At 44.1% G+C, this 63,556-nt stretch overlaps 2 non-coding genes across 2 annotated transcripts; one reads left to right on the top strand and one right to left on the bottom strand.

Moving 5' to 3' along the window:
- Positions 1–25,358: 25,358 nt before the first annotated feature.
- Positions 25,359–25,443, bottom strand: trnas-acu (transfer RNA serine (anticodon ACU)). The gene has a single exon. It is a non-coding gene; the product is annotated as a tRNA-Ser (tRNA).
- Positions 25,444–44,784: 19,341 nt separating this feature from the next.
- trnas-gcu (transfer RNA serine (anticodon GCU)) lies at positions 44,785–44,866 on the top strand. Its single transcript has one exon. It is a non-coding gene; the product is annotated as a tRNA-Ser (tRNA).
- The last annotated feature ends 18,690 nt before the right edge of the window (positions 44,867–63,556 follow it).

Genomic DNA, 63,556 nt, shown 5'->3' with positions numbered 1-63,556 from the left:
CACATTTTATAAACGGATCATCCCGGATGACTGAAGAGAAAAGACTTAATGGGTATGCAATCGCCGATGGGACCGAATGTAGTGTGGTAGAGGCAGGAAGGTTGTCAATTGGGTGGTCAGCACAGACCTGCGAACTCTATGCATTGGAAAGAGCCTTAGGGCGTTAGAAAATAAAGAGAGAACAGTATACACTGACTCTAAATATGCATTTGGTGTTGGCACGTTCGGAAAGATATGGCAGGAATGAGGACTGATCAATAGCCGGGGGAAGGAATTGGCATATGAGGAGTTGATTAAACGGGTCTTGGAGTCCCTATTACTCCCCCGAGAAATAACGGGAGTGCATGTAAATGGTCATCAGAAAGGAAATGAACCAGAAGTTAGGGGGAATAGGTTAGCTAATGAAGTGGCTAAGGAAGCAGCCCTGAGCCCATAAGCAGTGGTGATCCATTCCCTAATACCTCCTGTCCCAGGTCCTCGGGAAGCTCCTACATTTACTGAAAGAGAGGAAAAAGAATTGCAAGATTTAGGGGCTGTAAAAACAGCAGACGGCCATTGGAGGTTACCTGATGAAAAATAAACGTTCAACAAAATGATGATGCGAGAAATTATGGCTGTCCCACATCATGGCAGCCATTGGGGAGTACAAGCAATGTGTGATTTAGTTCTTAGAGAATATGGATGAAATGGAATATATATGATAGCTAAACATATATGTGAGGGATGTATAATATGCAGAAAGGTAAATAAGAAAGTCCTGAGAAAACAGACCCCAGGAGGAAGAGACCCAGACTGAGACCCTTCCAGAGTATACAAGTAGATTATACTAAACGACTCAGAGTAGGAAGACTAATATATATGCTGGTCGGAGTAGATCATCTATCTGGTTGGGTTGAGGTATACCCCGAGCTACTGCCACTGCGAGTGGGGTGTCTAAAACAATATTGGAGCACATAATTCCCCGATATGGGCTAGGGAATAATATAGATTCCGACCAAGGAACTCATTTTACCTCTAAAGTGTTACAGGGGGTAACGAAAGGGTTGGGAATTTCCTGGGAGTTCCATACTCCATGGCACCCGCCATCATCAGGAAAGGTTGAGAGAATGAACCAAACACTCAAATGACAGCTCTCTAAATTGATAATAGAAACCACACTCCCTTGGACCAAATGTTTACCTCTCGCTCTCTTGCGAGTACAAACAGCCCCAAGGAAAGATTTGAGACTATCGCCCTATGAAATCTTATTTGGATTACCTTATCTTCGAAGGAATGGAGAATAGCCAATTCCCAAAACTAAAGATTTTTTCTTAAAGAACTATATACTCGGCTTGTCCTCCTCTTTGTCTTTCCTCAGGGAACAGGGTTTATTGGCACAGACTCCATCCCTTGAATTCACCGTTCATCCCATCCGGCCGGGAGATTTAGTCTTAGTAAAATCATGGACGAGACTAAATCGCAGACAGACTGCGAAGGGCCGTATCAGGCTCTTTTGACTACCGAAACGGCAATAAGGACGGTGGGGAAAAGCTGGACTCACTACACTCGGATCAAAGGGCCAGCAGACCCTCCAGTTGAGGAAGAAATCTGGACAGCCGAATCAACGCAAGATCCGCTGAAACTCAGACTAAAGCGAATTTGAGTAACTGATTATACAGTGGTGACGCGAGCGCGGGATTATTTCTGTAAGATTGTATATTAAGTCTTTTGGTGCTTCAGCACTTTCTTTAGACTGCTTGGGATATGTAGAGTTATCAGAGACAGTGCAGCTCAGAGATACATCTTAAATCATATGGGGATGGCCTTGGGGATGGCACTTGATATAATGGTCTCATCACAGTACACCGGGCCCCCTTCCGACCAGCTCTCGATTGTCCCGATATAGAGTGTAACCCAATATACTTAACGATCAAGAAAACCACATGACACGAAGCAATTCTTGGGTGGGGGGGGGGGGGGTGTGCAAGGTACAATTAAATGAAACATTTGGGATAGAAATGAAAACAATCTGGAATGATTTCTCAGGCTGTTGTTTCTGAAGAGCGTAGAGCAGGGAAAATGGGCAGAACTACTGGATAATAAGATACAACCTTTCACCCCTCCTGATGACCTTAAAGTAGTAAAAATTACAGAGGTAAAGGACTTGAAACAGACTATCGAAATAGAAACTGTGTTCACGGATGCAAATGCCTGGGTTAAATGGGTAAAGTATACTGTAAAAAGTCTGAACAAGAGCATCTCTTATGATACTTTACTTATTACGTGTGTTTAGCGTGTTCGTGTGTGGTTTGCCGTGATCGTATAGTGGTTAGTACTCTGCGTTGTGGCTGCACCAATCTCGGTTCGAATCTGAGTCACGGCAGTAATTGTTCTACGTGTCCCAGACTTTTGTGAAACACAAAGGAATCAATTGTTTTCAAGTTTTGATTTTCTCCAAGGTGATTTTTTTTCCCTTCAAGCTCTGCTCGCTCACATCTCTGTGTTTCATATGTCAGAATTCAAATCCACCCGTTCTCAGAGATTTCTTCCCTCTGACGATCACTAACCGAACTTTCCATCCCATACCCCCCTTTCATTAATTTGGAGATGCCGGTGTTGGACTATGGAGTACAAAGTTAAAAATGACACAACACCAGGTTATGGTCTTACAGCTTTTATTGAAGCACTAGCTTTCTGAGCGCTGCTCTTTCCTCATGTGTTTGCGGAGTCATTTCCTATTTCACGAAGGTATTGCAGAATCTAATACAGACTCTCACATTGATACCGATTAGTCTGTGTGGCTGTGGTGGTCACTGTTGCTGTCAGCGACGCCCTCATACTGTAACAGAATAGAAAAAAAAAATGTTCATTCAGCCCTAGCTAGATTACTGCGTGTAGTTCTGCAATTCAGAGTACTGCATGGATGTGATCGCACTGGGAACGTTGCAGTAGAGATTCACTGGGATATTGTCTGGGCTGAAGAGTTTCAGTTGTGAGGAGAGATGGGACAGACTGGGGTTGTTTGTCGCCGAGCAGAGGAGATTGGAGAAGTGATGACTGAGATGTACAAAATATTGAGGGATATGGATAGGATAGACTGAAAGAAGCGTTTCTTATTGATGGAGAGATCGAACACTGGGGCCAAGAGATTTCGGGAAAAGGCAGAAAAGTTTGAGTAGATTTGCAGAAAGGATCAGAGAGGTGGAAATCATTCGAACCTTAAAAAAAATTGAGATGTTAAATTGTGATGCCAAAACATGTAAGATTATGACCTAAACGATGGAATACGTGATTCAGGTCGTTAAGCAGTTGTGTTTGACAAGTGCGGCCACAACAGGCTGAAGGGCCTCCTTCGATGTTGTCTTCCTCCACAGTATCGTGGATAGTGTCCCCGCCTGTCACAGGGCTCAATTCTCCGCTGGGAGCATCGTAAATGTTTTAAACCTGTCGGTCTGTTCCCCGGTGAAGGTTATTAATGCCTGGCCTCCCATTCTCGATGGGACATGTCACAGGAAGGACAGTGCTGTCTGAATCAGCTGGGGAAGGTCTGCAGCTCCTGGGGAGAGAGAGTGTCAGTGAAAGTGCAAACACGTAACTTCAGCCAACTGCACATTGTGTTTGTGTTGCAATGAAAATCATTATATAGAGTTGTTCTTGACTGATATGTTTATTTAAAGCAGGAATCTGAGGAAGAAAAGATCAAACCCATTCAGACCTGAGTGCAGAAACATTTCTAGCAGAGCTACTGAGGTTGTACAGCGCAGAACCGCGTTTGTATGCATTGAATTCAGGTTGCTGGGCGCAGCTTGCTTTCACTCGGCTGAGTTACCATTGTGTAAATGATGTAGATAGTGTTCAATGTGATGGTACATTTATTCAGTAGTTCGAACTCCTGTTAAGTCTGTAGGTTAGGTGGGTTGGCCTGTTAAGTTGCGCTGATGTGTCCAGGGAGTGAATTCAGTAAGTTAAGTGAATTCGCCATGGGGAACGCAGTGATAAGGTCAGCAGTCACACGATGCCAGGTTTTATTCCAGCAAGTTTATTTGAAATCACAAGCCAGAGGCCTGGAGGGATTGAGAAGGGAGCTAGGTCTGGTTGAGATGCTCCCTACAGACCTGATTATCTGAACTGCACTTTCTGCAATGTAGGAAATCTGTGATTCGATCAGAGAGGACACTGCCAGCGTTTACTGGATCGTTAAGATATTAGAGACGATGCTGACGGCGTTTATTGGGGATGGAGTTTTATTTATTTGTGTTTTGGAAAAATTGACACTGAATCAAGGAAAACCGAATGGTAGATTTCCAGAATATTTGAGGTTTGGCGAGATTAAAATGTGGTAAATTCACTCTTTCAAGTTCATACATTTCTGAACGTCAGGCTTTCAAAACCATGGGTGTAGGACAAATAAATGATGGGAGAATAATTTCTGTCACTCAGTAAATCCGTTTCCAAAATATTTGCAAAGGTACTTTTAGAGACCCACAAGCAGTGAGTTTCACCAGGAGACAGACAGCCTGTGGCCAGGTAAAAGTGTAAAAGTGGGGTGTGGGGTGGGGGGGGGGGGGTCGAAGGTGCGAGGAAACAATATCTAATTTGGACGACTTCAGATGCAAAGAAATATCGGAAACGTCTGCAGCTGAGTAAGATTCAGCAAAAAAAACCTCAGAGTTTTGAAAGATTTCTATTAATTTTCCACATGAAGCATTATAAATGGAACTGAGCAGATTTGGTATATTGTCAAGGAAAGCTATTCCATAATGAATAGGAAGTGACCCGTCTCTTAGAGATCGATTTCCTGCTTTAATCCCATGCCTTAAAGGTGGGAGGACAATCGCCATGATGTTGGGTTCATTTGACACCCACTGAAATCTGCCAAAGTCACTGAGCATCAAAACTGGCATCTTGTTTTGTAGATTAACCTTCTGTTTTTCTCATCAGTATTTTCTTTAAGCTGAAATAAATTCGGAGCAAAATTGAATGCAACATTTAACGTTCAAATCACATAAATCCAATTCACTTCCGATCATTGGAATGAACAGTGAAGTTGCAGCAAAATTAATAAAAGGAAACGAACAACACAACATTTCCGGGAATTTTACCCACTTCAGGTTCAGCCATATGAGAAAGAACATCGAGTTAAACCATCACTTTCACTTCTCCCTCCATATATACTTCTTCACGTGAGAGAGAAACTGTCTGAAGAAATTATGCGTCAAGACTAAATGTGCGTGTGAATGTGACGGGAATTTCATGTTTTCTGGGTCATTCTGAGACATTTCTGACTCTGAATAGATCAAGGACAAGGTATTCCTTCCAAGGACGAGGTCAATCCCTTGGATTTTGCTGGTATTATTATTCTGCTAAAAGCAGAAACATAATGGTGTGGATTCGATTCCGCTCAGGGAATTTCTTATCCCCTCGGAGCACCATATGCGATCTTGACGGGGTCACATGTGAGCCCCTTTGCAATGGGCTGATGTCTCCCAGGGGTTCAGGCGATGGGTTGCTCTTCCATTGTGCTTGTGTGGATTTGAATCCTTCTCTGGCTGTTACTTCTATGAAACGCAGCTGTGGTTTCCCTTTGTGCCTCACATCTTTAGGATACTTTGGATGGAGAATCTTCCTCTTGCCCTTCATTGCACCGGAGAATTGTGATAAATCGATACCTCATCAATGTCGAAGTAAAGCAATTTGGTTCTGTTGTGAGTTACATTGGTAATGAAAAGGAGGGCAAACGTTTCTATTCTCCTTTCATTCCATCTTGACTTTCTATGAATTTACATCGAATGAAAGAGGAACAAATAAGGAGAGATTGGGTGCAATAGTTTATCCAGTGGGATTGTAAATTTTAATGTAATACTCCACACACATTTCTGATCACTATTTGAAACAGTCAATTGAATTGGGACCGCAGAAAACTTTTCCAATGAAACGAATCATTCATTCTTTCACAACCTTTTGCTGTGTGAATCATACCGCGATCCATCATCCAGCGTGATCACCAAGTTGGCAACAATATTAGATCTACCAATTTTCTTTAGCAATCACAACATCTGCACATACCCATGTGCGGTGTGCCCTGTGCCATTTGTTGTATCCAGGCCACAGAACATTTCTTGTTCATGAACTTATGAGCTTAGTTCCTGATCGGTCTGTTCAGTTTGAGAAACCTTTTCTATCACTTCATCCCATCCCCTCAGAATTCTAAAGTCATCAATAAAATAAGGCTTTAGACCAAATGACGAAGAACTGGAAGTCGGCCATTCAGCCCATTGAGTCTACTCTACCATTCAACGAACTCATGGGTGATCTGATAATCCTCAACTCCATTCTCCAGCATTGCCACTACAAAGCTTCATCATCTTTCTGGTTAAATATCTGTCTGACACAGTTTTAAAATACACAACAACTCAGCCCCAACAACAACTTCGGCAAGGAGTTCCACCGAATCATTGGATCCTGAGCAAAGAAATTACTCCTCATTTCTGAATTAAATAGACAATATCTAATTCTGAGTTCATGTCCTCTGGTGCTCTCCTCATACCAGAGGGTGAATCACCTGCCTGTATCTACCCTGTCAAGATCCCATGAATATTGAAGGTTTATAAATGTTACTATGTGATTATAGAGGTCCCCACCCTCTCCTTTGTTTCAAGGAGAATAATCCCAGCCTAACCAATCATTCCACGAAGCTCCATTTTCTCCAGTGTTGACAACATGTTCATTAATCTCTGCTGTCCCCTGTAGCGTCCTTACATGTTATTAAGGCAGGTGGAGACATTTATGCGAAAAAACGGTTGAAATTTCAAGCACAGACAGCAATTGGATCTTGAAATCAGACAGTGACTGGAATCAGATTGGTCCACACAAGGACGAAATACAGTAATGATCACTCTGACAAATGAAAATTTAATCCTATCTCATTGACATTCAAAAATTTTACTGAAAACAAATTACCCCGTGTAATCGTCCACAGAGCTATTATTTCGGGAAAAAAAGCTTATAGAAACTGGCTACATAAACACTTTGACAACAATAACATGTTCTTGAGAGATTTTTTGATTATAAACTCAACTCATTGTTCTGTGAATCCTACATCGTTTGCAAGGCACAAATGAGACGTGGAATATAACTCTCTCCATTTGCCAAGATGGGTGTAAATTCAATAACACTTAAGGAACTGGACACCGTCCACGACAATGCAGTCACTTGAGTGTACCCACTTCAACACCTGCAATATTCATTCCCTTAACTGCTAAGGCACAATTCCAGCAGAGTTCATCAATTATAAGATGCACCGGAGTAAGTCATTCGTGCATTTTTGACAACCTTCAAAGCTCAACAGCTGTACTGACTATAAGGACAAGTTTGGAAGATGCAATGAAACGCCACCATTCTCAAGTTCCCCTCCAAGGCCCATAGCACCCTGACTTGGAAAGGAATCAGTGAGAAACTCATTGGTGAAACGGTCTTGATGGGCAAAGTTGCATACTTCACCCTTCCATCTTTTATCTTACAATTTTAAGAAAAATGTTGATTTATGCGTGACCAGACTTGTGCTCAGTCCTTTAGCTGTTCCCTTAACTGGTGGTTGCTAAAGTTCTGCTATCATCCACAGCCTGTGGTCAACAATAGAAAATACCTGAAAATCCTCTCAATCAACTGACTCGCCTCAAGATTAGAGTGGTTTTGGAGAAGCACAGCAGGTCCTGCAGCATTTCAGGAGCAGGAAAAATGGACGTTTCAGTAAAAAGCCCTCAATCAGGAATGAGACTGCGATCACATGGGATGGAGAGATAAATGGGAAGGGGGTGGGGTGCACAGGTGGTGCAATCAGGCGGACGGTGTTGAGCTGGAAGGTGGGAACTGGGGTCAGGTCGGGTGAGGGGAAATGAGGCAACGGGTGAAGTCCAAATTGATGCCATGGGGTTGAAGGGTCCCGAGGCAGATGATGAGGCTTTCTTCCTCCAGGCATCGGCTCCTGAGGCAGTGGCGATACAGGAGGCCCAGAACCTTCATGTCCTCGGGAGAGTGGGAGGAGGAGTTGAACTGTTTGGCCATGGGGAACTGGTGTTGATTCTTGCGAGTATCCTGGAGATATTCTCTGAAGTGTTGTGTGAGAACACATCTCCTCTCTCCAACTTAGAGGAGACCGCATCGGGCGGAATGTATACACGAAACGGCATGTGTGAAAGTGCAGGAGAAACTTTGATGGATGTGGAAGCCTCCATTAGAGCCTTGGACAGAGGTGAGGAGGTAGATGTGGGTGCAGGTTTTGCAATTCCTGCAGTGATAGTGAAATTTATATTTCCCTCCCCACCCCTATCCAATTTGACAAAGACGCTTTCCTCCATGACTACCTAGTCAAGTCCAGGCCCTCCAATGACCCACCCTCCCCTCACGGCACGTTCCCCTGCCGCCACAGGAATTGCAAAACCTGCGCCCACATCTTCCCTTTCACATCCTTCCAAGGCTCCAATGAGCCTTCCACATCCATCAAATGTCCGTGTGCACTTCCACACATGTCATTTATTGCATCTGTTGCTCGCGATGCGGTTTCCTCTACATTGGGGCCAACAGACACATTCCCGGAGAGCGTTTCAGAGAACATTTCCAGGGAACCTGCAACATTCAAATCCAACGCCCCAATACCAAAAACATCAATTACCACGTCCCCCGACTCTCCCAAGGACATGCAGTTCCTGGGTCTCCTCCACCGCCATTCCCTCACCACCAGACGCCAGATCTTCCACCTCGAGACCCTCAACCCCAGGGCATCAACGTGGACTTCACCAGTTTCCTTATCTCACCACGGCCATCTTATCTGAGTTCCAAGTTTCTACTGACCTGACCCACTTGTCTATCTTCTTTTCCACCTATCCGCTCCACCCTCTTCTCCGACCTATCACCTTTAACCCCATTTCTATCCACCTCTTGCACTCTCAGCTGATTTCTTCACAGACCCAGCCCTCCCGTTTATCTCATGACCCTCGAGGCTCCCAGCTTTATTCCTGATGAAGGGCGTTTGCCCGAAACGTTATTTTTATTCTGCAAATCGGATGCTGCCTGACCTGCTGTTCTTCTTCAGCACCACTCTAATCTTGATTCTGATTTCAAGCACCTGCAGTACGCACTTCCGTCCATCTGATTCCCCTGTCCATTGATCTTGAATAGGCCGTTGCTAAAGTTTCAGCATCATTTCCCTGCTCTTATATTCCCACCTGCAGTCAAGAACAGAAAGCATCTCCAACCTCTCGAGACCACTTGATCCCTTATCCAATCACTTTCAAACATTCGTGAATGTCTACTCCAATTTCTCTTTTATTACTTTAAACCACTCAGCATTCACACTTTTCTCATTGTTCGTCCTCAAATTCATTATCACCCACTTCACTGGATTGAATTCCTTTCAGCCCATTTTCTTGCCAATTGTTTCCAATCTCCCTGCAGTCTATGCCTTTCTTCCTCATGGTTAACGACATGACTAATTGTTACCTGATTTGCAAACTGCGAAATGATGGCCACAACAAATAATTAAAAATCGTTGACCTATATGAGAGAACAATAGAACTCATAGAAGCCATGGTTCATAAGCTTGCAGAGGACAGCAGAATAGGAGACTGTAAAGAAGGTGATCTAAGATTCCAGAAGGATCTTAATCCATTGCGTTTTTGGGCTGAAAAATGTCACATGAAGTTCAATCTGGATTAATGGAAGGTATTGCATTTTGCGACAACAAATATTAGTAGGACTTATACAATTAATGATCGGGCCTTTCATCGTGTTGTGGAACACGGAAGCCAGGAATGCAAGTACATAATTAATTTTAGTTGACTTCATATTTCGACAGAATGGTTAAAAAAAATGTCATCCTGCCTTCGTTGCTCAGACCTTTGAGCGTAGGAGTTGGTCCGTTATGTTGAAGTTGAATCGGACATTGGGTGATGCGTCTTCGGGAATACTGTGTCCAGTTCCTGCCGCCCAGTAATAGAAAGGAAATTATTCAGCTGGAGTAGGTTTAGAACAGGTATACCAGCGTATGGCTACAGGGGAAGGTTTGTGTTATAACGAAAGGCTCGATAGGCTGACAATATTTTCACTCGAGCACTGGAGTTTGAAAGGCGACCTGAAAGAAATTTATAAATTATTGAGAGTTCGGCTCGAGTTAACTGTAACTGTCTTTTCTCCAAGGAGGGGGGACTTCAAGATGAGAGGGTAAATGTTCAAAGTGAAAAGAGGGATTTAAAATAAGACATGAGAGGCTTTTTTTAACAGAGGATGGTTTATGTGCGCAATGAAATGAAGTGATGAATGAAAGTACATTTACACAATTTACAGGATATTTGGATCGACAAATGAATTGGAAAGTTTCAGTGGGATTAACAAAAGCTATTCACTCCTGCCTAGTACACTATTTATTGCACAGTGGGAAGTTCAGAATCAACCACGATATTATGGATCTGGAGTCACACACCAGCCAGACCAGATAGGTATGGCAGTTTCCTTCCCTATCAGGTATTAGTGAATCAGATCTACTGACACAACATCATCATTAGACTCTAGGTATTTATTTAAATAAAAATTCCAGCATCTGCCATGCCAGGGTTTGAACCCGTGTCCACAGAATTATATCTGGACATTCATATTAACAATGCAGTAATAATATCACAAGGGCATTACTAACCCTCAGCAATGACAGGAGCCGTCAGATGCGACTCGTTTAGTTTGGCATTATGTTCAGTATGAGCTGGTAGGAGTGAAAGGCCTGATTTCATGCTGCGTGAGTCTATGACTTTGACACTATGAAACTGGCAGTTGGTTGGGATTAACAGCAGCGTTGACAGTTTAGTTGATCTCCTTCCGAGATATGTAATCTTGCTGGTTACTCTAGAGGTTCTTCTGCTCATTGAGCCCTTCCCAACAACGGGACTGTTGAACTGTCTGTCCCCAGTTTGACTGAATCGATGAGTTTCCACTTCAGCAGGTAATTGAATCCCGCATTGCGCTGGTTTCTCTGTGATATCGGTGTCCTTGTATCTACCCAGGATGAACGATTGGTTTAAATCATGTCCACGCAGACGTAAGTCCCATTATCCATGTTGTGAATGTGTTTTTATTCTGCTTGATATATCCACAGGGTGGGGATGTCACTGGTCAGGACAGCATTTGTTGTTCATCCTGATTCGCTGCTGCCTCGCTGCTCGAGAGACATGGATTCGATCCCAGTCTCGTGTGACTGTGTGCAGTTTGCACATTCTCTCTTTGCTTGTGTGAGTTTCCTCCCACAGTCTGAAGGTGTGAAGGTTACTGGGGTCAGCCATGGGAAATGAAGGGGAACGGAATAGTTATGGAGTGTGGGTCTGATATGATGTTCTTCAGAGAGATGGTGTCGACTGGAAGGGCCGAATGTCCTGCTTTCCCACACGGTCGTCATTCTCGGATTTAGGGTCAGCTATTTCGTTCAGGTCCTGGAGACACAAGTAGGCAGGATTGGGTAAAGATGGTAGCATCCCCTGGATAAGGGTCATGCATGAATGGGATTGCAGGAAATTAAAGACATGTTCTCTGTTCCTGAGGTCAGGCTTCCATTCCAGGTTTTATTCGTCGAACTTTAACATTACCACTTCCGTGAGTGAGTCCCCAAGGATGACTAATTTATTATATCACCACAACACCACTTTCTCCAGGTTGCAGTATTTATTGGGAACAAGAAGCTGATTCTGAGCTGATGCGAGCAAAAACAGGTGCCAATGTCAAAACCACTGATCCAAACAGGAAAATGAAATTTCGTACCTCGCCACCCCAAAGTTAAAGTCTCCACATGCTTTGGATGGGCCAATCGGCTGTCTCAGCAACATGTACTGTTTATGTCATAATATTATAAATGGGGGCAAGTATTCCCTTCCGCCCCGGTATTGAGCAGGACCAACCGCGGAAATACATGCGCCTCTCTCCTGTCATTCCATCCCAGTTTCCAATTGGATCTTTGTGACTGCTTCACATAGTTTCTCTGATTCCGGATCTGGAACTGGGATTGTATGTGATTGCATGCAGCAGTTGGTCCCGCCTTGTGTGGGCAAAGTGATGAAGTAGCCGATGTTCAAATATAATGCTATTGAAGCATACGTTTCAACAATATTCTGCACTCTCCCAAAAGTTTGGAGAGTTTCATTAATCCCATTCTCCTGTACTCTCATTCATGGAACCTCCACAGTCTCTGGGGATGCGAAAGTTAAAGATTCGGTTCATTTTGCGTTCCTATATGCCTGTCGCTAAGTCCTGATATTGTACATTCTTCCTGATATTTCCTCTGCTACCATACTGGTTGCAATTTGCATGCGTGGTCTGTGGAATGCTGCAACCTTCCACTGCACCATACGTTTAGTAGTTCGCATTCTGCGTTGTGATTGCAGCGACCTCGGCTCTAATACACACCATAGCGGTCAGTTCTCTCAAAGCTTTACTTTTGGTGAAACATGGTCAGAAATTAATCGTATTTTGGAAGATAATATTCTCCGAGGTGATGAGTTCTTTTCCATCGAATTTTGTTGTTCTGCGTTTCAAATACCAGGATTTAAACCCAAAAGTTCTCGAAGATGTCTCTCCCTCGCTCTCTTTTAATTCCCTCATCCCATTTCACTGAGGCATTGCACAATCTAACATACATTTTCACATTGATACCGTCCAGTCTGTGCCTATGCAGTCACTGTTGACCCAATCTCTTCATTTGCACCTTCAAATCATTCGATCCGTTTGGATATCGTGGCTGTGAGATCAATTCTCTTTTAGCAACTTTTACTGACATGGACCAGAGATTATTGGAGCGTCAGGCTGAATAAAAGGGCATAGGGAATAATTGGGGGAAAGAGACTGTATTGGAAAAGATCCCCCAGGGGGGCTTTCTGCGATAGCCTAGTGGTATTATCGCTGGATTGTTAACACAGCAAAGCCAGGTAATGTTCTGTGGGCACGGGTTGGATTCCCACCACACCACGACGATGATAGTATGTGAATGCAATAAATGCCTAGAATTAAGAATACGTTGTCTGAAAAACCCATCTGTTTCACTGACGTCCTTGAGGGAAGAAAACTACTATCCCGATCTGGTCTGGCGTCCACGTGACTCCAAACCGGAAGGCAATAAATGCTGCAGTTCCACCCCCGATGCTGTTACAGAATGGAAATATGTTAATTCGGCTCAGTGCTAGAATTGTCCAGGGATGAGATCGCACTGGGAAAGTTGTAGGAGAGATTCACTCGGATAGTGTCGAGGCTGAAGAGTTTCAGTCATGAAGGGAGACAGGACAAACTGGGGTTGTTTGTCACCGAGCAGAGGGGTTTGTGAGGGGTATAGATAAGGTAGACAGAAAGAAGCGTTTCCCATCGATGGAAAAAACGATCACAGGGGGCCAGAAATTTAATGAGAAAGGCAGAAAGGTTAAAGTAGATGTGGAGAAAAGCGGTTTAGGCGAGCCATTGTTCGAATTTGGAACACACAGTCTGGAAGGGTCAGAGAGGCAGCAACTCTTATAACCTGAAGGAATATGCAGATGAGAATATGTTCTGCCAAGACATCTTCGAGAAGGTAAGGCTATGGGCTAAACCATTCGGGTTGTTAAGCAGTTGCTTTTGACACATGCAACCACAACAGGCTGAAGTGTCTCCTTTGAAACTGTTGCCCTTGCTAGTATAGTAGCTCGTGTCGCCGTATATTATGCGGGAGTTCGGAGCTCAATTCCTGGCTGGGGCACTGTAAATGTTTTAAAACTGTCGGTCGGTTTCCAAGTGCGGGTTATTATTGCCTGCCCTTCCATTCTCCATGGGAAATGTCACAGGAAGGACAGTGCTGTCTGAATCAGTGTGGGGAAAGTCTGCAGCTCCCGGCGAAACAGAGTGTCAATGCAAGTGCAAACACGTGACTTCCGCAACCCGCACCTCGTGTCTGTACTGGAGTCTAAACCATTTAATAGAAAGAAGAAGGAAGCTGAGGAAGAAACAGGGGAAACCAATTCAGATGTGAGCGCAGAAACATTTTCCGCAGCATCATGAGGAATACTGACAAATGGCTCCGAGAAAGAGTTTGTCTTTCAGAACTGTTAGTTCACAGAGAGGTTTCTTGTTCCACTCAAGCCCTTCAGAAATTGAACAACAATTTAACTGAGACTTGAAATGTTAGAACACACCAGGCGATGAGTCACGTGCTGGAAACTGTGTTTAAAAGCCAGATGTTTGATAAGTGATCATGATGCAATAGGCTGAAGGACCATTGGCCATGCTTTTAAAAACTCGATAACTGTCATTTTTCAACTGAACAAAATAGGCAAAAACAAAGTCATCAAGGAAAGTTCCAAGCATTGCATATGTCGTCCTTGGGGCGAACGTGCTGAAATGCAGCTGTCTCACTGCTATTTCCCAATGTGGATTTCCAGTCAAGGAAAAAAAAATGTTGTTCCTTATGGAAATCTTAAATTGAACATGAGTTCCAGACATCACAAAACAGCAAAGGTAGCAGTCCTGTCAGAGTCAGTGAGAATTTCATATCGGAGATGAAATCAAATGGGAAGAAACGCTGAAATCAGTTGGACTGGGGTGTGCAAATTTGAAAATCACACAACACCAGGTTATAGTCCAACAGGTTTAATTGGAAGTACTAGCTTTCAGACCACTGCTCATTCATCAGGTGATTGTGGCGTCCACAGTTGTAAGACACAGAATTTATAGCATATGTTTACATTGTCATGTAACTGAAATCGTACATTGAAAAATACCTTGATTGTTTGCTAAGTCTCCAATCTGTTAGAATGACCATGTTAGCTTCACTTCTTTCATATGAAAAGTGCAAAACCTTTTTATTTTAATGTTTAATTCTCAGGTGAAGTTTAACAACTGATGTCTGCGCCCCACCCCCTGTGCTGCTGTCTGTTCCATAATGTTTAGACTGATTTTAGTTTATAAAAATGAGTTACCAGAGACTTACATGGATTCATGAAGTTTTTGAGCAAATACAATGTAACTCTGCAAGTACAATTTCACCCCACAGACGTATATGTGTGTGTGTGTGTCTGCAGAAGGATCTCTGTTTGTAGCTAGGGCAATTGGATCACCTGTACTGTGACATGAACCCAATGATCATGGGTACAGAATTTAGCTATCAGTCTCTGTGGGGGCACTTTTAGCTGCTGCCTGTTCCGAAGACCTTGGAGGACTGTCACCCGAAGATCCGAGGTCGAATGTCCTGGATCACTGAAGTGCTCTCCAACTGGGAAGGGGCACACCTGTCTGTTGATTAATGCGTAGCGCCCATTCCGTTGTTGTAGCCTCCGTTCAGCTTCACCAATGTACCATGCCTTAAGGCATTCTTGCCTGCAGCGTGTTGTTTTTTTTAGATTAGCGTCAGTCTAAACATTATGGCATGGACGCAGCACACAGGGACTAACACCTTCAACATGTTATCTATGCTGACACTAATTGCTAAAGTCCACCTGAGAATGTAACTGTTAAAAGAAAGTTTTTCGATTTATATAAGAAAGAAATGAACCTAACATAGACATTCTAACATTTGGAAGACTTAACAAGCAATCAAGGTATTTTTCCAATGTATAATTTCAGTGATATTACACTGTAACCTTTCGCTATAAATTCTGTACCTTACCACTGTGTACTCCACAGCCACCTGATGAAGGAGCAGCTCTCCAAACGATATTGCTTCCATTAAACCTGTTGGACTATGACCTGGTGTTCTGCGATTTTTTACTTTGTATTAGAATGCGAATCTCACAATTAATATAGAGGTGAAGAAGCATTTATTCTCTAAGACCGTTCTGCATCAGTGGACTTTCTTTTAGCAGAAAGCTGTTGAGGAAGTGTCAATATGTGTAATGAGGCTGAGATCAGCAGATGTTCAAACAGCAAAGACATCAAGCGTTACGGCGAAAGGCAAGAATGTGCAGTTCAAGGTTATCAGATCAGATATGAAACCATTCAATAGCGGAGTAGACGTGATGGTCTGAATGGTGTCTATCTGTTCCTAAAATTGTTGGCCTTAATATGAAGCTGCAAAACCGACCTGAGTAAAACGTGCCAAATTTTTAAAAAAACATGGGACCCGGAGCACTGAACCGAGGTGAAATGTACAAAGGACCACACACAAAGGGCAGACAATATTGGGTCATTGATCCGTAGTGATCAGTATACGAAGGTAAACAGGAAAACCGATATTCAGTATCTACGTTGAATCTGGCTCCACTGGGCATGTAGTTAACTCTCACAAACCACTATTCCCCTTCCGTTTTCCTGACGCCCCCTCCGTTCTTGTTTTACACTGATTGAACGTCAGGCAATTGCCGATGACATTGCTGATGTGGAACTGTAGCATATAGAACATAGAACATTACAGCGCAGTACAGGCCCTTCGGCCCTCAATGTTGCACCGCCCTGTCATACTAATCTGAAGCTCATCCCATCGCCACTATTCCATGAACGTCCATATGCCTCTCCAATGACGACTTAAATGCACTTAATCTTGGCGAATCTACCACGGTTGCAAGCAAAGCATTCCCTGCCCGAACTACTCTCTGAGTAAAGAAACTACCTCTGACATCTGTCTTATACCTATCTCCCCTCACTCTAAAGTTGTGGTCCTCGTGCTTGCCGTCCCCATACTTGGAAAAAGACTCTCCATGTCCACCCTATCTAAACCTCTGATTATCTTTTATGTCTCCATTAAGTCACCTCTCAGTGTTCTCTCCAACGGGGACAGCCGCAAGGCCCTCAGTCTTTCCTCGTAATGCATTCCTTCCATACCAGGCAACATGCTAGAAAATCCCCTCTGCACCCTTTCCAAAGCGTCAAAATTCTTCTTATGATGCGGTGACCAGAAATGTTCACAATACTTCAAATGTGGCCGTACCAGATCTTTGTACAGCTGCAGTATACCCTTCTGATTCCAGAACTCAATCCCTCTATTAATAAAGGCCAAAACACTGTTTTCCTTCTTAACAACCCTGTCAATCTGGGTGGCAACTTTCAGGGATCTGTGTACATTGACACCGAGATCTCTGCTCATCTGCACTCCCAAGAATCTTATCATTCGCCCAGTATTTTGCATTCCGATTACTCCGTCCAATGTGTATCACCTCGCACTTGTCCACATTAAACTCCATTTGCCACCTCTCAGCCCAGCTCTGCATCCTATCTATGTCTCTTTGCAACCTACTACATCTTTCGTCACTATCCATAACTCCACCGACCATAGTGTCGTCCGCAAATTTACTAACCCACCGTTCTAAGCCCTCATCCAGGTCATATATAAAAATGACGAATAGCAGTGGAACCAACATCGACTTTTGCGGAAAGCCGCTAGTAACTGGACACCAAGATGCACATTGCATCAACTACAACACTCTGTTTTCTTTCAGCGAGCCAATTACTGATCCAACCTGCTGTGTCTCCCACAATCCCATTCCTCCACATTTTGTATAATAGCCTACTGTGGGAACCTTATCGAGCACCTTGCTGAAATCCAGAAACAGCACATCAACCTGTTTACTCTCATCCATCTGTTTGGTCACTTTGTCAAAAAACTCATAAGATTCGTTAGGCACAACCTATCCCTTTACAAAGCCGTGCTGACTGTCCCTGATCAGATTATTATTTTCTAGATGATTATAATCCCTATCTCTTGTAACCTTTCCCAAAGCTTTACCACAACTGAAGTGAGACTTACTGGTCTGTAATTACCAGGGTTGTCTCTACTACCCTTCTTGAACAAGGGAACCATATTTGCAATCATCCAGTACTCAGGCACTATTCCTGTAGACAATGATGATTTCTAGATCAATGGCACAGGCTCGGCAATCCCCTTCCTTGCTTCCCACCGGATAATAGGATAAATCCCATCTGGCCCAGAGGACTTGTCTATTTTCACACTCTGTAGTATTTCTAATTCTTCTTCTTTGTGAACCTCAATCTCTTCGAATCGAGATGCAAGTATCTCTGTATCTTCCATGCCAACATTTTCATTTTATATCGTGAACACTGTCGAAAAATATTTATTTAGTGTTTCCCATGTCTCCTCTGACTCCACACACAACTTCCCACTATTATTCTTGATTGGCCCTAATTTAACTCTCGTCATCCTTTTATTCCTGACATACCTATGTAAAGCCTTAGGGTTAACCCTGATCCTATCCACCAACAACTTCTAATGTCTCCTCCTGGCTCTCATGTCTCCTCCTGGCTCTTCTGAGCTCTCTTATTCGGTCATGCAAGGAAACGATTCTGTCTGCGGCACAACATCATTCTGCTTCGAAATATCCGGCAGTATTACATATTGATTACTGTAAACGTTAACCTTTAACAGGCCATGACAGTGAAATCAGTGAATCCTCATCACAATACTACCAGGGAAGATTTCTGTTAAGATCACCCTGGACATCATGAGATTCGCCATTCTATTCTCCCATCCTACTGTGCGTGATCCCCTCGGCCCTATTCCGGTCTTGTTGGTTGGTTTACAATACTGAGGCTATCCAATCATCTTTGCATTTCAGTTTCTAAATGATGAGACCTTCTCTCTGAGCTGGCACTGTGCTTGCTCAGTGGTGATAACACTGTCCTTGTAAACTAGAAAAGTGCTTGAAGTAGGCCATTCCTGTTTTTCATTCCAAGAACTTGAGGCAAACCGTTCGGCAGGACAGGAAATAGCGGGCGTGAGCAGTGATCAAGTTTGGCAGCAAGAACGAGGTGAGGCAGTATAAACTACAGAGTAATGGGGAAACAATGGGCAAGGAACACTGGGACGGGAGGGGCTAATTACTTCCTTTCTTTGCTGTAACCAGACATTGGTGTTGAACTCTGAAATGGGACAACATCAGAACAGTCGGTGAAATCTTACATTCTGCTTGATTTCTCCCGAGGCCTGTGTCACACTTGGGGAAATGTGTCTGCGTGCTTCGTCTATGGGTAAAAATGGGGTTCAGTTCCCATCTCAAACTTTAATCCCATTTATTGTGTTTTACGAGATTAAAACGTTCCAGAGAAATTAGCATTCAGGTGAAACATCAGAATTCACAGGGTTACAGACCAAGTGCTGGGAAATGAGATGATGGGACCCATTTCTGTGCTGTAAACACTCGATAATTCAATCGTTTTTGAGAGGAAACATATCTGCAGTAATATTATTCCAAAAACTGTGTTATGAAGATATGGTGCAACTGTTTCAAAACTGAGTCTCAGCTATTTCTTTTCTGCCTTTTGATACATTGGAGCTGCAGCGATTGAGTGCGTTGGTTTCTGAAAACGAAACGTACCAATGAGCAATGTATTGAGCTATTCCAGGATTGCCTTCTCTGACAACGGTGGGACATGACTGATGTTGTCTATGATATGGAATACTGGATTAGTGGTGCTGGAAGAGCACAGCAGCTCCGGCAGCATCCAACGAGCAGCGAAATCAACGCTTCGAGGAAAAGCCCTTCATCAGGAATAAAGGCAGTGAGCCTGAAGCATGGAGAGATAAGCTAGAGGAGGGTGGGGTTGGGGAGAGAGTAGCAGAGAGTACAATGGGTGAGTGGGGGAGGGGATGAAGGTGATAGGTCAAGGAGGAGAGGGTGGATTGGATAGGTAGATAAGTAGATAGGCAGGTCGGACAAGTCAAGGAGACAGTAACTGAGCTGGAAGTTTGAAACTAGTATGAGGTGGGGGAAGGGGAAATGAGGAAGCTGTTGAAGTCCACATTGATGCCCTGGGGTTTAAGTGTTCCGAGGCGGAAGATGAGGCGATCTTCCTCCAGGCGTCTGGTGGTGAGGGAGCGGCAGTGATGGAGGCCCATGACCTCCATGTCCTCGGCAGAGTGGGAGGGGGAGTTGAAATGTTGGGCCATGGGGCGGTGTGGTTGATTGGTGCGGGTGTCTCGAAGATGTTCCCTAAAGCGCTCTGCTAGGAGGCGCCCAGTCTCCCCAATGTAGAGGTGACCACATCGGGAGCAACGGATGCAATAAATGATATTGGTGGATGTGCAGGTGAAACTTTGATGGATGTGGAAGGCTCCTTGAGGGCCTTGGATAGAGGTGAGGGAGGAGGTGTGGGCACAGGTTTTACAGTTCCTGCGGTGGCAGGGGAAAATGCCAGAATGGGAGGGTGGGTCGTAGGGGGGTGTGGACCTGACCAGGTAATCACGGAGGGAACGGTCTTTGCGAAAGGCGGAAAGGGGTGGGGAGGGAAATATATCCCTGGTAGTGGGGTCTTTTTGGAGGTGGCGGAAATGTCGGTGGATGATTTGGTTGATGCGAAGGTTTGTAGGGTGGAAGGTGAGCACCAGGGGCGTTCTGTCCTTGTTACGGTTGGAGGGGTGGGGTCTGAGGGCAGAGGTGCGGGATGTGGACGAGATGCGTTGGAGGGCATCTTTAACCACGTGGGAAGGGAAATTGCGGTCTCTAAAGAAGGAGGCCATCTGGTGTGTCCTACGGTGGAACTGGTCCTCCTGGGAGCAGATACGGCGGAGGCGGAGAAATTGGGAATACGGGATGGCATGGCGGAGAAATTGGGAATAGTGCCAGTGTTTGAGTTGAATAGACAAAGTTAAAAATCACACAATATCAGGGCAGAGTCCAGCAGGTTTATTTGGAAGCAGGAGCTATCGGAGAGCCGCTCCTTCATCAAGTGGGTGTTTTTCTGCAGAAAATTGGTGTGTGTGTCAATATGTGCGATCTTTTGGAAGATCATCTGAACTTTAACCGACCGTTCGTGGTGTCGACGGTACCCATGACTTGGAGGCGTTGGTGTGGGACTGGGGTGGATACATTTAATAATCACGCAAAGAAATTTTAGATTCCAACAGTTGACAAACACCTGATGAAGAAACAGTACATGGAAAACTGGTGCTTCCAAATACGTCTATTCAATACCATCTGGTGCTATGTGATTTTTACTCTCATAGCATTTGGTAATGTTTAACTGATCGAAGACAGTGAAAGAATTTTCGCTCGTGAAGATGAAAATTTCCAATATTATCCACCTGAGCATAACAGAAATGATGAAGTTGGATGTGTGATGAATCTCCACAATGCGCTTGCGCAAAGTAAAAGTCGAACCTCAACCGCCTGATCCGTAGCCAGCTATACAAATGGTTGTACCACTGGCCAGATGCACAGCTGAGATTTTACACGCTGCAGGGCTATGGTGTTAACAAGGCCATGAGCAATAAGAGTAACAGTCACAAGGTGAACAAAGAACAAAGATAATCACCATCATTGCTTTACTTCAAATTGTCTTCAAAAAACGACCATTCACAATCTGATCAGCCAATGAATGAGGTCACTGATGATCTTGGAAATTGCAACTGACTTTGCTGCGTTTTCACCATAATTTGAGGTAAACTCCAGCCTAATCATAACATCGCATATTCCCATTAATTTTCAGCTTTAGATTACGTTAATGACCTGTCCGTATTTGCAGGAAATGAGTGAAAATGTCCTTCCGGTAATGTAATCCAGTGCAGAGTCGGCCAGAAAAGAAAAGACGAAGACATGAGACATCACTCCCATTTCTCTCTGTACCAATGTGTTTTCCTGAGTCGAATATTTTCAGGGCTTGTCTTTACTATCTAAAGAATTAATTATTTTCCCGGGAAAGATTCTTCATAAATCAATTAACATCTGAGGTGTTGAATAATTTTTTACTTCAGATTAAAATAGTTGAATATCTTTTCCCCCAGCCTAATGTCCCAATCCTCCCTCCTCTTCCATGTAAATACAAGCTTTGCCAGGTGATGTTGGAGCTCCCAACCTGACACTCCAATACTCCTTGCTGCTCCATGTCAAGAGAAGCAGCTCTACTTGAAGTTGGAGCTCCCACTCTGATGTCCCAATGCTCCCAGTTGTTACATGTCATTAAACGCTGGTCCTTGTGAGGTTGGAGCTCCCAGTCTGATGTCCCAATGTTCCCTCCTCCATGTCAATAGAAGAAGTCCAGTTGAGGTTGGATCTACCACTCTGATGTCCCAATGCTCCCTGCTGCTACATGTCATTAAAAGCTGCTCCAGGTGAGGGTGGAGCTCCCAGATGGATCTCGCAAATCTCCCTGCTCCATGCTAACTGAAGCCGCTCCAAATGAGGATGGATCTTGCATTCGGATGTGCCAATGCTCCCTGCTGCTCCATGTCAACAGAAGCTGCTCCAGGTGTGGTTGGAACTCCCAGACTGATGTCACAATGCTCCCTGATCCACGTCAAAAGACACTGCTCCAGATGAAGTGGGAGCTCCCATCCCGGGCAGCTCACATACTTCGATACCATCATAGAAATACTGCCCACTGAACATTTCCACCACTGGAGCCATTGGTGGAATATCTGCATCATGAGAACCTAATATTATTTTTAGTCAACACCGAATCATTATGTCCAAAAGTCATTCTTTCTTAAACCTTATTTAGCATGTGCATACTGCAGTCAAGCCGAAGTAAGATAGTGGTGCTAATTGATGTAAGCTTAATAAAAATTACATCCTATTTTTCATGTTGCGTAACTGCGACTTGGCAAGGACAATGTTTATATTGAAATCACACTTTTATTCCAGGTGAGAGAATTTGGTTTGAATTATTTAAAATGAACTTGTTCACTGTGTAAAATGATCAAATAGATCTCAATTTCATTTCAAAATTGGATACGTTGTCATCCATCTTGAAATGTGGTGTCTTCTTCTTTCAACCAGACGGGTATTATAACGAAAAGTCTATTAATGATATGCGTATAAAGACACTTTAAATCGCAAGGTTTATGAAGGTTTGTAGCTCAAATTGAGGTTTAGGGTGTAGGTTTGCTTGCTGAGCTGTAGGTTTGATACCCAGACGTTTCATTATCTGGCTCCGTCACATCATCAGTGGCGACCTCCAAGTGAAGCGAAGCTGTTGTCTCTTGCTTTCTATTAATATCTTCCTCCTGGATGGCGTTTCTGGGGTTTGTGGCGATGTCATTTCCTGTTCGTTTTCTGCGGGGTTGATGGCATTTAGATCTATGTGTTTGTTTATGGTGTTGTGGTTGGAGTGCCAGGCCTCTGGGAATTCTCTGGCATGTCTTTGCTGAGACTGTCTCAGGATCAATGCGTTTCCCAAGTCGAAACGGACTACCAAAAATCCATAAACGACGAGCCCCCTTCAGACCCATAGTCTCTTTACCCGGAACACCAACTTACAGACGGGCCAAAGAACTACACGCAAGACTGAAATGCCTCATAGAAGAGTCACAGCACTCCATCCACTCCACCCAGGAATTCCTAAAAATCATCAAAAAAACCAAAATAGAGGAAGAAGAAGCAATGATCTCATTCGACATAACAGCACTGTTCACATTCATCAACATCGACCCGGCAAAGGAAACACTTCCCACACTTTTAGAACAGACCATCACACACACCAACCACCATCAATCACATTACCAACGAAAACATAATGAAGCTAGTGGACCTGCACATCACCACCGAGTTCACTTTCAACAACATTGTCTACAAACAAACCAATGGCACACCCATGGGATCTCCGGTATCAGGATTCATAGCAGAAGCGGTAATGCAAAGACTAGAACAAACAGCCCTACCAACAATCAAACCAAAAATCTGGGTCCGCTACGTAGATGACATCTTTGTCATCACAAAACAAAACAAGATATTAAAGACATTTAACATCATCAACAACACCCTCACAGGCATAAAGTTCACCAAGGAGGAAGAAACCGACAACAAACTCGCATTCTTGGACGTCACAGTAGAAAGAAAGGACAACGGATAACTACAAAACTGCGTATACAGAAAACCGACAAACACTGACCAAATACTTAACTTCACCATCAACCATCACAACACACACAAACAAAGCTGTATGAGAACACTATTCCAACCAGCCACCACACACTGCAGCACAGACGAACTTCGGAAAACAGAGGAGAACCACCCATTCAACGTATTCGAGAAGAATAGACACTCAGAAAATACAGTCCGCAGATTCCTCAAGAACAAACCACGACAAGCAGACCAAACGCAGTCAGAAACCCTAACCACCTTACCATACATCAAAGAAGTTTCAGAAATGACAGCCAGACTACTAAGTCCCCTCGGAATCCTAGTAGTACACAAACCCACCAACACTCTCAAACAAAAACTAACAAACTTAAAAGACACAGATTCAACCCGTGGACAAAACCAACGTCATCCACAAAGTTCCATGCAAGGACTGCCACCAACACTACGGAAGACAAACAGGAAGAAAGTTAGCCACCAGGATACACGAATACCAGCTAGCCACAAAAAGACACGACCTTCTCTCCTTCGTAGTCCTACATACGGATTAAAAATATCACTATTTCGACTGGGACAACACATCTATCCTGGAACAGGCTAAGCAAAGACACGCCAGAGAATTCCTAGAGGCCTGGCACTCCAACCACAATGCCATGAACAAACACTTAGATCGAGATGCCATCTATCAACCCCTCAGAAAACGTACAGGACATGACATCACCACAAACCCCAGGAACCCGTTAGAGGAGAAAGATATGAATAGAAAGCAGGAGACAACAGCTTGGCTTCACTTGGAGGACGCCACTGATGATGATGTTACCTAGCCAAGTAAACAAGCGTCTGGATGTCAAAGCTACAGCTCAGCGAGCAAACCTACACCCTACATTTTAAATCATTTTTCATGTTTATGTTGCATGAATCTGCGGTTATTGATCCACAGTTTAGTTTCACTCCCTATAGGTAACATGCTGATTTCTCCAGTTGTTCATAGTTCAATGTGATGCATCCAGTGTGTGCATAACGAGAGGGAGCTTGCTTCCCACATCTTGTGTTTATCTGTGCCTTATGTCCAGCCTTCATCAATGGCGACAGCAAGGGGCAAGGGCGAGACCAATGTGTAAGTCTCTCCGTGTCCATGCACGGCACCCACAGCGGCAATTCTCCACTGTGCATTTACAGCCAGTTCTCAGTGCCCCTACACCCACGCCCTGCCCCTTTTGAAGTATCTCCATTATTTTTTGTTGTCTCGCTGTGCTCTTCTCACCAGGATGAATAACTTCTACTCAACCTCCTCCAGATTTCATCTGACAAAAGATTCATTAAGAATCCCTTTGCATAAACATGCACTTCGCAGCTCTCGTTATTTGATTTTCCTGGATGTCTTTCAAATGGAAAAACGTTCACAGCAACTTGACATGAAAAATACAATCACGCCCTTTTTCATTATCCCAAGGCAACCGACATTTCAATGCAGTTTCGTCAACAGGGTCAAACCATGCTTTGAGATTGCATAATAGCGTTGATACAGACAAACTGACCATTGGAGTCCCGATTTCAATATAACATCTGTAGCCATTGGAGATCAGTCGATGACAGTGGGATTCGAACCCACGCGTGCAGAGCACAATAGATTAGTACACCATCGCCTTAACCTCTCGGCCATCACGTCACCAATGCGGGGATGAGGATGAGCTTATGAATAATTGAATTGCGTAAATTATGCAGAGCAGCACATATTTCTCCCTGGTGTTGGTGAAATGATAAATAACACAGTACAGTTCCAGGAATATGTTCTGATCTCTGGGTTCTGAGGCAAGTGCACTCCCATTGTCACACTCTGCACACAGTGATCTGAACAAAAATGAGGAAATGAATATGTAACAAGGTCTGTTGAATTCTGTGAAGATTTGAAGTTAACGGAATGAAGAACCCGAGACAGCAGGAGGTTTTCTTTCAATACAGCGTTGTATAGAGCTCTTAAGGATAGTGGAATCATGGGTTATGGGACTAAGGCAGGAACAGGATACAGATTGAGGATGTTCAGCCATGATCATAATGAATGGTGGTGCTGGGTCGAAGGGCAGAATGGCCTACTCCTGCAACTGTGTGTATTGTCTATTAAATTACCTGTGAGGAATTGTTTTCCAGACTGGAGGAGAGTGCATAGTGCTCAATGTCATTATTCGGAACACCTAACTTCTGCTCAGATGTTTTTGACACGCACTTTTGTACAGAACAGACAATTTAAAAATCCAAAATAACGCTAAACTGACAATTGAACTCAACAATGCTAAAACCTTGATCTGTATCATTTTCCTGGGCCGTGCGACACCAAGTCACTGTATGATCACAGCAACACAGGGAACACGTGTCAGAAGGAAAATGAGTGCAGTGTCAGAGCGCATGCTGGGAGCAGCAGGTGACACACACGGAAGTGCATTTAACTCAACAGGAACACTTGCCAAACAGCGGACTGCGGTGGAAGAATTCAGGGGGGGTTTACACTTTGAAATTTAATGCCAGAGACACAATGGAGATCTGCCATTGAGTCTGTTCAAGATGAGGATTTTAAGATTTCTACAGATGCAAAACAAAATAAAAAGCTCATCGTTTATTGAAGGCAAAACATGAAATTGTACATTTCATCAATCTACCCATCTTTACAATGAGTACCTCACCACTTTCCTCCCTCGGGGACAGAACCACTGGTGAAGATGATCATATAATCCACGTTACTAGCCATGGAATCAGAGAAACTCGGTTTCCCAAAGGTTAAAGTAAAACCAGGAATGTAGAGGTAAGCATTAATGTGTTGCTCCTGTGCTGAAGGTGACCAGTGCACGGTATCTCTGTTCCAGTATAGTGGGCTGTGCTGTGCCGAAGTTTTAAGTTTGAGTCTCACATGGAGCAGCTTCAATTTGTCGTCGTGTTGCGGGGTACGGATTGAAGGTGATATTGAGCAAAGCCAAGTTTATGGGAAAATACCCGTGTTTGTGGGTTGAGAAACGACCTTTTCTGGATAATGACTCCTTGATCAACAAACATACTGCAAGTATCTAAAACGTGAAGAGACGTATGTGGAGAAAGAGCCAAGGATGATTTTTCAGCAGATGGATAACGTTTCCCATGTGCACTGCTTTAAATTCCGGGAAAATAGATGTTGAACTGGTTTCATGGACAGAGTTTGTTGCAAACTCACACAGGTTACTGCAATGATTAAAAAAAAGAAATCACGTAGGACCGTTTGAATATTGTATCGAATTGAATTTTGGTCTGAGCATATTTTATCGTAAATGGCGTGCTGCAGAGAAGTACAGGGGGTTAACAACACAAAATGACAGAGTCTTCTTGGTGGATTTCTTGGGTGGAGTTAAGAATGTACGAAATATCCATAACATCATGTGAATGTGGTCAAACCTTTAAAGTAGGTGTTGCCTCTCCAAGCGACGATTCAATTCCTACTCATTAAGATATAACTTCCGTCTGCAGTTATTTTAGGGCATGAGCTCCATTTACAGAGTTTCACCTTGAATAATACGTCACACCTTACCAATCCATGAATTTGTTACACTCAGTCTTATTCAGTTGTACATGTTTATGAAATGTCTTTGTGTCTGAAGTCAACAAATTCGAAATTGTTACGCAACCACACTGACTTTCACTCAATGGTAAATTCTCTCCTTGTACGTTTGTTCGTGTATCTTTTAAAGCACTCTGAAGTCAGCTTCTACGTTTTATTTCTGTAAAGTCGTTCACGATTGAAAAAAACTCTATTGAGTGGAAGAAACTCTCATCCAAACTTTTCTTAATCATTCAGTAATGGTTTTGAAGCTCTAACGAAAGTTCTTGATTCACTCGAAAGAGGGACTTTCCCTGATTTACTCATTCAAACCTTGGGTTATGTGAAAATCTCATTTGTTTAAATCAAATTTGCGTGTTTTTGCTCCGGCATTTCCGAATCTCGTGAATAAACTCCTTTATTCTTTCAATCATCACGATGAAACCGGTTGTATCTTTTCTGATAATTTTATGTCTCAGTAAACAACGTCACTTGGCTTTCTAATATCTTGCTATCCAGGAAACAGCGTCTGTGCCCTTTCTAACTTCTTCACATGTTTTTGGTGGAGAATGAGGACAAGGATTACACACAATGTTCCCACTGAGTGTGACCAAAAGATTTTACAGTTACACTATGAACTCTTTGCTTTTTAAATATGACGTCTCCATTTATAAACTCCAATAAGGTTAATTACTATCTATCCAGTTCATGAACATCGTCTTTGGAGACGAACATTATCGATCACTTCCTTTATTCTTCCACGTGATGTCTGAAAAGTTTGTAAGGCCAACATCTCTATATCCCCGTGTCCTGAGTCAGTCTTAGCTATTTCTAAAGGCGACTGAAGTTCAAATACTTCATCGTGTGTCTCCCGTCATTCCAGTGCAGACTGGTTCTGGACAGCAAATGCCATCACCAAAGACCACCGTGGATCTGAAATCAACAGTTTTCACATAGAAATTCTCGTAGATATTGTGTATCGTATGTCCGTGTACTTGTTCAATTTGTTCATCATTTCATGGGTCCCTGTATTGAATTCGACTGAATGATTAATTTGTGAATGGAGACATTCCCTTCACCACTCGGTCGAAACTCCATGGAACATTGAAAGATTTTACTCATATGCTTCCAGATGACAGTCCTGCCATTACTGAGATGAATCAGTGAACATTCCCCACGTACCCTCGAAGGCAAGGATTTCCTTTTCTAATTTCGGATATCATTACAGCACGAATCCCATGGGTTCGTTAATTAAAACCAAAACAGTTGCAGCAAGACTTTAAAACTAAGATTTTGCAATCTGCTTGCATTGGTTGTCCCAAAAATTACATTCCACATTCTGGTATGTTTGTGGATGAAAGCACTTTCTGAGTCTTGAGCAATTATATTTCAGTTTTGTCAAAACATTATCATTCGCCGTTCTCTCTTTCCCTTTCAGTTTCCCGTTTTATATCCTGTATTTTATCAGTTTATATTAAGTTTTCAATAATTTCAATCAATCTCGCTCCTGATAACCAATCCGAGAGAATGCCACAATTTTGTCAATTTATCTGAGGTGCAGCTTTAGGGCGCGGTGACAAAGTGGAAAGGCATTGGTCACGTGAACCAAGTAGCAGTAGCGAGCTGGTGGAATCTTGCCATTCTATCGTAGTCATATTCAAAACATTTAACATAATCATTAGCCAAATCATATTGGCAGAAACTAAGAATACAAAAACGAAAAAATAGCTGATGTTGAAAATCAAACAAAACAGTCGTTGCTGGAATATTTCAAGACGTCTGGCAGCATCTGTGGAGAGACGGACCCAATGGATGTGAAACGTTAACTGTGATTCATCTGCACAGATGCTGCCAGCACACCTGTGATTTTACAGCAATTTCTGTTTTTGTTTCAGATTGGCAGATTTTGTCGCAGTTCATGAGAACTGTGCTCATTAGAATCAAACAGACAGCATGGATCTGGTAGTGTGAAATGAGACAGTAATAATGAATGAGTGGAGAGTGTTGTACTGGAAAAGTACAGCAGGTCAGGCAACATCCGAGGAGCAGGAGAATGGACGATTTAGGCATAAGCCATTCATCAGGAATTAGGCTTGTGAGTCGGGCAGAGGAACAAAGCTGAAGCCAGGCACAAACTCGCAGGCACCTCCTCCTCCTACAGACCACGGTCACAAACTCTCCTCCCCTCACCAAACTATCATCTCCCAGACCATCCACAATCTCATCACCTCTGGGCATCTCCCATCCACAACCTCAAACCTCATTGTCCGTGAACTGCGCACTCCCCGATTCTACCTCCTTCCTAAGATACAAAAACCTGACTGCCCCAGTCGACCTATTGTCTCATCCTGAGCCTGTCCCATCCGAATATTCTCTTCCTACATGGACACAATCCTATCTCCCCAGTTCAGGAAATGCCCACTTACAGTCGTGACACCCCTATGCACTTCACCTCCTCCAAGAATTTCGTTTCCCTGGCCCTCAACACGCCATATTCACCATGGGCATCCAGTCCCTGTACAAATCCATCTGCAATGACAGAAATCTGCCAGCCTTCCATTTCTTAATCTCACACCATCCCAACCAGTACCCTTCCACCGACATCCTCACCCACCTGACTGAACTGGTCCTCACAATCAACAACTTCTCTTTCCAATTCTCCCACTTCCTCCAACGACGGTGATAGCCATGGGCACCCGCATAGGACCTAGCTATGCCTGCCTGTTTGTCAGATGCGCGGAACTGTCCATCTTTCGCAGTTACACAGGCACCATCCGACACCTGTTCCTCAGCTACATTGATGAATGTATTAGCGCCAGTTGGTGCTCCAACGAAGAGGTTCAATAGCTCAGCAACTTTACGAAAACCTTCCACACGGACTTCAAATTTATCCGGATCATCTTGGCAACTTCCTTAGCCTTCCTCGACATCTCCATCACCGTCTCTGGCGACTGACTAATTAAAGACATATACTACAAGCCCACCAACTCCCAAAGGTGTGTAGACTACATCTCCTCCAACCCTATCCCGTGTAAAAACGACATTCCTTATTCCCAATTCCACCGCTTACAACACATCTGATCCCAGGATGACCAATTACACCTCAGAGAGTCCCAGTTGGTCTCCTTCATCCACGGTCACAAATTGCCTGTCCAGGTTGGTTGACAATGCCCTCCAGTGCATCGCCTGCACTTCACGCACCACCACCCTTGAACCCCACGCCTCTCAACACAACAAGAACAGAGCTTCCTGGTGCTCACCTCCCACCCCACCAACCTCCGCATAAAACGCATCATATTCTGCCACTGGGTGCCACCTCCAAACAGACACCACCACCAGAGATATATTTCGCTACCCAGCTCTGCCAGCACTCCAGAAAGAACATTCCCTCCATGTCCCCCTCTTCAGGTCGACACTTCCCCCCACCAGCCCATAACCGTCTCCTGGCACCTTTGACTGCCACCAAATGAAGGGTGAAACTAGCACCTACACAACTCTCCTCATCTACAACCAAGGCCCGAAGGGATCATTCCACATCCGTTGTAAATTCACATGTACAGCTATCAATGTCATCCACTGCATCCGTTGCGCCCAGTGTGGCCTTCTCTACATCAGGGAGACAGGATACCTTCTTGCAGATCATTTCAGAGAATATCTCTGGGACACCCGCACTCAACAACTTCACCGTCCCGTGGCTGAGCACTTCAACTCCCCCTCCTACCCCATCAAAGGCTTGCAGGTACTGGACCTCCTCCACTGATAAACCGTTACCACCCAACGCCTGGAAGAGGAATGCCAAACATTCTGCCTTGGGACCCTTACACCACACGGGATAAATGTGAATTCGAACAGTTTCCTCATTTCCCCCAAGCATAAGCCTTCAGCTCGCCACCGCCCTCTCGACCCATTGCATCACTGCCACTTCTGACCTATTATCTTCTCCCTCCTATTCATCCATCTATTGCTTTCCAGCTCTTTTCCCTCAACCACACACCACTTCCATTTATCTCTCAGCCCTGACTCATAAGCCTTATTCCTGATGAAGGGCTTAAGCCTGAAACCGGAATTATCCGGATCCTCGGATGTTACCTGATCTGCTGTGCTTTTTCAGCATCACACTACCAACTCTGATCTCCAGCATCTGAAGTCCTAACATTATCATTGGAATTATCAATAACCTTGGAATGAAGATATCCCTCGATTGCAGTGATCAAATTGTGACTGAGTTTTCCATTTATTTTGGGTGAGGGCAGGCTGGGTCTGAGATGAGCACTTAACACCTAAACAACTGGAAAGTATCAGATAGCGAAGTTAGGGCGGGCTGAGGTGAAGTGGAATACTGCCAGAAGATGGGTCCGTACAACTGCATCACATCATCCAGATTGTAAAAGACTCGCACAAGTCGAAAATCAACTTCAGTGCAGGCACAATGACAGGTAAAGTGGAAAGGAGACAATAGAACACACTGAGGTGCAGTGGAACAATTTCTGTCAAATGATTCGATATACAAGCTACTTTAAATATGGTCTGCCCTCACATTGGAAAAAGGAATTTCTTGCAGTGTAACGGCGACATTTGCCTGTGACATCACAATGCTGAGAGACACTGACATAGTTTCTTCTGTAGCAGCGTGGCCTAGTGAAAGCATGATTGTCCCATTAACCAGAATTCAATACTTCAAAGCTCTCCTCTGCGCTGTAAAACTTATTTGCTGCCCCTGTAGTTAGATCTCAATCGCTTCACTGTGTATCTTCTTCTGCTAACTGCTTCAAGGAAACACTTGAAACGTGAAAAAATCCACTTTCCACTTTCACCAATCTTTTGCAACTCCCGGGTTGGCACAGGTACGAGTGACCGATTGGCCTTCTCGAGCGCTCTCACTCTGGTATGATTTGAATGATAAAGTGGACTGTGTCTGATCTGCAGAATGTCCCCACCGAGACGGTGCTGTTTATCCCATCCCCGGGGACTGAGCTGTCTCTATTGGCAGAGTATTCAGCCATTTCCCTCCACTTGTAGGCATTATGAGGGGATGTAAGTGCGGATATGCTCTGAAGCTTCCTCTCACGGGCACAGCCAGGTGCAAGAGCGCTGCTGGAACTTAGCAACTTTGATTGCGAACTTCCTCCAAATATCATTTATTTGAGAGAGAGAGAAAGGTGCTAAGCTGGTGGGAAAGAGAGAAATGGGCCGTGGACTCTCTTCCCTCAGTAAATTGCAAATAAGTGCATTTTTGTGCTGCCCATTTGATGTTCAGAATCAATCTTCGCGGAACAATCCTGCTGAAAGGCTTTTGTTTCAGAGGCGTCGTTTTCATTGCTGCAATCAGGCATCAGTTAACATCTGAGTCCCAAGTGTCCCAGATGAAGCGACTCCGAATGAAACCCTCACTCACTGAGAAACATCCCCACAGCCAGGAGCTGCGGGTCTGCAGGCAGTTCAAAGTGGAATGAAGGTTTAAAAACGAGCCATTATTTCTCCCTCAGCCACTCTGTCACAGAGACAAGGAGAGAGACGGCAGAGACGTGTGACGTCATTCACGTGCCGACAGAAGCCGTTCAGCCCATCGAGTCCACGGTAAATCTCTGTCACTTGCTTCTCTCTGAGGGTATTCATCATCAGTGGTGCTTGTTGTAATAATAGGAAACTGTGTCTGTGTTGAAATCCTGTCTCCAAACTACTGATCCACATGTCGTTCATGACTGTTCATTTCACCGGAGGACCCTGCTGTGTGACACAGCGTGGGGAATAACTTCAAGGCGTCAGGGGTATGGCCCACACACCAACTGATTTCTCTCACCTTCGCCAGTGTATTCCCAGCTCAGTCAAGTGACTTTGCGAATCAGTTCATAACAGACCTCCAGAGAACAGCAAAAAAATCTTCCATAACTTCAAACGTGTGTTTTCTCAAATACATAAATGTGGCGGGTGTATCTATTTCAGATACCATTGAGTGACAGGACGCATATGGCTCATCATTATGTAATGTGAAGAACGGAGCACTGTTATAGCGAAACTCTGGCAGTTGCAGTACATACACTGAAAGCTGGAATTGTCATCGAGCAGAGGATGCTTTTCATTCATTAATTTCTGGATTATGCGCCCACCACGATCCCTCTGGGCCGCTCTGTTATCGCTGACCACAGCGGTTTCCCGTTGTCTTCAGGTTTTTGGAGCATGTACCTTCGATGATGACGTTAAAATATCTTCACTGTTATTGTGTGATACACTGTGGCACAGATGTGTCCCGGCTGTGTCAATATAACCACCCTGTAACTTCCCCAATTCTGCTGTTTTATTTGCAATTTCAATCAGAATCACAAAATGTGTCACACTGCAGACTGAGGCCATGCAACCCACCGGCGCTCTGCTGGCTCCACGCAATGAGGAAATGAATGTGTTTTGATTGATTGATTGTCACATGGACCTAAGTACAGTGGAAAGCGTTGTTTGCGATGGTAAAGTCGGATCATAGTCATCAAGGACATGCAGATCACAGCGTGAGGAAAGCAAAATTTGGCCAGACTTAGGAATTCAGGTTACTCCGTATCGGACGTGCGCGCAGCAAAATCCACATTGGCAAGTTCAGCATTATTTCAAGTTATACAATCCATTTCTCAGAGCAGCAATGGCCGAGAAGAAGCGGTTCTTGAACTTGCTTGTGTATATTTTCAAGCTTTGGAATCTTCATCTGAAACCGACCTCATCGAAATCATATCTTCACAGTCAAAAATGAAGTAGTGTGCAAAATTCCAAGGCTCATCCGCAATGTGAACGCGAGAACTCTCGCACATATGTCACCTGTCTGAAGCAATGTCACACCCGAGACAAACGAGCCAGAACGGCGCCAGACGTGGTAACCAGAAATCAGGTGAGTTTTGGGTTAACTAAGGCTATTTCTGCTGTTTCGGAGTGAAAGAAGCACAGAGTTTTAATAACAGTTCCTTTCCATTCTGACTCGCTTCTCCCAGGAGGCTGTGCTAGCTGCTTTCCCGGAACAGGGCAATCTTCATTGAGAACTGGACGAACTCATCCTCCATTGTCACGCAGTATTAGTGTCGAGCAGCCTGAACGCGGTCTTCAGCTCCCTATCAAACACGGGTGTGTGGAGCAGGGTAGGGGGCTGGCGGGAGTGGGAAGTATGGGAATTCTGGAAAGGTGTAGAAAAGGGAGATCGTGCATGCACAAGAAATCATCTTCTTTTTGGAACCATTGTCCAAAGAATGCCACTTCAGAGAGCTAGAAAATGCAGAACTGCGAGGAAAGAGTGAATCTCTCCCCATTATTCGGGAACAGTGTCTGTGCTTCTCGAAGTCACAGGGAGGCTTCTGCTGTCTGAATCAGCATGGGATGTTACTGCAGCGAGTCCCGTCGCTCACGCACCTGCTGTGTATACATTTTTCCACGTTGCCTCCAGTTCACATCAAAGATTTCACAGCTCACATCATCCTAGAGTGACAGGGAAGAGAAGGAAGCGATTCAGACCATTATCTTAACACAACCTGGGGATAACTTGGATGTGGGAGAGCGGACAGTCTCGACTGGTTCTAGCATTTACAATCTTGGTCCGTGTGGTAACAAAAGCAGGAACCAGGAACTGTTTACCTTTCTTCTTAAAACAGGTAATTAAATTTTGAAGAGCATAGATATCTCTTCCTGGTGTTCATGAAATGATCAAAACCAGAATACGGTTCCCTGAGTATGGTCTGACTTCTGGGTTATGGGCCCAGGGCACTCCCACTGTGATAATCTGTTCACAAGATCTGACCACATGGAAAGAAATGACACAGTGACAAGATCTATTGAATCGGATTCTGTGAAAAACAGAAGCCGATGGAATGAACAGCACCATGAGAGCGAGAATATAGCATTATATGTGAGGAAGTTGTTTTCCAGACTCGAGGAGAGTGCACAGTGCTGTTTCCAGAGGTCAATATCTGGATAAGTAGACAGAATTAGCATTGGCTGTTATTGGACTGCATCTTTTGTACAATGTTGCATAAGCACCGGCCTTTTGTATAGAGGGGACAACATCAAAATCCTCAATGATGCAAGACACAGAAATGAGGTGAACAACAAAGCAACCGCAGAAACTCGTGGTACGTCATGGGGTAAACGCCCCGGCTCAACCTTTGCTCAAATTCGCTCTCTGTCAAATTCCTGAGCCTGAGCTTCGAACAGTGAATGGTCTATGTTAATAAACACTGCTCGAATCTCACAACTTCAGTATTTAATACGCCCCCACATGTATGTCTGACAACAGTAATTGATCCCTCACTGTGTTACTTCAGCACACGTAGAGAAGAAATAAACATAAGAACAACAGTCACGAATGTGACGGAGATTTGACCTGATGCACACCTCTTCCCACCCGACCACTTCCACACCTCTTCCCAACCTACCTCTTGCAAAAATGCCATCCCGTATTCCCAATTCCTCCGCCTTCGCTGGATCTACTCCCAGGAGGACCAGTTCCACCACAAAACACAGCAGATGGCCTCTTTCTTTCGAGACGGCAATTTCCCTTCCCACGTGGTTAAAGATGCCATCCAACGCATCTCGTCTACACCTCCACCCTCAGACCACACCCCTCCAACCGTAACAAGGACAGAACGCCCCTGGTACTCACCTTCCACCCTACCAACCTTCTCATAAACCAAATCATCCACCGACATTTCCACCACCTCGAAACAGACCCAATCACCAGGCATATATTTCCCTCCCCAACCCTTTCTGCCTTCCGCAAAGACCGTTCCCTTCGTGACTACCTGGTCAGGTCCACGCCCCCTACAACCCACCCTCCAATCCTGGCACTTTCCCCTGCCACGGCAGGAACTGGAAAACCTGTGCCCACACCTCCTCCCTCAGCTCTATACAATGCCCTAAAGGAGCCTTCCACATCCGTCAAAGTTTTACTTGCACATCTACTAATATCATTTATTGTATCCGTTGCTGTCTCCTCTACATTGGGGAGACTGAGCGCATCCTAGCAGAGCGCTTTCAGGAACATCTCCAGGACAACCACGCCAATCAACCACACCGCCCCGTGGCCCAACATTTCAACTCCCCCTCCCACTCTGCCTAGGACATGGAGGCCCTGGGCCTCCTTCACCGCTGCTCACCACTGGAGGAAGAACGCCTCATCTTCCACCTCAGAAGACTTCAACCCCCGGGCATCAATGTGGACTTCAACAGTTTCCTCATTTCCCCTTCCCCCACGTCACACTAGTCTTTTTTAGATTAGATTACTTACAGTGTGGAAACAGGCCCTTCGGCCCAACAAGTCCACACCGCCTCGCCGAAGCGTAACCCACCCATACCCCTGCATCTATATCTACCCCTTACCTAACACTACGGACAATTTAGCATGGCCAATTCACCTGACCTGCACATCTTTGGAGTGTGGGAGGAAACCGGAGCACCCGGAGGAAACCCACGCAGACACGGGGAGAACGTGCAAACTCCACACAGTCAGTCGCCTGAGGCGGGAATTGAACCCGGGTCTCTGGCGCTGTTAATTCTAAACTTCCAGCTCAGCACTGTCCCCATGACTTATCCGGACTTGTCCTACCTGCCTATCTCCTGTTCCACCGATTCACTCCACCCTCTCCTCCTTGACCTATCACCTTAATCCCCTCCCCCACTCACCCATTGAACTCAATGCTACTTTCTCCCCACCCACACCCTCCTCTAGCTTTATGTCTCCACGCTTCAGGCTCACTACCTTTATTCCTGATGAAGGGCTTTTGCCCGAAACGTTGATTTCGAAGATACTGGAATGCTGCCTGAACTGCTGTGCTCTTCCAGCACAACTAATCCAGCATGTGGTTTACAGCATCTGCATTCATTATTTCAACAGCCTTGCAGTTCTTCCCCACGCTGTGTCACACAGCAGGGTCCTCCGGTGAAATGAACAGCCGTGAATGACATGTGGTTCAGTATGTTGGAGACAGCATTTCGACACAGATACAGTTCCCTCTTATTAGAACAAGCAGCACTGATGATGAATAACCTCAGAGAGAAGCAAGCGATAGAGATTTACCATGGACTCGATGGGCTGAACGGCTTCTGTCGGCACGTGAATGACGTCACACGTCTCTGCCGTCCCTCTCCCTGTCAATGTGGCAGAGAGGCTGAGGGAGAAATAATGGTTCGTTTTTAATCCTCCCTTCCGCTTTGGACTGCCTGCAGCCCCGCAGCACCTGGCTGAGGGGATGGTTCTCAGTGAGTGAGGGTTTCATTCGGAGTCGCTTCATCTGGGACAGTTGGGACTCAGATGTTAACTGAAGCTCGATTGCAGCAAAGAAACCGACGCCTGTAAATCAAAAGCCTTTCTGCTGGATTGTTCTGTGAAGATTGATTCTGAACATCAAATGGGCAGCACAAAAATGCACTTATTTGCATTTTACTGAGGGAAGAGAGTCCATGGCCCATTTCTCTCTTTCCCACCAGCTCAGCACCTTTCTCTTTCTCTCAAATGAATGACATTTGGAGGAAGTTCGCAATCAAAGTTGCTAAGTTCCAGCAGGGCTCTTGCACCTGGCTGTGCCCGTGAGAGGAAGCTTCAGAGCATATCCGCATTTACATCCCCTCATAATGCCTGCAAGTGGAGGGAAATGGCTGAATATTCTGCCAATAGAGACACCTCAGTCCCCGGGGATGGAATAAACAGCACTGTCCCGCGTGGGGACATTCTGCAGATCAGACACAGTTCACTTTATCATTCAGATCATACCAGAGTGAGAGCGCTCGAGAAGGCCAAGCGGTCACTCATACCTGTGCCAACTCGGAAGTTGCAAAAGATTGGTGAAAGTGGAAAGTGGAATTGTTCACGTTTCAAGTTTTTCCATGAAGCAGGAAGCAGAAGAAGAGACACAGTGAAACGATTAAGATCTGACTACAGGAGCAGCAAATAAGTTGTACAGCGCAGAGGAGAGCTTTGAAGTATTGAATTCTGGTTGATGGGACGATCATGATTTTACGAGGCCACGCTGCAACAGAAGAAACTATGTCAGTGTCTCTCAAAATTGTGATGTCACAGGCAAATATCGCCGTTATACTGCAGGAAATTCCTTTTTCCAATGTGAGGGCAGTCCATATGTAAAGGTGTAGCTTGTATATCGAATCCTTTCACATAACTAATTCCACTCCACCTCAGTGTGTTGTATTGTCTCCTTTCCACTTTACCTGTCATTGTGCCTGCACTGAAGTTGATTTTCTCACTCTGCGTGTCATTTACAGCCTGGGTGATGTGATGCAGTTGTACTGACCCATCTTCTGACAGAATTTTCCACTTCACTTCAGCCCACCCAAACTTCGCGATCTGATACCATTCCCGTTGTTTAGATGTTAAGCGCTCGTCTCAGATCCAGCTTGCCCTCACCCAAAATAAATGGAAAACTCAGTCACACTGTGATCACTGCAATCGAGGGGTATATTCACTCTAAGGTCATTGATAATTCCAAGGAGAACGTAAGGACTGCAGATGCTGGAGATCAGAGTTGGTAGTGTGATGCTATAAAAGCACAGGAGATCTGGTAGCACCCGAGGCGCAAGAGAATTCAGGTTTCAGGCTTAAGCCCTTCATCAGGAATAAGGCATGTGAGTCGGGCTGAGAGATAAATGGAAATGGTGTGGGGTTGAGGGGAAATAGCTGGAAAGCAATAGATGGATGAATAGGAGGGAGATGAAATTAGGTCAGAAATAGCAGTGATGGAATGGGTCGAGAGGGCGGTGGCGAGTTGAAGGCTTGGGCTTGGGGGAGGGGAAATGAGGTAACTGTTCAAATTCACATTTATCCCGTGTGGTGTGAGGGTCCCTAGCCGATAGGTGTAGTCTTCCTCCTCCAGGCGTTGGGTGGTATCGGTTTGGCAGTGGTGAGGTCCAAGACCTGGATGTCTTTGATGGGTAGGAGGGGGAGTTGAAGTGTTCAGCCACGGGACGGTGAAGTTGGTGGGTGCGGGTGTCCCAGAGATGTTCTCTGAAATGATCTGCAAGAAGGTATCCTGTCTCCCTGATGTAGAGGAGACCACACTGGGCGCAACGGATTCAGTAGTTGACATTGGTAGCTGTACAGGTGAATTTCTAATGGATGTGGAATGGTCCATTGTGGCCTTGACTGAGGTGTGGGGAGTGGTGTGGGTGCTAGTTTCACTCTTCCTTTGGTGGCAGTGAAAGGTGCCAGGAGAGGGTTGTGGGCTGATGGGAGGATGTGTGGACCTGAAGAAGGGTTCATGGAGGGAATGGTCTTTACGGAATGTTCGCAGGGTTGGGCAGCGAAATATATCTCTGGTGGTGGTGTCTGTTTGGAGGTGGCATCAGTGGCAGAATATGATGCGTTTATGCGCAGTTTGATCGGGGTGTAAGGTGAGCATCAGGTGGTTCTGTCCTTGTTGCGTTGAGAGGCATGGCTTCAAGGGTGGTGGTGTGTGAAATGGAGGTGATGAACTTGAGGGCGCTGTCAACCACGTGGGAAGGCAATTTGTGATCGTGGAAGAAGGAGACCAACTGGCTCTTCCTGAGGTGCAATTGGTCATCCTGGGAACAGATGTGCTGGAGGTGGAGGCATTGGGAATAAGGAATGGCGTTCTTACACGAGATACGGTTGGAGGAGATGTAGTCTAGGTACATGTGAGAGTCAGTGGGCTTGTAGTATATGACTGTCATTAGTCAGTCGCCAGAGTCGGTTATGGAGAGGTCCAGGAAGATGAGTGAAGTTGCCAAGATGATCCGGATAAATTTGAGGTCGGAGTGGAAGATGTTGGTAAAGTTGGTGAGCTATTCAACCTCCTCGTTGGAGCACCAAGTGGCCCCAAACATTCACCAATGTAGCCGAGACACAGGTGGCGGCTGCTGCCTGTGTAATTGCGAAAGATGGACAGTTCCGCGTATCTGACAAACAGGCAGGCATAGCTAGGTCCTATGCGGGTTTCGATGGAGGAAGTGGGAGAATTGGAAAGAGAAGTTGCTGATTGTGAGGACCAGTTCAGCCACGTGGATGAGGATGTCAGTGGAAAGGTACTGGTTGGGATGGTGTGAGGTTTCGAAATGGAAGGCTTGCAGACTTCTGTCATGGCAGATGGATTTGTACAGGGACTGGATGTCCATGGTGAAGATGACGCGTTGGGGGCCAGGGAAAATAAATTCTTGGAGGAGGTGAAGTGCATAGGGGTATCACGAATGTAAGTGGGCATTTCCTGAACTGGGAAGAGAAGATTGTATCAAGGTAGGAAGAGATTATGCGGATGGGACAGGCTCAGGATGAGACAATAGGTCGACTGGTGCAGTCAGGTTTGTGAATCTTAGGAAGGAGGTAGAATCGGGGAGTGCACGGTTCATGGACAATGACGTTGAAGGATGTGGATGGGAGATGCCCAGAGGTGATGAGATTGTGAATGGTCTGGGAGATGATAGTTTGTTGAGGGGAGGAGAGTTTGTGATCGTGGTCTGTAGGAGGAGGTGTCCTGCGAGTTTGTACCTGGCTTCAGCTTTGTTCCTCGGCCCGACTCACAAGCCTAATTCCTGATGAATGGCTTATGCCGAAATCGTCCATTCTCCTGCTCCTCGGATGTTGCCTGACCTGCTGTGCTTTTCCAGTACAACACTCTCCACTCATTCATTATTACTGTCTCATTTCACACTACCAGGTCCATGCTGTCTGTTTGATTCTAATGAGCACTGTTCTCATGGACTGCGACAAAATCTGCCAATCTGAAACAAAAACAGAAATTGCTGTAAAATCACAGGTGAGCTGGCAGCATCTGTGCAGATGAATCACAGTTAACGTTTCACATCCATTGGGTCCGTCTCTCCTCAGATGCTGCCAGATGTCCTGAAATATTCCAGTAACGACTGTTTTTGTTTGATTTTCAACATCAGCAATTTTTTCATTTTTGTTTTCTTATTTTCTGCCAATATGATTTGGCTAAAGATTACGTTAAATGTTTTAAATATGACTTTGATGAAACGGCTAGATTCCACCAGCCGGCTCCTTTTATTTCACGTGACCAATGCCTTTCCACTTGGTCACCGCGCCCTACAGCTGCACTGCATATAAATTGACAAAATTGTGGCATTCTCTCGGATTGGTAATCAGGAGCGAGATTGATTGAAATTATTGAAAACTTAAGATAAACTGATAAAATGCGTGATATAAGACGGGAAACTGAAAGGGAAAGAGAGAACAGCGAATGATAATGTTTTGACAAAACTGAAATATAATGGCTCAAGATTCAGAAAGTGCTTTCATCCACAAACATACCACAATATGGAATGTAAGTTTTGGGACAACCAATGTAAGCAGATAGCAAAATCTTCGTTTTAAAGTCTTGCTGCAACTGTTTTGGTGTTCATGAACGCACCCATGGGATTCAGGGCTGTAATGATCTCCTAAAATGGAAAAGGACATCCTTGCCTTCAAGGATATGTGGGGAATGTTCACTGATTCATCCCAGTAATGGCAGGACTGTCCTCTGGAAGCATATGAGTAAAATTTTTCAATGTTTCATTGAGTTTCAAATGAGTGGTGAAGGAAATGTCTCCATTCACAAAATAATTGTTCAGTAGAATTCAATACAGGGACCCATGAAATGATGAACAAGTACACGGACATACGATACACAATAGCTACGACAATTACAATGTGAAAACTGTTGATTTCAGATCCAAGGTGGCCTTTGGTGATGGCATTTACTGTCCAAAACCAGTCTGCACTGGAATGACGGGAGACACACTATGAAGTATTTGAACTTCAGTCACCTTTAGAAATAGCTGAGACTGACTCAGGACATGGGGGTTTAGAGATGTTGGCCTTACAAACCTTTCGGACATTCCGAGGAAGAATAAAGGAAGTGATAGATACGATGTTCATGAACTGGATAGATAGGAATTTACCTGATTGGAGTTTATAAGTAGAGGCGTCATATTTAAAAAGCAAAGAGTTCATAGTGTAACTGTAAAACCTTTAGGTCACACTCAGTGGGAGTATTGTGTGTAATCCTTGTCCTCATTCTCCACCAAAAACATGTAAAGAAGTTAGAAAGGGCACAGACGCTATTTCCTGGATAGCAAGATATTAGAAAGACAAGTGACGTTGTTTTCTGAAACATAAAATTATCAGAAACGATACAAACGGGATGATAGAAAGAATGAAGGAGTTTATTCAAGAGATTTGGAAATGCTGGAGCAGAAACACGCAAGTATGATGTAAGCAAATGAGATTTTCACATAACGCGAGGTTTGAATGGATAAATCGGGAAAGTCCCTCTTTCTCGTGAATAAATAACTTTCGTTAGAGCTTGAAAACCATTAGTGAATGGTTAAGAAAAGTTTGGATGAGATTTTCTTACACTCAATAGAGTTATTTAAATCGTGAACGACTTTCCAGAAATAAAACGTAGAAGCTGACTTCAGAGTGAGTTAAAAATTACACGAACAAACGTACAAGGAGAGAATTTACCATTGAGACAAAGTCAGTGTGGTTGCGTAACAATTTCGAATTTGTTGACTTCAGACACAAAGACATTTCATGAACACGAACAACTAAACAGTACTCAGTATAACAAATTCATGGATTGGTAAGGTGTGGCGTATTATTCAAGGTGAAACTCTGTAAATGGAGCTGATGCCCTAAAATAACTGCAGACGGAAGTGATATCCTAATGAGTAGGAATTGAATCGTCACTTGGAGAGGCAACACGTACTTTAAAGATTTGACCACATTCACATGATGTTATGTATATTTCGTACATTCTAAACTCCACCCAAGAAATCCACCAAGAAGACTCTGTCCTTTTGTATCGTTAACCCTCTGTACTTCTCTGCAGCACGCCATTTCAGGTAAAATATGCTCAGACCAAAATTCTGTTCAATGCAACATTCAAACGTTCCAACGTGATTTCTTTTTTGATTATTGCAACAACCTTTGTGACTTTGCAACAAACTGTGTAACATGAAACCAGTTCAACATCTTTTTTCCCGGAATTTAACGCAGTACACATGGGAAACGTTATCCATCTGCTGAAAAATCACCTTCGGCTCTCCCTCCACATATGTCTCTTCACGTTTTAGATACTTGCAGTATGTTTGTTGAAAAGGAGTCATTATCCAGAATAGGTTGTTTCTCAATCCACAAACACGGTATTTTCCCATAAACTTGACTTTGCTCAATATCACCTTCTGTCCGTATCCCTCAACACGACGACAAATTGAAGTTGCTCCATGTGAGGCTCAAAATTAAAACTTCGGCACAGCACACCCCACTATACTTAAACAGTGATACCTTGCACTGGTCACCTTCAGCACAGGAGCAACACATTAATGCTTACCTCCACATTCCTGGTTTTACCTGAACGTTTGGGAAACGGAGTTTCTCTGATTCCATGACTAGTAACGGGGATTATATGATCATCTTCACCAGTGGTTCTGTCCCCCAGTGAGGTAAGTGGTGAGGTACTCATTTGTAAAGATGGGTAGATGGATAAAATGTACAATTTCATCTTTTGCCTTCTCTAACCCATGAGCTTTTTATTTGGTTTTGCATCTGTAGAAATCTTAAAATCTTCATCTTGAAAGTCTCAATGACAGATCTCCATTGTGTCTCTGGCATCGAATTTCATAGTGTAAACTCCCTGTGAATTCTTCCACCGCAGTCCGCCCTTTGGGAAGTGTTCCTGTTGTGGGAAATGCACTTCCGCGTGTGTCACCTGCTGCTCCCAGCATGCGCACTGGCACTGCACTCATTTTCCTTCTGACACTTGCTTACTGTGTTGCTGTGATCATACAGTGACTTGGTGTCGCACGGCCCAGGAAAATGATGCAGATCAAAGTTTTTGCATTGGTAAGTTCAATTATCAATTTAGCCTTATTTAGGATTTTGAAATTGTCTGTTCTGTACACAAGTGCGTGTCAAAAACATCTGAGCGGAAGTTAGGTGTTCCGAATAATGACATTCAACACTATGCACTCTCCTCCAGTCTGGAAAACAATTCCTCACAGGCAATTTAATAGACAATGGACAGCAGGTGCAGGAGTAGGCCATTCTGCCCTTCGAGCCAGCACCACCAATCATTGTGATCATGGCTGACGATCCTCAAATTGTATCCTGTTCCTGCCTTATGCCGATAACCCTTTATTCCACTATCCTTAAGAGCTTTCTCCAACTCTTTATTGAAAGAACACTTCCTGCTGTCTCGGGTTCTTCATTCCGTTGACTTCAAATCTTCACAGAATTCAACAGACCTTGTTACATAGTCATTTCCTCGTTTTTGTTCAGATCACTGTGTGCATCGTGTGACAGTGGGAGTGCACTTTCCCCACAACCCAGGGGTAAGACCATAGTCTTGCAACCGTACTGTGTTATTTCTCATTTCACCAACACCAGGGAGAAATATCTGCTGCTCTGCATAATTTACGCAATTCAATTATTCATAAGGTAATAGCTTGTTCTGCATCTGTGACGAGGTGGCCGAGAGGTTAAGGCGATGGACTGCTAATCCATTGTGCTCTGCACGCGTGGGTTCGAATCCCACTCTCGTCGCTGAAATCAACGGCATTTACGTGGTGTTGTTCTCAGATGATCACAGCTGTTGAAGTTGGAGCTCCAACAGTCAGTTCATACGCATCGCTGCTATTACAAAATTTCAAAGAATAGTTTAAGCCTGTTGACTGAAATGGAGGTTGCATTGTGATTTAAAAAAAAGGAGCGTGGTTTTCTTTTTCAAGTCAAGTTGCTGTGAACGTTTTTTTGTATGAAAGACATCCAGGAAAATCAAATAACGAGAGCTGCGAAATGCATGTTTATGCAAAGGGACTCTTAATGAATGTTTTGTCAGATGAAATCTGGAGGAGGTTGAGTAGAAGTAATTCATCTTGGTGAAAAGAGCACAGCGAGACAGCACAAAATAATGGAGATATTTCAAAGGGGCAGGGCGTGGGTGAAGGGGCACTGAGAACTGGCTGTAAATGCACAGTGGAGAATTGCCGCTGTGGGTGCCGTGCATGGGCAAGGAGAGACTTACACATTGGTCTCCCCCTCGCCCCTTGCTCTCGCCATTGATGAATGCTGGACATAAGGCTCAGATAAACACAAGATGTGGGAAGCAAGCTCCCTCACGTTATGCACACACTGGATGCATCACATTGATCTATGAACAACTGGAGAAATCAGCATGTTACCTATAGGGAGTTAAACTGAACTGTGGACCAATAACTGCAGATTCATGCAACATAAACATGAAAACTAATTTAAAATGTAGGGTGTAGGTTTGCTTGCAGAGCTGTAGGTTTGATATCCAGACGTTTCATTACCTGGCTAGGTAACATCTTCATCAGTGCCGACCTCCAAGTGAAGCGAAGCTGTTGTCTCCTGCTTTATATTTATATCTTTCTCCTCGATGGGGTTCCTGTGGTTTGTGGTGATGTCATTTCCTTTTCGTTTCCTGTTTGGTTGACAGTTGGTATCACGATCTGTGTGTTTGTTTATGGCATTGTGGTTGGAATGCCAGGCCTCTATGAATTCTCCGGCGTGTCTTTGCTTAGCCTGTCCCAGGATAGATGTGTTTTCGCAATCGAAATGGTGGTATTTTTAATCCGTGTGTAGGGCTACGAGGGAGAGAAGATCGTGTCTTTTTGTGGCAAGCTGGTGTTCGTATATCCTCGTGGCTAACTTTCATCCTGTTGCCTTACGTAGTGTTTGTGGCAGTCCTTGCATGGAATTTTGTAGATGACGTTGGTTTTGTCTATGGGTTGTTCTGGGTCTTTTAAGTTTGTTAGTTTTTGTTTGAGAGTGTACGTGGGTTTGTCTGCTACTAGGATTCCGAGGGGTCTTAGTTGTATGGCTGTCATGTCTGAAACTTCTTTGATGTATGGTAAGGTTGTTATGGTTTCTGGCTGTGTTTGGTCTGCTTGTCGTGGTTTGTTCTTGAGGAATCTGCAAACTGTACTTTTTGAGTATCTGTTCTTCTCGAATACGTTGTACAGGTGGTTCTCCTCTGTTTTCCGAAGTTCGTCTGTGCTGCAGTGTGTGGTGGCTCGTTGGAATAGTGTTCTGACGCAGCTTCGTTTGTGTGTGTTGGGTTGGTTGCTGGTGTAGTTAAGTATTTGGTCAGTGTTTGTCGGTTTTCTGTATGCGCAGGTTTGTAGTTCTCCGTTGTCCTTTCTTTCTCCTGTGACATTCAGGAATGTGAGTTTGTTGTCGGTTTCTTCCTCCTTGGTGAACTTTAAGCCTGTGAGGGTGTTGTTGATGATGTTAAATGTCTTTACTATCTTGTTTCGTTTTGTGATGACAAAGGTGTCATCTGCGTAGCGGACCTAGATTTTGGTTTGATTGTTGGTCGGGCTGTTTGTTCTAGTCTTTGCATTACCGCTTCTGCTATGAATCCTGATAGCGGAGATCCCATTCGTGGGCCGTTGGTTTGTTTGTAGACTATGTTGTTGAAAGTGAAGTGGGTCGTGAGGCACAGGTCCACTAGCTTCATGATGTTTTCGTTGGTAATGTGATTGATCGTGGTTGGTGTGTGTGATGGTCGCTTCTAAAAGTGTGGTAAGTGTTTCCTTTGCCAGGACGATGTTGACGAAGGTGAACAGTCCTGTTATGTCGAATGAGATCATTGCTTCCTCTTCCTCTACTTTGGTGTTTCTGATGATTTTTGGGAATTCCTGGGTGGAGTGGATGGAGTGCTGTGACTCTTCTATGAGGTATTTCAGTCTAGCGTGTAGTTCTTTGTCCAGTTTGTAAGTTGGTGTTCCGGGTAATGAGACTATGGGTCTGAGGGGGCTCCTAGTTAATGGATTTTTGGTAGTCCGGTTCGACTTGGCCAACACATTGATCCTGGAACAGTCAAAGTAAAGACATGCCAGAGAATTCCCAGAGGCCTGGCACTCCAACCACAATGCCATAAACAAACACATAGATCAAAATGCCATCTATCAACTCCGCAGAAAACAAACCGAAAATGACATCACCACCAGGAACCCCATCGAGGAGAAAGATAGAAATAGAAAGCAAGACACAACAGCTTCGCTTCACTTAGAGGTCGCCACTGATGATGTGACCTAGCCAGGTAATGAAACGTCTGGATATCAAACCTACAGCTCAGCGAGCAAACCTACACCCTAAACCTCAACCTGAGCTACAAACCTTCACAAACCTTGTGATTTAAAGTTTGTTTATTCGCATATCATTAATAGACTTTTCGTTATTATACCCATCTGGTCGAAATAAGAAGACACCACATTTCAAGATGGATGACAACGTTACCAATTTTGTTTTGAAATTGAGATCTATTTGATCATTTTACATAGTGAACAAGTTAATTTTAAATAATGCAAACCACATTCTCTCATCTGCAATAAAAGTGTAATTTCAATATAAAAATTGTCCTCACTAAGTCGCAGTTACTCAACATGAAAAATAGGATGCAATTTTTAGTAAGCATAGATCAATTAGCACCATTATCTTCCTTCGGATTGACTGCAGTATGCACATTCTAAGTAAGGTTTAAGAAAGAATAACTTTTTGAAACAATGATTCGGTCGTGACTAAAAATAATATTAGGTTCTCATGATGCGGATATTCCACCTATGGCTCCAGTGGTGGAAATGTTCAGGGGGCAGTATTTCTATAATGGTATAGAAGTATGTGAGCTGCCCGGGATGGGAGCTCCGACTTCATCTGGAGCAGCGTCTTTTGACGTGGACCAGGGAGCATTGTGGCATCAGTCTGGAGTTCCAACCACACCTGCAGCAGCTTCTGTTGACATGGAGCAGCAGGGAGCATTGGCACATTCGAATGCAAGATCCATCCTCATTTGGAGCGGCTTCAGTTACCATGGAGCAGGGAGCTTTGCGAGATCCATCTGGGAGCTACACTCTCACCTGGAGCAGCTTTTTATGACTTGTAGCAGCAGGGAGCATTGGGACATCAGAGTGATAGATCCAACCTCAACTGGACTTCTTCTATTGACATGGAGGAGGGAACATTGGGACATCAGACTGGGAGCTCCAACCTCACAAGGACCAGCGTTTAATGACATGTAGCAGCTGGGAGCATTGGGACATCAGAGTGGTAGGTCTAACCTGAACTGCACCACTTCTACTGACATGGAGCAGGGAGCATTGGGACATCAGACTGGGAGCTCCAACTTCAAGTCGAGCCGCTTCTATTGCATTGGAGCAGCAAGGAGCATTGGAACGTCAGGTTGGGAGCTCCAACATCACCTGGAGCAGCTGGTATTTACATGGAAGAGGAGGGAGGATTGGGACATTAGGCTGGGGGAAAGGATGTTCAACTATTTTAATCTAAAGTAAAATATGTTTCAACAGCTCAGATGTTAATTGATTTATGAAGAATCTTTCCCTGGAAAATAATTAATTATTTAGATAGTAAAGACAAGTCCTGCAAATATTCAACTCAGGAAAACGTATTGTTACAGAGAGAAATGGGAGTGATGTTTCATGTCTTTGTCTTTTCTATTCTGGCCGACTCTGCACTGGATAACATCAGCAGAAGGACGTTTTCACTCATTTCCTGCAAATATGGACAGGTCATTAACGTAATCTAAAGCTGAAAATTAATGGGAATATGCGATGTTATGATTAGGCTGGAGTTTACCTCAAATTATGGTGAAAACGCAGCAAAGTCCGTTGCAATTTCCAAGATCAGCAGGGACCTCATTGATTGGCTGATCAGATTGTCAATGGTCGTTTTTTTGAGGACAATTTGAAGTGAATCAATAATGGTGATTATCTTTGTTTTTTGTTCACCTTGTGACTGCTACTGCTATTGCTCATGTCCTTGTTAACACCACAGCCCTGCAGCATGTAAAGTCTCAGCTGTGCATCTGGCCAGTGGTACAACCATTTGTATAGCTGGCTACGGATCAGGTGGTTGTATGTTCGGCTTTTACTTTGCGCAAGCGCATTATGGAGATTCATCACACATCCAACCTAATCATTTTTGTTATCCTGAGGTGGGTACTATTTGAAACTTTCATCTCCACGAACGAAAATTCTTTCACTGTCTTCGACCAGTTAAACATTGCCAAGAGCTATCCAAGTAAAAATCACACAGCACCAGATTGTATAGAACAGACATATTTGGAAGCACCAGTGTTCCATGCACTGTTTCTTCATCAGGTGTTTGTCAACTGGTGGAATCTAAAATGGCTTTGCATGATTATTAAATTTATCCACGCCAGTCCAACACCAACACCTCCACGTCATGGGTACCGTCGACACCACGAACGGTCGGTTAATGTCCGGATGAACTTCCAAAAGATCGCGCATATTGACGTACACACCAAGTTTCTGCAGAAAAACACCCACCTGATGAAGGAGCGGCTCTCCGAAAGCTAGTGCTTCCAAATCAACCTGCTGGACTCTGCCCTGATATTATGTAATTTTTAACTCTGTCTACTCAACTCAAACACTGGTACTTCCATATCACAGACAACATCAGTCATGTCCCAGCGCTGTCAGAGAAGGCAATCCTGAAAGAGCCCCACACATTGCTCATGGGTACATTTCGTTTTCAGAAACCAACGCACTCAATCGCTGCAGCTCCTATGTATGAAAATACAGAAAAGAAATAGCTGAGACTCAGTTTTAACAATATTTTGAAACTCTTTGGGAAGTGGAATCAGAGGAGAATGAAGGATTAACTGTCTGACTGTGCAGAGAGTGGGAAGGCACTTTTCCTTTCTTTGATGAGCTGGGGTATTGACTGATCTAAGGCATTAAACAAATTCCTGGTAGAGCTGCTCTCGCTGCATCAGGAACAAGAAGTTCTGATTTCCTGAACGGTAATAAAACCCAGGCCACTCAGTTAAAGCGCTCAATACTAACCACGAGATCACCAGGGATGAGGGCAGAAGCAGTTGCACCGTTTCTTCATAACAGTTTTTGGAATTATATCACTGCATATATGTTTCCCCTCAAAAATGATTGAATTATCGAGTGTTTACAGCACAGAAATGGGTCCCATCATCTCATTTCCCAGCAGTTCGTCTGTAACCCTGTGAACTCTAACGTTTCACCTGAATGCTAATTTCTCTGGAACATTTTAATCTCGTAAAACACAATAAATGGGATTAAAGTTTGAGATGGGAACTGAACCCCATTTTTACCCATAGACTGAAGCACGCAGGCACATTTCCCCAAGTGTGACACAGGCCTCGGGAGAAAACAAGCAGAAAGTCAGATTTCACCGACTGGTCTGATGTTGTCCCATTTCAGAGTTCAAAACCAAAGTCTGGTTCCAGCAAAGAAAGGAAGCATTCAGCCCCTCCTGTCCCAGTGTTCCTTGCCCATTGTTTCCCCATTACTCTGTGGTTTATACTAAATCACCTCGTTCTTGCTGCCAAACTTGATCACTGCTCACGCCCACTATTTCCTGTCCTGCCGAACGGTTTGCCTCAAGTTCTTGCAATGAAAAACAGGAATGACCTACTTCAAGCAATTTTCTCGTTTACAAGGACAGTGTTATCGCCACTGAGCAAGCACATTGCCAGCTCAGAGAGAAGGTCTCATCCTTCAGAAACTGAAATGCAAAGATGATTGGATAGCCTCAGTATTGTAAACCAACCAACAAGACCGGAATAGGGCCGAGGGAATCACGCACAGTAGGATGGGAGAATAGAATGGCGAATCTCATGATGTCCAGGGTGATGTTAACAGAAATCTTCCCTGGTAGGATAGTGATGAGGATTCAGTGATTTCACTGTCATGGCTTGTTAAAGGTTAACGTTTACAGTTATCAATATGAAATACAGCCTGATATTTCGAAGCAGAATGATGTTGTGCAGCAGACAGAATCGTTTCACTGCATGACCTCATAAGAGAGCTCAGAAGAGCCAGGAGGAGACATGAGAGCCAGGAGGAGACATTAGAAGTTGTTGGAGCATAGGATCAGGGTTAATCCTTAGGCTTTCCATAGGTATGTCAGGAATAAAAGAATGACGAGAGTTAAATTAGGGCCAATCAAGAATAATAGTGGGAAGTTGTGTGTGGAGTCAGAGGAGACATGGGAAACACTGAATAAATATTTTTCGACAGTGTTCACGATATAAAATGAAAATATTGGCGAGGAAGACACAGAGATACTTGCATGTAGATTCGAAGACATTGAGGTTCACAAGGAAGAGGTATTAGAAATACTGCAGAGTGTGAAAATAGACAAGTCCCCTGGGCCAGATGGGATCTATCCTAGTATCCTCTGGGAAGGAAGGGAGGGGATTTCCGAGCCTGTGTCATTGATCTAGAAATCATCATTGACTACTGGAACAGTGCCTGGGTACTGGTTGATTGCAAATGTGGTTCCCTTGTTCAAGAAGGGTAGTAGAGACAACCCTGGCAATTCCAGACCAGTAAGTCTCACTTCAGTTGTTGGTAAAGCTTTGGAAAAGGTTATAAGAGATAGGATTTATAATCATCTGTAAAATAATAATCTGATCAGCGACAGTCAGCACGGTTTTGTAAAGGGTAGGTCGTGCCTAACGAATCTCATGAGTTTTTTGACAAAGTGACCAAACAGATGGAAGAGAGTAAACAGGTTGATGTGCTGTATATGGATTTCAGCAAGGTGTTCGATAAGTTTCCCACAATAGGCTATTATACAAAATGCGGAGGAATGGGATTGTGGGTGACATAGCAGTTTGAATCAGTAATTGTCTCGCTGAAAGAAAACAGAGTGTTGTAGTTGATGCAATATGTTCATCTTGGTGTCCAGATACTAGCGGCTTTCCGCAAGGGTCGATGTTGGGTCCACTGCTATTCGTCATTTTTATAAATGACCTGGATAAAGGCTTAGAAGTGTGGGTTAGTAAATTTGCGGACAACACTATGGTCGGTGGAGTTGTGGATCGTGACGAAAGATGTAGTAGTTTGCAGAGAGACATAGATAAGCTGCAGAGCTGGGCTGAGAGGTGGCAAATGGAGTTTAATGTGGACAAGTGTGAAGTGATACACTTTGGACGGGGTAATCGGAATGCAAAGTACTGGGCTAATGGTAAGATTCTTGGGAGTGCAGATGAGCAGAGAGATCTCGGTGTCCATGTACAGAGATCCCTGAAAGTTGCCACCCAGATTGACAGGGTTGTTAAGAAGGAAAACAGTGTTTTGGCCTTTATTAATTGAGGGATTGAGTTCTGGAATCAGAAGGTTATACTGCAGCTGTACAAAGATCTGGTCCGGCCACATTTGAAGTATTGTGAACAGTTCTGGTCACCGCATTATAAGAGGGATGTTGACACTTTGGAAAGGGTGCAGAGGGGATTTTCTAGCATTTTGGTTGGTATGGAAGGAATGAATTACGAGGAGAGGTGACTTAATGGAGACATACAAAATAATCAGATTGTTTGATAAGGTGGACAGGGAGAGTCTTTTTCCAAGTATGGGGACGGCAAACACGAGGGTCACAACTTTAAAGTGAGGCGAGATAGGTATAAGACAGATGTCAGAGGTAGTTTCTTTACTCAGAGAGTAATTAGGGCATGGAATGCTTTGCCTGTAACGGTGGTAGATTCGCCAAGATTAAGTACATTTAAGTCGTCATTTGAGATGCATATGGACGTACATGGAATAGTGTAGATGGGATGGGCTTCAGATTAGTATGACAGGGCGGCGCAACATCGAGGGCCGAAGGGCCTATACTGCGCTGTAATGGTCTATGTTCTATATGCTACAGTTCCACATCAGCAATGTCATCTGCAATTGCCTGACGTTCAATCAGTTTAAAACAAGAACTGAGGGGGCGTCAGGAAAATGGAAGGGGAATAGTGGTTTGCGAGACTTAACTACATGCCTCGTGGATCCAGGTTCAATGTAGATAATGAATATCGGTTTTCCTGTTTACCTTGGTATACTGATCACTACGCATCAATTGCCCAATATTGTCTGCCCTTTGTGTGTTGTTCTTTGTACATTTCACCACGCTTCAGTGCTCCGGGAGTCCACGCTTTTTTAAAATTTGGCACATTTTACTCAGGTCGGTTTTGCAGCTTCATATTAAGGCCAACAATTTTAGGAACAGATAGACACCATTCAGACCATCAAGTCTACTCCGCTATTGAATGGTTTCATATCTGATCTGATAACCTTTAACTGCAATATCTTGCCTTTCGCCAGAATGCTTAATGTCTTTGCTGTTTGAAGATCTGCCGATCTCAGCCTCATTACACCTAATGACATTTCCTCAAAAGCCTTCTGCTACAAGAAAGTCCACTGATCCAGAACTGTCAGAGAGAATAAATGCTTCTTCGTCTCTATTTTCATTGTGAGATTCACATTCTAATACAAAGTTAAAAATCGCACAACACCAGGTCATAGTCCAACAGGTTTAATAGAAGCAATGGCTTTTGGAGAGCTGCTCCTGCATCAGGTGGCTAAGGTACAGAATTTATAGCGAAATGTTACAGTGTAATGTCACTGAAATTATAGATTGGAAAAATACCTTGATTTCTTGTTAAGTCTTCCATTTGTTAGAATGACTATGTAAGGTTCATTTCTTTCTTATGTAAATCGAAAAACTTTCTTTTAACCGTTACGTTCTCAGGTGGACTTTACCAATTAGTGTCATCACAGATAATATGTTGAAGGTGTTAGTCCCTGTGTGCTGCGTCCATGCCATAATGTTTAGATTGACGCTAATCTAAAAAAAAACAACATGCTGCAGACATGGATGCCTTAAGATATGGTACATTGGTGAAGCTGTGCAAAGGCGACAACAACGGAATGGGCGCTGCACATTAATCAACTGACAGGTGTTCCCCTTCCCAGTTGGAGAGCACTTCAGTGATCCAGGACATTCGACCTCGGATCCTCAGGTGACAATCCTCAAAGGCGGTCTTCGGAACAGGCTGCAGCTTAAAGTGCAGCCACAGAGACTGATAGCTAAATTCGGTACCCATGGTCATTGGGTTCATGTCACAGTACAGGTGATCCCATTTCCCTTTCTAAAAACAGAGACCCTCCTACACACACACACAGACACACACACATATCCGTCTGTTGGGTGAACTTGTACTTGCAGAGTTACATTGTACTTTGCTCAAAAACTTCATGAATCCATGTAAGTCTCTGGTAAGTCATTTTTATAAATTAGAATCAGTCTAAACATTATGGAACAGACAGCAGCACACGGCGGCAGACGCCAGTTGTTCAACTTCACCTGAGAATAAAACTTTAAAATAAAAAAGTTTTGCGCTTTGCATATGAAAGAAGTGAAGCTAACAAGGTCATTCTAACAGATCGGAGACTTAGCAAACAATCAAGGTATTTTTCAATGTACAATTTCAGTTACATCACACTGCAAACATATGCTATTAATTCTGTGTCTTGCAACTGTGTACTCCACAATCATCTGATGAATGAGCAGTGCTCCGAAAGCTAGTACTTCCAATTAAACCTGTTGAACTAGAAACTGGGGTTGTGTGATTTTCAAATTTGCATACCCCAGTCCAAAACCGGCATCTCCAATTCATTCGATACGAAGTGCTCTGGTCACAGAACTAAACTTTCTGCATCCAACTTATTAAATCCTTGAAAATACCTCTATGTTTCGATAAGGATCATTTTGTAGTACTGAGTCTCAGCAGGCAAAGGCAACTTATTTCAGCGTTTCTTCCCATTTGATTTCATCTCTGATATGAAATTCTCACTGAAATGACAGAACTGCTACCTTTGCTGTTTTGTAATGTCAGGAATTCATGTTAAATTTAAGATTTCCATAAGGAACAACAATTTTTTTTCCCTGACTGGAAATCAACATTGGGAAATAGCAGTGAGACAGCTGCATTTCAGCACTTTCGCACCAAGGACGACATATGCAATCCTTGGTACTTGTCTTGATGACTTTATTTTTGCCTATTTGGTTCAGTTGAAAAATGACAGTCATTGAAGTTTTAAAAGCTTTGCGAATGGTCCATCAGCCTATTGCATCATTATCAATTATCAAACATGTGGCTTGTAAACACAGTTTACAGCACGTGACTCATCGCCTGGTGTGTTCTAACATTTCAAGTCCTAGTTAAATTGTTATTCAATTTCTTAAGGGCTTGAGTGGAACAAAAAACATCTTTGTGTACTAACAGTTCTGAAAGACAAACTCTTTCTCAGAGCCGTTTGTAAGTATTCCTCATGATGCTGCGGAAAATGTTTCTGCGCTCACATCTGATTAGGTTTACCCTGTTTCTTCCTCAGCTTCCTCCTTCTTTTTATTAAATGGTTTAGACTCCAGTACAGACACAAGGTGCAGGTTGCGGAAGTCACGTGTTTGCACTTTCATTGACACTCTGTCCCGCCAGGAGCTACAGACCTTCCCCACGCTGATTCAGAAAGCACTGTCCTTTCTGTGACAGTTCCCATGGAGAATGGAAGGACAGCCATTCATAACCCGCACTTGGAAACGGAGCGTCAGTTTTAAAGCATTTACAGTGCCCCAGCGAGGAATTGAGCTCCTAACTCCCACATAACATACAGCGACACTAACCACTATACTAGCAAGGACAACCGTTTCAAAGGAGACACTTCAGCCCGTTGTGGTTGCATTTGTCAAAAGCAACTACTTAACGACCCGAATGGTTTAGCCCATAACCTTACAGGTATTGGCAGAACATATTCACATGTGCATATTCCTTCAGGTTATAAGGGTTGCTGTCTCTCTGACCCTTACAGACAGGGTGTTGCAAATTTCAACACCCGCCGGCCTAAACCGATGTTCTCCACATCTACTTAAATGTTTCTGTCTTTCTCATTAAATTTCGCCCCCCTGTGACCGTTTTTTCCATCGATGGGAAACGCTTCTTTCAGTCTACCTTATCTATACCCCTCACAAACCCCTCTGCACGGTGACAAACAACCCCAGTTTGTCCTGTCTCCCTTCATGACTGAAACTCTTCAGCCTCGACACTATCCGAGTGAATCTATCCTGCAATTTTCCCAGTGCGATCTCATCCCTGGACAATTCTAGCACTGAGCTGAATTAACATATTTCCATTCTGTAACAGCATCGGGGGTGGAACTGCAGCATTTATTGCCTTCCGGTCTGGAGTCACGTGAACGCCAGACCAGATAAGGGCGGTAGTTTCCTTCCCTCAAGGACGTCAGTGAAACAGATGGGTTTTTCAGACAACGTATTCTTAATTCTAGGCATTTATTGCATTCACATACTATCATCGTCGTGGTGTGGTGGCAATCCAACCCGTCTCCACTGAACATTACCTGGCTTTGCTGTGTTAACAATCCAGCGATAATACCACTAGGCTATCGCAGAAAGCCCTCATGGGGGATGTTTTCCAATAGAGTCTCTTTTCCCCAGTTATTCCCTATGCCCTTTTATTGAGCCTCACGCTGCAATAATCTCTGGTCCATGTCAGTAAAAGCTGATAAAAGAGAATTGATCTCACAGCCACGATATCCAAACAGATTGAATGATTTGAAGGTGCCAACGAAGAGATTGTGGCAACAGTGATTGCAACGGCACAGACTGGATGGTACCAACGTGCAAGTGTATGTTAGATTGTGCAATGCCTCAGTCAAATGGGACGAGGGACAGAAAAGAGAGCTAGGGAGAGTGCGAGGGAGAGACATCTTCGATGACTTTTGGGTTTAAATCCTGATACATGAAACGGAGAAATATCGGATAACAAAATTCAATGGAAAACAGATCATCCCCTCGGAGAATATTATCTTGTAATAACGACTAATTTCTGACCGTTTTTCACCAAAAGTAAAACTTTGAGAGAACTGACCGCCATGATGTGAATTCGAGCCGAGGTCGCTGCAATCACAACGCAGAATACGAACTGCGAAACGGTTACAGCACTCCACAGAGCATGCTTACAAACTGCAACTCGGATGGTAGCAGAGGAAATGTCAGGGTGAATGTACAATATCAGGACTTAGCGACAGGCATGTGGGAATGCAGCATGAACCGAATCTTTAACTTTAGCGTCCCCAGCGACTGTGGAGATTCCATGAATGAGAGTACAGGAGAATGGGATTAATGAATCTCTCCAAACTCTTGGAAGAGTGCAGAATATTGTTGAAACGTATGCTTCAATAGCATTATATTTGAACAGCGGCTACTTCATCACTTTACCAACACAAGGCAGGACCAATTGCTGCTTGCAATCACACATAATCCCAGTTCCAGATCCGGAATCAGAGAAACTCTGTGAAGCATGCATGAAGATCCAATTGGAAACTGGGATGGAATGACATGAGAGAGGCGCATGTATAACCGAGGTTGGGACACCTCCTGGTCAAAAGCGGGGTGGAAGGGAATACTTGCCCCCATTTATAATATTATGACCATAAACAGTACATGTTGCTGAGACATGTTGGCGCATCTAAAGCGTGTGGAGACTTTAACTTTGGGGTGGGAAGGTTCGAAATTTCATTTTCCTATTTGGATCATTGGTTTTGACATTGGCATCTGCTTTTTTTCGCATCAGCTGAGAATCAGCTTCTTGTTTCCAATAAATACTGCAACCTGGAGAAGGTAGTGTTGTGGTTTTATAATAAACTAGTCATCCTTGGGAACTCACATACGGAACTGGTAATGTTAAAGTTCGATGAATAAAACCTGGAATGGAAGCCTGACCTCAGGAACAGAGAACATGTCTTTAATTTCCTGCAATCCCATTCATGCATGACCCTTATACAGGGGATGCTACCATCTTGACGCAATCCTGCCTACTTGTGTCTCCAGGACCTGAACAAAATAGCTGACCTTTAATCCGAGAATGACGACCGTGTGGGACACTATCCCTCTGAAGCACATCCTATCAGACCCACACTCCATACCTATTCTGTTCCCCTTCATTTCCCATGGCTGATCCCAGTAACCTGCACACCTTGTGGAAGGAAACTCACACAATCAAAGAGAGAATGTGCAAACTGCACACAGTCACACGAGACTGGGATCGAATCCATACCTTTTGTGCAGCGAGGCAGCAGCGAATCAGGAAGAACAACAACTACAGTCCTGACCAGCCACATCCACACCCTGTGGGTATATCAGGAAGAATAAAAACACATTCACAACATGGACAACGGGACTTGCGTCTGCATGGACATGATTTGAACCAATCGTTCATCCTGGGTATATACAATGACACTGATATCACAGAGAAACCAGCGCAATGCGGGATTCAATTACCTGCTGAAGTGGAAACTCAACTACTCAGTCAAACTGAGGACAGACTATTCAACCGTCCCGTGAATGGGAAGGGCTCAATGAGCAGAAGAACCTCCAGAGTAACTAACAAGATTACATATCCCAGAAGGAGATCAATTAAACTGTCAATGCTGCTGTTAATCCCAACCAGCTGCCAGTTTCATAGCGTCAAAGTCATAGACTCACACAGCATGATAACAGGCCTTTCCGTCCTACCAGCTCATACTGAACATAATGCCAAACTAGACGAGTCGCATCTGATGGCTCTTGTAACTGCGGAGGTTAAATAATGCCCTTGTGATATTATTACTGCATTGTTAATATGGATGTCCAGATATAATTCTGTGGACACGCGTTCAAACCCTGGCAATGCAGATGCTGGAATTTTATTCAAATAAATTCCTGGAGTCTAATGATGATGTTGAATCAGTTGTTGTAGATCTGATTCACTCATGCCTGATAGGGAAGGAAACTCAAAGTTTGGGAGAAGATTTGTAGCTCGGGTGCTCGTTGTTGTGGTTTTGTTCGCCGAGCTAGGAATTTGACTTGCAAACGTTTCATCCCCTGTCTAGGTGACATCCTCAGTGCTTGAGAGCCTCCTGTGAAGCGCTTCTGTGCTGTTTCATCCGGCATTTATACTGGCCTGTCTCTGCCGCTTCCGGTTGTGAGTTCGAGCTGTCCGCTGTAGTGGCTGGTATATTGGGTCCAGGTCGATGTGTTTGTTGATAGAGTTTGTGGATGAGTGCCATGCCTCTAGGAATTCGCTGGCTGTTCTCTGTTTGGCTTGCCCTATAATGGTAGTGTTGTCCCAGTCGAATTCATGTTGCTTGTCGTCTATGTCTGGCTGGTATGTGACTCCAGGTCCATAATATCATGGTTGATTCTGATCTTCCCTCTGGGCAATAAATTATGTACTAGGCATGAATGAATAGCTTTTGTTAATCGCACTGATACTTTCCAATTCATTTATCGATCCAAATAGCCTGTAAATATTGCAAATGTACTTTCATTCATCACTGCCTCAGGAAGTGAATTGCACACTTAAACCATCCTCTGTTAAAAATGCCTCTCATGTCTAATGTTAAATCCGTCTTTTCACTTTAAACATTTGCCCTCTCGTCTTGAAGTCCCCCCTCCTTGGAGAAAAGACAGTTACAGTTAACTCTAGCCGAACTCTCAATAATTTTTACATTTCTCTCACGTCGCCTTTCAACCTCCAGTGCAACAGAGAAAATATTCTCAGCCTATCCAACCTTTCGTTATAACACAAACCTTCCCCACTAGCCATAGGCTGGTATACCTGTTCTAAACCTACTCCAGCCAAACAATTTCCTTGCTTTTACTGGGCGGCAAGAACTGGACACAGTATTCCAGAAGACGCATCACCCAATGTCCTATTCAACTTCATCATAACGTACCAACCCCTACGCTCATAGGACTGAGCAACGAAGGCGAGATGACATTTTTTAACCATTCTGTCTATATATGAAGCAAACTAAAATTAATTATGTACTTGCATTCCTGGCCTCTGTGTTCCATAACACGATGCGACGCCGGATCATTAATTGTATAAGCCCTACTCTTATTTGATGTAGCAAAATGCAATACCTTCCATTTATCCAGATTGAACTTCATGTGACATTTTTCAGCCCAAAGACGCAATGGATTAAGGTCCTTCTGGAATCTTAGATCACCTTCTTTACAGTCTCCAATTCTGCTGTCCTCTGCAATCTTATGAACCATGGCTTCTATGAGTTCGATTGTTTTCTCATATAGGTTAATGATTTATACTTATTTGTCGTGGCCTTCATTTAGCAGTTTGCAAATCAGGTAACAATTAGTCATGTCGTTAACCATGAGGAAGCGAGCTATAGACTGCAGGGAGATTGGAAACAATTGGCAAGAAAATGTGCTGAATGGAATTCAATCCAGTGAAGTGAGTGATAATGAATCTGAGGACGCACAATTAGAAAAGTGTGAATACAGAGTGGTTTAAAGTAATAAAAGTGAATTGGAGTAGACATTCACGAATGTTTGAAGGTGATTGGTCAAGGGATCAAGTGGTCTCGATAGGTTGGAGATACTTTCTGTTCTTGACCGCAGATGGGAATATAAGAGCAGGGAAATGATGCTGGAACTTTAGCAACGGCCTATTTAAGATCAATGGACAGGGGGATCAGATGGACGGAAGTGCGTACTGCAGGTGCTAGAAATCAGAATCAAGATTAGAGTGGTCCTGAAGAAGCACAGCAGGTCAGGCAGCATCCGACTTGCAGAAAAAAAAACGTTTCGGGCAAACGCCCTTCATCAGGAATAAAGCTGGGAGCCACGATGGTGGAGAGATAAACGGGAGGATTGGGTCTGGGAAGAATTTAGTTGAGAGTGCAAGAGGTGGATAGAGATCGGGTTAAAGGTGATAGGTCGAAGAAGAGGGTGGAGCGGATAGGTGGAAAGGAAGTTAGACAGGTGGGACAGGTCAGAAGGATGGTGCCAAGTTAGAAAGTTGGAACTCGGATAAGGTGGCCATGAGTAGATGAGGAAACTGGTGAAGACCACGTTGATGCCCTGGGGTTGAGGGTCCAGAGCTGGATGGTCTGTCGATTGGTGGAGAGGGAATGGCGGTGGAGGAGACCCAGGAACTGCATGTCCTTGGGAGAGTCGGTGGAGGTGAGTGGTAATTGATGTTTTTGGTCATGGGGCGTTGGCGTTGAATGTTGCGAGTGTCCTGGAAATGTTCTCTGAAGTTCTCTCCGATAATGAGTCTGTTGGCCCCAATGTAGACGAGACCACATCGCGAGCAACAAATGCAATAAATGACATGTGTGGAAGTGCACATGCACATTTGCTGGTTGTGGATAACTCATTGGAGCCTTGGAAAGATGTGAGAGGGAAGATGTGGGTGCAGGTTTTGCAATTCCTGTGGTGGCAGGGGAAGGTGCCGCGAGGGGAGAGTGGGTCATTGGAGGGCGTGGACTTGACTAGGTAGTCATGGAGGAAACAGTCTTTGTGAAAAGTGGATAGGGGTGGGGAGGGAAATGTAAATTTCCCTGTCACTGCGCGAATTGCAAAACCTGCACCCACATCTACCTCCTCACCTCTGTCCAAGGCTCTAATGGAGGCTTCCACATCCATCAAAGTTTCTCCTGCACTTCCACACATGCCATTTCTTGTATACAGTCCTCCCGATGCGGTCTCCTCTAAGTTGGAGAGAGAAGATGTGTTCTCACACAACACTTCAGAGAATATATCCAGGATACCCGCAAGAATCAACCCCAGTGCTCCATGGCCAAACATTTCAATTCCTCCTCCCACTCTCCCGAGGACATGAAGGTCCTGTATCGCCATTGCCTCACGACCCGATGCCTCGAGGAAGAAAGCCTCATCATCCGCCTCGGGACCCTTCAACCCCACGGCAACAATTTGGACTTCATTTCACCTCCCCCTACCTTACCCCAGTTCCCACCTTCCAGCTCAACACCGTCCGCCTGACTTGTCCCACATGTGCATTTCATTCCCACCTATCCACTCCACCTACTTCTCTGGCATATCATATTCATCCCCCACCTGCATCCACTTACAGCACTCTCAGCTACCTTCTCCCCAGCCCCACACCCTTCCCATTTATCTCTTAATTCCATGTGCTCCCAGACTCATTCCTGAAACTTTTGCCTGAAACGTCCATTTTTTCCTGCTCCTCAGATGCTGCCGGACCTGCTGTGCTTCTCCAACACCACTCTAATCTTGAGGGGAGTCAGTTGATTGAGAGGGTTTTCGGATATTTACTATTGTTGACCACAGGCTGTGGATGATAGCAGAATGTTAGCAACGATCATTTTAGGGAACAGCTAAAGGACTGAGCACAAGGTTGGTCACGGCATAAATCAACATTTTTCTTAAAATTGTAAGATAAAAGATGGAAGGCTGAAGTATGCAACTTTGCCCATCAAGACCGTTTCACCAATGAGTTTCTCACTGATTCCTTTCCAAGTCAGGTAGCAATGGGCCTTGGAGGGTAACTTGAAAATGGTGGCGATTTGTTGCATCTTCCAATCTTGTCCTTATAGTCAGTACAGCTGTTGAGCTTTGAAGGTTGTCAAACATGCCCGAATGACTTACTCCGGTGCATCTTATAGTTGGTGCACTCTGCTGCAATTGTGCCTTAGCGGTGAGGGGAATGAATATTGCATGTGTTGAAGAGGATACACTCAAGTGACTGCATTGTCGTGGACGGTGTCCAGTTCCTTAAGTGTTATTGAAGTTACACCCATCAAGGCAAATGGAGAGAGTAATATTCCACGTCTCATTTGTGCCTTGCAAACGATGTAGGATTCACAGAACAATGAGTTGAGTTTATAATCAAAAAATGTCTCAAGAACATGTTATTGTTGTCAAAGTGTTTAGGTCGCCTGTTTCTATCAGCTTTTTCCCCGAAATAATAGCTCTGTGGACGATTACATGGGGTAATTTGTTGACAGTAAAGTTATTGAATGTCAATGAGATATGATTAAATTCTCATTTGTCAGAGTGATCATTACTCTATTTCGGCCTTGTGTGGACCAATCTGATTCCAGTCGCTGACTGATTTCAAATCCAATTGCCGTCTGTTCTTGAAATTTCAACCGTTTCTTTACATAAACGTCTCCACCTGCCTTAATAATATGTAAGGACGCTACAGGGGACAGCAGAGATAAATGAACATTTTTTCAACACTGGAGAAAATGGAGCTTCGTGGAATGATTGGTTAGGCTGGGATTATTCTCCTTGAAACAAAGGAGAGGGTGGGGAGCTCTATAATCACATAATAATATTTATAAACGTTCAATATTCATGGGATCTTGACAGGGGGTAGTTACGGGCAGGTGGTTCACCCTCTGTATGAGGAGAGCACCAGAGGACATAAACTCAGAATTAGATATTGCCGATTTAATTCAGAAATGAGGAGTAATTTCATTGCTCAGGATCCAGTGAATCGGTGGAACTCCTTGCCGAAATTGTTGTTGGGGCTGAGTTGTTGTGTATTTTAAAACTGTGCCAGACAGATATTTAACCAGA

The sequence above is a fragment of the Chiloscyllium punctatum genome, chromosome 18 (assembly GCF_047496795.1).
Source record: "Chiloscyllium punctatum isolate Juve2018m chromosome 18, sChiPun1.3, whole genome shotgun sequence".
Classification (NCBI taxonomy): domain Eukaryota; kingdom Metazoa; phylum Chordata; class Chondrichthyes; order Orectolobiformes; family Hemiscylliidae; genus Chiloscyllium; species Chiloscyllium punctatum.
Note: the sequence above shows the minus strand (reverse complement) of the source record. Positions and strands in the feature narration are given on the sequence as shown.